The sequence below is a fragment of the Heptranchias perlo genome, unplaced genomic scaffold, assembly GCF_035084215.1.
Source record: "Heptranchias perlo isolate sHepPer1 unplaced genomic scaffold, sHepPer1.hap1 HAP1_SCAFFOLD_711, whole genome shotgun sequence".
Lineage (NCBI taxonomy): Eukaryota > Metazoa > Chordata > Chondrichthyes > Hexanchiformes > Hexanchidae > Heptranchias > Heptranchias perlo.
Genome location: NW_027139741.1, coordinates 1 through 71712, shown reverse-complemented (window position 1 = coordinate 71712; position 71712 = coordinate 1). Strand labels below are relative to the sequence as shown.

Here is a 71712-nt window from a genome sequence, read left to right as displayed (position 1 = left end):
GGCACCAGTTAGACCTGCGTTGCCCACGCTGAGGAGGAGGCACTGTGCTTTCCCTGGCGGTTATAAGGCGTCCAAAATCAGAATACCAGGTTAATAGCACAGGGGATGGAGATGTCACCGGTGGACACAATGCCTGGACTTTCCGGATGTTGCAACAGGGTGAGGGCGGGAATTCTGCCCATCGCCCCCTGACCGCACCATGGTCATTACCCAGTTTCCTGTGTCAGCGGCCATTAGTCACGGTGGGCCCCGGCCCCTGATGGAAATTCCACCGGCGAGCAGCAGCCCAGCGGCCCCCGGGGAAATTTGTAATAACTTTCAAAAGGGAACAGGATAAATATTTGAAGGGGAGAAATCTGCAGGACCGCGGGGAAAGAGCAGGGGGGAGTGGGACTAATTGGAGAGCTGTTTGAAGGAGCCAGCACAGGCACGATGGGCTGAACGGCATCCTCCTGTGCTGTAAGATCCTATGAGGTTCAAGGTGCAGCGGGGTCAGGGTGGAGCGGCTGTCACCAGCTCTGCCTGATGACCATCAGGTGAAGTCCAACACAGTGAAGGAAATGCAGCCCCCAGTGCACTCTCCCTCCCTGCAGCATTCCTCCAGGAATCCACTCGACACTGTGCAGCATCACACCGGCAAATGAGTTGGAGAGGAACTTCTACAAACGTCAGATTTTTCCCAAAGAAGTTCGGACGTTTGTCTCTCTCTCTCTCTCCTGGGGAGCAACGGGGCCGGGTGGAATTAATCCCAGTACCTTCCGAAAACGATCAATCAATCATCGAAAGCTCAGGGCAGCGAACACTATTGGTCCCACCTCCTGATCCAGGGCATGTCTGAGGATACTGATTGTTTCCAGGACTCCCTCAGACTGGTCTGAAACACCGACCGTGGGCCAATTACTGACTGCAATGCTACGAATTAAAACACAACCTGCAGTTTAAACATTCAAAGCACCCCATTTAATATAAAGAGACATTATTGTAAATTAACCCCACCCACTGAACACTCTCCAGGCACAGACACACACACACGGGCCAACGTTTTACACACACACACACATCGTCGTTACTCAATGAGCTTCTTGGCTTTGAAGAAGCGTCGCAGGTAGAAGACCTGCCAGGTGGCCAGGCCGACGAGGCAGCACATGGAGAAGATGCTGAAATACAGGACACGAGCACTGGTGGACTCTGCACGGAGGGAGGGAGGGAGAGAGAGAGAGAGAGGGGCTCATCAAACAGGTTGGAGGAGTGGATTCAATCTGCACTAAGATCACTTCACTGAAGGCAGCCCTCCCTCTTCCTTTCACCTTGCTGCCCCGAGCACCGTTTCCCTGCTCCTGGGTCACTGCTGCTCCGAGTCTGGCCTTTGGTTGATGCCTGGGGTCACTCCCTCCCCCGAATCCCCATCCTGGATCCTCTCTCGCTAAACAGCTCAGGTGAGAGCAGGGACATGGCAGGCCTTTCATGGGAGCGTCACTCTGTCCACAACTGACACCCTGTCCCTTTCTAACAGGTCAATCCCACCACCTAGAATCTTACAGCACAGGAGGCCTCTCGGCCCATCGTGCCTGTGCTGGCTCTTTGAAAGAGCTGTCCCATTCGTCCCACTCCCCTGCCCTTTCCCCATAGCCCTGCAAATGTTTCCTTTCAGTGTTTATCCAATTCCCTTTTGAAAGTTATTATTAAATCTGCTTCCACCGCCCTTTCAGGCAGCGCATTCCAGATCATAACTCGCTGCGTAAAATAAAACCCTCATCGCCATCTGGTTCTTTTGCCAATTACCTTAAATCTGTGTCCTCTGGTAACCGACCCTTCTGCCACTGGAAATACTTTCTCTTTATTTAATCTATTAAAACCCTTCATAATTTTGAACACCTCTATTAAATCTCCCCGTAACCTTCTCTGCTCTAAAGAGAACAATCCCAGTTTCTCTACATAACTGAAGTCCCTCATCCCTGGTACCATTCTAGTAAATCTCCTCTGCACCCTCTCCAAGGCCTTGACATCCTTCCTAAAGTCTGGTGCCCAGAATTGGACACAATACTCCAGCTGAGGCCGAACCAGTGTTTTATAAAGGTTTAGTATCACTTCCTTGCTTTCGTACTCGATGCCTCTATTAATAAAGCCCAGGATCCTGTATGCTTTTTTTAACAGCCTTCTCAATTTGTCACCTTCAAGGATTTGTGTCTGTGCACTCCCCAGGTCTCTCTGTTCCTGCATTCCCTTTAAAATTGTACCATTTAGTTTATATTGCCTCTCCTCATTCTTCCTGCCAAAATGTATCACTTCCCACTTCTCTGCGTTAAATTTCATCTGCCATGTGTCTGCCCATTCCACCAGTCTATGTCCTCCTGAAGTCTGTTACTATCCTCCACATTGTTTACTACATTTCCGAGTTTTGTATCATCTGCAAAGTTTGAAATACCCTGAATACCCAAGTGCAAGTCATTAATATATATCAAAAAGAGCAGTGGTCCTAATACTGACCCCTGGGGAACACCACTGTATATTTCCCTCCAGTCTGAAAAACAACCGTTCACCACTACTCTCTGTCCCTGAGCCAATTTTGTAACCATGCAGCCACTGTCCCTTTAATCCCAGGGGCTTCAAATGATCCCTTCTGTCTCTGGACCCCGTTTATACCGTCCTTCCCCAAAAACTTATTCCACAACTCTGCCCTCTGGTGTAGAAAGGTCCCAGCCCTCTGACTCCAACTCCCTGGTTTAGATGAGTGGAGGCCTCCAGCCCATGGAGCACCCCATCTAACGGCCCATGAAAGGACTCTGTGTTTTCCCTCCGCTACCCGACTGAGAGCCTCCCCTCCGGGTGTTCCATCCTGCCCACACTCGCCCCAGTTTGTGTACTCGTTCCCTTATCCTGCAGTCAAACTTGGAATGAAAATATGCAGAATCTTATCTGCCTCTACAAGGCCCCCTTGTCAGAAGGTCGTGGGTTCGAGCCCCACTCCAGAGACTCGAGCACCTAATCCAGGCCGACACTCCCAGTGCAGTACTGAGGGAGTGCCGCACTGTCGGAGGTGCCGTCTTTCCGATGAGACGTTAAACTGAGTCCCTGCCTGCCCCTCTCAGGTGGACGTAAAAGATCCCACGGACACTAATGGGAGAAGAGCAGAATTCTCCCCTGGGTGTTCTGGCCAATATTTATCCCTCAACCAACGCCACTAAAACACAGATTATCTGGTCATGATCACAACGCTGTTTGTGGGATCTTGCTGTGCGCAAGTTGACTGCCCGTTCCCTAAATTGCAACAGTGACTCCACTTCAAAATAGTACATTACTGGCTATTAAGTGCTCTGGGACGTCCCGAGGTCATGGAAGGGGCGAAATAAATGTACGTTTTTTTTAAAACGAAGTCCCTTTGACACTGGGGGTCAGTCCTGCAGTCCTTTTTACCCCTGGCCCCTGGTACCCAAGCCCTAGACCACCCCTCTTTACTCCGAGGGCTAGTGGAGGGCAGTTGGGGCAAGGGATGCTTTGCCACAAAGTGCCTGAAGCAGAGCCCACTGCATCTTTCACAGGACGACTGGATAACCGTATGAAGCTGAGGCTCGTGCTATGGGGGAAGAGAAGGGGAGAGGGGCTTATGTCCCGGGAGGTGGAGGGAGCTAAAACCCACAAACTTCTGACTCGGAGGGGTGAGTAACGCTGACCGAGGAACGAGACAGGGTCCCCGAGACCGAGAGCAGTAAGTGGAGAAGGGGCGGGTGTTGCAGACTGAAGCCTGTGCTGGGTGCTCCTACCATTGGTGTCCCTCATCTCTTCCTCTCGCTGCTTCATGTCGGCAAAGTCATTGACGATCGACTCTGACAGATCCTCCAATCGTCGCAGCTCCACCTCAAGTGGCTTCAGCTTCTCCGCCTTGGCGATCTGGGCAGGGAGAGAGAGAGAGAGAGAGACGGTCTGTAAGATCGGACAAAGATGTAGTAAATCCATTGTTGACATGAGAGACCCACACTACAGAAAGGATATTGAAGCACTGGAGGCGAGGGGAGGAGTTGTAGAGAGGGGCGAGGTTCTTAACACTCCCAATCTTGTTTCTTGATATCACGTGGAGTGAATCAAATTGGCTGAAGACTGGCTTCTGTGATGGTGGGGATATCGGGAGGAGGCCGAGATGGATCATCCACTCAGCACTTCTGGCTGAAGATGGTTGCAAACGCTTCAGCCTTGTCTTTTGCACTCACGTGCTGGACTCTGCCATCATTGAGGATGGGGATGTTTACAGAGCCTCCTCCTCCCGTTAGTTGTTTAATTGTCCACCACCATTCACGACTGGATGTGGCAGGATTGCAGAGCTTTGATCTGATCCGTTGGTTGTGGAATCACTTAGCTCTGTCTATAGCATGTTGCTTCCACTGTTTACCATGCATGTTGTCCTGAGTTGTAGCTTCGCCAGATTGGCACCTCATTTTTAGATACATCTGGTGGTGCTCCTGGCCTGCTCTTATACACTCCTCACTGAACCAGGGTTGACCCCCTGGCTTGTTGGTAATGGTGGAGTGAGGAAAATGTCGGGCCATGAGGTTACAGATTGTGCTGGAATACAATTCTGCTGCTGCTGATGGCCCACAGCACCTCATGGATGCCCAGTTTTGAGCTGCTAGATCTATTCTGAATCTATCCCATTCAGCACGGTGGTCGTGCCACACAACACGTTGGATGGTGTCCTCAGTGCGAAGACGGGACTTCGTCTCCACAAGGACTGTGCGGTGGTCACTCCTACCAATACTGTCATGGACAGATGCATCTGCGACAGGTGGATTGGTGAGGGCAAAGTCAAGTCGGTTTTTCCCCTTGTGTTGGTTTGCTCATCACCTGCCACAGGCCCAGTCTGGCAGCTATGTTGCTAACAGTCCTTTAAAACTTGTTTTAACTGTCTGATTCACTTGTTTTATTCCTTATGCAATCTGCACTTGTGTATAGAACTCTTATTTGGGCAACAGACCTACTGGACCACATCTAGAATATACTGTGTGCAGTTTTGGTCTCCTTATTTAAGGACATAATTGCTTTGGAGGCGGTTCAGAGAAGGTTCACTCGACTGATTCCTGGGATGAGGGGGTTATCTTATGAGGAATGGTTGGACAAGTTGGGCCTGTACACACTGGAGTTTAGAAGAATGAGAGGTGATCTTATTGAAACATATAAGATCCTGAGGAGACTAGAAGGGGCAGATGCTGAGAGGATGTTTCCCCTTGTGGGGAACTAGGGGACCACAGTTTAAAAATAAATGGTCTCCCATTTAAGACAGAGATGAGGAGAATTTTTTTCTCTCAGAGGATGGTGAGTCTGTGGAACTCCCTTCCCCAGAGAGCGGTGGAGGCCGGGTCAGTGAATATTTTTAAGGCTGAGTTAGATCGATTCCTGATTAACAGGGGAGTCAAAGGTTTCAGTAGATGGACAGGAAAGTAGGGTTGAGGTCACAATCAGATCAGCCATGATCTTATCAAATGGCAGAGGGGCCGAATGGCCTACTCCTGCTCTTAATTCGTAGGTTCTGATGCTGTTTTTCTCACTTCTTAAATATATCACACTTGTTTTTCATCACTGCTGTATTATTTTTTAATCAGTTATTTTATTATTTCCTGTATTTTTTGATGAACCTGAAGTATTTATATTGCCTGTGACACTATTTGTGACCTGGACTTTGTTCTCATCCCTTTTTCTTATCAGTAAGCTATTTTCCCTTTTATTATTATTTCTGCCCGAGCCCTCCCCGTACCCCAGGACCCCCCCCTCGGACTCACTCACCCGGGGGCAGGCGGCTCTCGAAGCAGATCTCGAACATGTCCTAGTCGTCAGTGGTGAAGGCGAATTTGCCCTTAGTCGCCTCCTCCTTAGAGTACAGGATGTGGCCGGAGGAGTCCGTCACCTGGGGGAGGGGAAACAGAGAGGTTACACCCTGGCTCCAGCCCGGAACTGTCCCCCACAGCTCCCTCCCCACACCACCCTCCCAATGGTGGAAAGGCACAAAAAGATCATTAAAAAGGATAATGGAACGTTGGCCTTTATCTCGAGGGCTGGAACACAAAGAGGTGGAAGTTATATTACAGCTGGACAGAGCTCTGGTCAGACCCCATCTGGAGACACTGCGTCCAGTTCTGGGCACCGTCCCCTCAGGAAGGATATATCGGCCTTGGAGGGGGTGCAGTGCAGATTCACCAGAATGATACCGGGGATAAAAGGGTTAAATTACGAGGACAGGTTGCAGAGACGAGGCTTGTATTCCCTCGAGTGTCGAAGATTAAGGGGTGATCGAATCGAGGGGTTTAAGATGATTAAAGGATTTGATGGGGTCGATAGAGAGAAACTATTTCCTCTGGTGGGGGGAGTCCAGAACAAGGGGGAATAATCTTAAAATTAGAGCCCGGCCGTTCAGGGGTGATGTCAGGAAGCATTTCCTCACACAAAGGGGAGTGGGAATCTGGAACTCTCTCCCCCGGAAAAGGGGGAGGCCGGGGGTCAATTGAAAATTTCAAAACTGAGATTGATGGATTTTTGTTGGGTGAGGGGATTAAAGGGAATGGAACCAAGGGGGGAAATGGAGTGAAATACAAATCAGACATGGTCGGGCTGAATGGGGGACAAGGTCGGGCTGAATGGGGGACAAGGTCGGACTGAATGGGGGACAAGGTCGGACTGAATGGGGGACAAGGTCCCCCCTCCCCCTCTCTCTCTCTCTCTCCCTCCCTCCCCCCCCCCCCTCCCCCTCCCCTCCCCCCCCCCCTCCCCCTCCCCTCCCCCCCCCTCCCCCCTCCCCTCCCCCCCCCCTCCCTCCCTCCCTCTCTCTCTCTCTCTCCTCCCTCCCCCCCCCCTCTCCCCCTCCCTCCCCTCCCCCCCTCCCCTCCCCCCCTCCCCTCCCCCCCCTCTCCCCTCCCCTCCCTCTCCCCCCCTCCCCTCTCCCTCTCCCCCCTTGAGGTGGGGGCGGGCGGCCGGCTGTTCGCTCAGCTCGGACTCTCCGCTCACCAGCCTGTCCTTGTGGATCTCCTCCCGCAGACACTTCCTGGCGTTGGACGGCAGCTGGAAGGAGATGGCGCCGGCGGCCAGCAGCTGGTTCAGGGCGGCGAGGGGCAGGAGCAGGGCGGGGGGAGGAGGTGAGGGCCTGAGGCCGGGGACTGGGAGTCGGGGAGGGGCCTGAGGCCGGGGACTGGGAGTCGGGGAGGGCCTGAGGCCGGGGACTGGGAGTCGGGGAGGGGCCTGAGGCCGGGGACTGGGAGTCGGGGAGGGGCCTGAGGCCGGGGACTGGGAGTCGGGGAGGGGCCTGAGGCCGGGGACTGGGAGTCGGGGAGGGGCCTGAGGCCGGGGACTGGGAGTCGGGCCTGAGGCCGCTCTCGGGTCGCTCGGTTCCTGCGCGGTTTCCAGGGGCAACGGATTCCGGGCCCAGGCCCAGCGACCGTTACTATGGGCGGCCTGGTATTATGGGATGGAGGGAGAGGCCTGTCCGCTCGCGGGAATCGGGTAAATCACCAGGGAGAGAATCGGAAACTCTCCCCGCCTCTCGACCCCTCTCCGAGGGTGTGAGAGAGAGAGTAAAAAGGGGAGGGGGAAGGGGGGAGAGAAAGAGAGTGACAGAGAGAGAAAAGGACTGAGACAGAGAGAGGGAAAGAGGCAGAGTGAGAGGAGTGAGTGAGAGGGACCAGAGGCATAGAGAGGGAGAGAGAGAGAGAGAGACGGAGGGAGGGAGAGAGAGGGGGGTCTCCTGCCAGAAAGCGGGACGTGTGTCGGTGAGGGTCCCTGCAGGGTGTTTGGGTCACGAGGGGAGGGGGGAGACAGGCTGAGGGGGGGGGGGACTCGGTTTGGGGTGAGGGAAGAGGGGGAGACAGGCTGAGGGTGGGGGGACTCGGTTTGGGGTGAGGGAAGAGGGGGGAGACAGGCTGAGGGTGGGGGGGACTCGGTTTGGGGTGAGGGAAGAGGGGGAGACAGGCTGAGGGTGGGGGGGACTCGGTTTGGGGTGAGGGAAGAGGGGGAGACAGGCTGTGAGGGTTTCAAATCAGTAAAATAGGTCCTTGAAATGTGGCTCATTCCAGCAGACAGGTCTCCTGGTCAAACCAGTCCTGCCCTGGGCTGTCCCTGGATTAACATGAGAACGGACAGGTCCCTGAGGGAGACCCATTGAGATTCAGTCTAATATCTCAAATGATGTGGAGATGCCGGTGATGGACTGGGGTGGACAAATGTGAGGAATCTTACAACACCAGGTTATAGTCCAACAGTTTTATTTGAAAATCACAAGCTCTCGGAGGCTTTCTCCTTTGTCAGGTGAGTGTGGGATTCCATGAAAGGCACCGCTTTATAGTCAGAGCACAATGCCTGGTGATTACAGATAATCTTTCCAACTGCCCGTTGTCAAGGCAATCAAAGGATTCGAATCGTGTTCAGACAGAGAGACACTACATACGGGACAATCAGTATATTCAGTAGTCCCGTATGTCGTGTCTCTCTGTCTGAACACTATTCGAATCCTTTGATTGCCTTGACAACGGGCAGTTGGAAAGATTATCTGTAATCACCAGGCATTGTGCTCTGACTATGGAATCCCACACTCACCTGACAAAGGAGAAAGCCTCCGAAAGCTTGTGATTTTCAGATAAAACTGTTGGACTATAACCTGGTGTTGTAAGATTCCTTACAGAATATCTCAACGGCTGAAGCAGGGAGCTCCCCGGGGGGAGGGGATGGCCGTGTGTCTCGTCCCAAACCCTCCCCAGGGGCGGGGACAATCTCTCAGTCTGCCGGGGTCCTCCAGCCTGTCCTGAGTGTATTTCTCTCTCTGTCTCTCTCCCAACTTTTCTCTCTCTTTGGATTCTCTGGTTTGTAACCGGGATTTGTGTTTCAGTGTTGGGGCTGAGGGATTGTCGGTGTAACTGGGAGAGGGAGTGGGAGGGAGGGGGGAGAGAGGGGGAGTGGGAGGAGAGGAAGCTCTGGGCTCTTGCTGTGCCTTTTTAATCCCTTGCTTTTGTGTTGTAATCAATTCCCTCTCTCTCTCTCTCTCTCTCCCCTCAGGAAACTTTTCGATGAAATGCTGCAAGGAGATGATCCAGAAAGAGACATTTTGTGAGAAGGAGGAGGATGAGGGGGAATCCTGGGCCAAGAATCGTTCTCTCCGCTGGGGACTGACTGACTGAGACCTTCACCGCAGCCTGGACCCGATGGGGGTCACGTGAGTAATGTCTGGGTTACTCTGGGATCACTGGGATATTCAGGGGACATTGGGGGATCACTGGGACATTCTGGGGACACTGGGATGACACTGGGGGATCACTGTGATATTCTGGGGACACTGGGGGGATCACTGGGACATTCTGGGGACACTGGGGGGGTCACTGGGACATTCTGGGGACACTGGGGGATCACTGGGACATTCTGGGGACACTGGACGATCACTGGGACATTGTACAGGAGCTGACTCTGAGACACACACTGACTGTCTGACAGTGCAGCGCTCCCTCAGTACCGACCGTCCAACAGAATATCACCATCTGTTCGAGCCCAAATTCCTCCCTTCGTTCATTGCAAGTGCAACTTTTCAGAAATAACACAAAGTGGATCAAACTATTATTCAGAGGCTGACAATGTGACATATCTCGGGTCTTAATTGAAATTAAAAGCTCTTTCAGGGAGCGTCCTGCAGCACCCAGAGGGCCCAAATGTGAAAACAGCCTCCAAATGTTTTCTTAGTTTGAAGTTTAATTTTTGAAAAGGTCACTGACAACTCAGAAAGAAATCGTGTTAATTCCGAAGCCATTTTGGGCCCCCATGTGAAATTGTATTGTAATGGAACCACACAGACACATGGAGAAGCTCGGGAGCAAACTGATTGGAATTTGAGATTTTAATCCCATATTCATTTGTGGCACAGCTCAGCTCAATTCAAACCCAATGTCTGTACAAGGACCACGTGTCTCCTGACTGTACAATCTGTGTGTGTGTCTCAGTCTCACTGGTCCCATAACATAACTTTAAAGCAGTAAAATTAACCAGAACCTGCTCCAAAGACAAAACCGATCCAGATCATAAAGGTGTGATGATTTCCTCCTTCTCTCTGCTCTGTTGGTGGGAGGCTCATTTCCAGTCCCAGGTATTTGTCTATTCCCCATGTCTGATGGGTTGGTTCGTGTGAACAGTTTGTCAGAGAGTGTTTCACTGCCTCAGGGTGTTTACAGAGAGAGAGAAGCAGCTCCCATCCTGGTCTGAAAGACCCAGTCAATGAGAGATTTATAAAACAATCCAGCCCAGTGCAGTTAAACCTGGTCCCCTATTAATCCAAACACACCATATTGTGAGCAAAATTCAATATTTCACAGGGCCAGTGAGTCCCAGACACGGATTGTACCCACCTCCCTAAACTAAACTCAACTCCTTACTGTAAAAAGTGTCTGTCAAAATACAGCCCGTTTAGGGACTGGACCCCTCAAATAACCGTTACACTCAACATTGCAATCTCTCAGTGAATCGTTCCCTTTTACCCACTGTGTACTGTACATGTACAGGAGCTGACACTGAGACACACACGGGCCGTACCGTACCTGAGTACTTTTCAATCAAGAGAAATTCAGAGAGACAACAGAGAGAGAGGGGCAGAGAGGCAGAGAGAGAGAGAGAGAAAAAGAAAAAGACAGAGAGAGCGACGGAGAGAGAGAGAGAGAGGAGGTGAGAGGCAGAGAGAGAGAAGGAGAGAGAGAGAGAGAAAAAGACAGAGAGAGCGAGGGAGAGAGAGAGAGGAGGTGAGAGGCAGAGGGAGAGAAGGGGACAGAGAGAGATGGGGAGAGAGGCAGAGAGTGGATTGGTACTGCCTGGTGATTTACCCGATTCCCGCGAGCAGCCAGGCCTCTCTGGGCTGTTTAATGGCTTCTCACCAGCAAGGGAGGGCCCCCATCTCCCACCTCGCAATAAACTCTTTCAATCAGATGCTTCCTCTCACCCTCACACATTACCACTGTTGCAAGCCGCACACCCACAACCCACAGGTCACACACACGGGCACCTATTCAACCATGACGGGCACATCACCCAAACAACCACCAGGTCCCTCACCGACACACGTCCCGTTTTCTTGCAGGGAGTCCCTCTCTCTCTCTCTCTCTCTCTCTCTCTCCCCTCTCTCTGTCACTCTCTCTCTCTCCCTCTCTCCCTCAGCCCTCTCACTGTCTTTTTCTCTCTCTCTGCCTCTCTCTCTCTGTCCCCATCTCTCTCTGTCCCCATCTCTCTCTGTCCCCATCTCTCCACCTGTCCCCTCCTCTCTCCACCTGTCCCCTCCTCTCTCCACCTGTCCCCTCCTCTCTCCACCTGTCCCCTCCTCTCTCCACCTGTCCCCTCCTCTCTCCACCTGTCCCCTCCTCTCTCCACCTGTCCCTTCCTCTCTCCACCTGTCCCCCTCCTCTCTCCACCTGTCCCCCTCCTCTCTCCACCTGTCCCCCTCCTCTCTCCACCTGTCCCCCTCCTCTCTCCACCTGTCCCCCTCCTCTCTCCACCTGTCCCCCTCCTCTCTCCACCTGTCCCCCTCCTCTCTCCACCTGTCCCCCTCCTCTCTCCACCTGTCCCTCTCTCTCTCTCTCCACCTGTCCCTCTCTCTCTCTCTCCACCTGTCCCTCTCTCTCTCTCTCCACCTGTCCCTCTCTCTCTCTCTCCACCTGTCCCTCTCTCTCTCTCTCTCCACCTGTCCCTCTCTCTCTCTCTCTCCACCTGTCCCTCTCTCTCTCTCTCTCCACCTGTCCCTCTCTCTCTCTCTCGCCACCTGTCCCCCTCTCTCTCTCTCTCCACCTGTCCCCCTCTCTCTCTCTCTCGCCACCTGTCCCTCTCTCTCTCTCGCCACCTGTCCCTCTCTCTCTCTCGCCACCTGTCCCTCTCTCTCTCTCGCCACCTGTCCCTCTCTCTCTCTCGCCACCTGTCTCTCTCTCTCTCTCGCCACCTGTCTCTCTCTCTCTCTCGCCACCTGTCCCTCTCTCTCTCTCGCCACCTGTCCCTCTCTCTCTCTCGCCACCTGTCCCTCTCTCTCTCTCGCCACCTGTCCCTCTCTCCCTCTCTCCACCTGTCCCTCTCTCTCTCTCCACCTGTCTCTCTCTCTCCACCTGTCCCTCTCTCTCTCTCTCTCTCTCTCTCCACCTGTCCCTCTCTCTCTCTCTCTCTCCACCTGTCCCTCTCTCTCTCTCTCTCTCTCCACCTGTCCCTCTCTCTCTCTCTCTCTCTCCACCTGTCCCTCTCTCTCTCTCTCTCTCCACCTGTCCCTCTCTCTCTCTCACCACCTGTCCCCCTCTCTCTCTCGCCACCTGTCCCTCTCTCTCTCTCTCGCCACCTGTCCCTCTCTCTCTCCACCTGTCCCTCTCTCTCTCTCTCCACCTGTCCCTCTCTCTCTCTCTACCTGTCCCTCTCTCTCTCTCTCTCTCTCTCCACCTGTCCCTCTCTCTCTCTCTCTCTCTCCACCTGTCCCTCTCTCTCCCTCTCTCTCTCTCTCCACCTGTCTCTCTCTCTCTCTCTCTCTCTCTCTCTCTCCACCTGTCTCTCTCTCTCTCTCTCTCTCCACCTGTCTCTCTCTCTCTCTCTCTCTCCACCTGTCTCTCTCTCTCTCTCTCTCTCTCCACCTGTCCCTCTCTCTCTCTCTCTCTCCACCTGTCCCTCTCTCTCTCTCTCTCTCCACCTGTCCCTCTCTCTCTCTCTCTCTCCACCTGTCCCTCTCTCTCTCTCTCTCTCCACCTGTCCCTCTCTCTCTCTCTCCACCTGTCCCTCTCTCTCTCTCTCTCTCTCCACCTGTCCCTCTCTCTCTCTCTCTCTCTCCACCTGTCCCTCTCTCTCTCTCTCTCCACCTGTCCCTCTCTCTCTCTCTCCACCTCTCTCTCTCTCTCCACCTGTCCCTCTCTCTCCACCTGTCCCTCTCTCTCCACCTGTCCCTCTCTCTCCACCTGTCCCTCTCTCTCCACCTGTCCCTCTCTCTCCACCTGTCCCTCTCTCTCCACCTGTCCCTCTCTCTCCACCTGTCCCTCTCTCTCCACCTGTCCCTCTCTCTCCACCTGTCCCTCTCTCTCCACCTGTCCCTCTCTCTCCACCTGTCCCTCTCTCTCCACCTGTCCCTCTCTCTCCACCTGTCCCTCTCTCTCCACCTGTCCCTCTCTCTCCACCTGTCCCTCTCTCTCCACCTGTCCCTCTCTCTCCACCTGTCCCTCTCTCTCCACCTGTCCCTCTCTCTCCACCTGTCCCTCTCTCTCCACCTGTCCCTCTCTCTCCACCTGTCCCTCTCTCTCCACCTGTCCCTCTCTCTCCACCTGTCCCTCTCTCTCCACCTGTCCCTCTCTCTCCACCTGTCCCTCTCTCTCCACCTGTCCCTCTCTCTCCACCTGTCCCTCTCTCTCCACCTGTCCCTCTCTCTCTCTCTCTCTCTCTCCACCTGTGTCTCTCTCTCTCTCTCTCTCTCTCCACACCTGTCCCTCTCTCTCCACCTGTCTCTCTCTCTCTCTCCACCTGTCCCTCTCTCTACCCCACCCTCTGTCATTTTCTTTCTCTCTCTCTCTCTCTCTCTCTCTGTCTCTGCCTCTTTCCCCCTCTCTCTCTGTTTCTCTCTTTCTGTGTGTGTGTCTCTCTCTCTCTCTCTGCCTCTCTCCCCCGTCTCTCTGTCCTTTTCTCTCTCTCTATCCCTCTCTCTCTCCCTCTGGCTCTCTCCCGCTCTCTCTGTCTTTTTCTCTCTCTATCTCTCTCTCCATCATTCTCTCTCTCTCTCTGCCTCTCCCCCTCTCTCTATGTCCTTTTCTCTCTCTCTGTTGTCTCTGAATTTTTCTTCATTGAAAAGTACTCTGAAATATTTCAGTCTCACTGTTTAAAGTAACAACAATTAAACAGCCCAGAGAGGCCTCTCTCCGTCCCTCTCTCTCTCTGTCCCGTACAGGAGCTCACACTGAGACACACACGGGCCGTACAGTACCAGACAGGAGTGAATCGTTCCCTTTTACCCACTCTGTGCTGTACACGTACAGGAGCTGACACTGAGACACACACGGGCCGTACAGTACCAGACAGGAGTGAATCGTTCCCTTTTACCCACTCTGTGCTGTACACGTACAGTACAGTTGTGGTGGTGGTTGTTGTGGTGGCCCAAACGCAAAGGCCGCCGCTCTGGCATCGCTCTGGGATCCCCGGCTGCACCCTGGCCTCACTCTGGGCTGACTGGGTGCACTCTGGGACCCCGGCATCACTCTGGGGTCACTGGGACATTCTGGGGTCACTGCGGGATCACTGGGGACACTCTGTCGGCCGCTTGCCGCCATGTGACAAGATGGCGGCGGCGTCCATTTTTTCCAAGATTGTGGCCGCGCTTGCCGCCATTTTGCCCAAGATGGTGGCCGCGCCTGCCGCCATGTTTTCCAAGATGGCGGCCGTGCTTGTTGCCATTTTTTCCAAGATGGTGGCAGCGCCGGCCGCCATTTTGTCCAAGACGGACTCCGCGCTTGCCTCCATTTTGTCCAAGCTGGCTTCATTTATTATATAAATAATTGACAAGTTTAAAATGTAATATAAATAACTCAATAGTTTAATTCATTAAATAAATAATGAATTGCTTATTTTATTATATCAATAATTAAATTGTTTTCAAGTGTTTAATTTATTATATGAATACTTCAAATGTTTCATTTATTCTAAAGAGAATTCAATAGTTTAAATTATTCGATTGATTAATTTATTGTATAAATAACCAAGAGTTTAATTTATTGTATAAAAAATTCAATAGCTAAATTTATTATATAAATCATTCAATTGTTTAATATATTATAAATAATTCAAGTGTTTAATTTTTTATGTAAATTATTGAATTGTTTAATTTATTATATAAATTGATTAATATATTTGATAAATAATTCAGTAGTTTAATTATATAATAATTCAAGTGTATAGTTTAATATTTCAATAGCTCCGTTGTTTAATTTATTGTATAAATAATTCAATTTGTGAATTTATTATACAAATAAACAAGTGTTTAATTTATTATATGAAGCATTCAAGTGTATAATTTATTACATAAATAGTTCATTTGTTTAATTTATTAAATAAATAATTCAACTGTTTCATTTATTATCTAAATAATTCAATAGTTTAATTTGTTATATAAATAATCAATTGTTTAATTTCTTACATAACGACTTCAGTTGTTAAATTAAACTATTGAATTATTTTCATCATAAATTAAGCATCTAAATAATTCAATTGATGAAATTATTATAAAAATAAACAAGTGTTTAGTTTATTATATAACTTTATTGCTTAATTTATTACTTAAAGAAATCAAGTGTTTAGTTTATTATATAATAATGCATGTCTAATTTATTATATAAAAAAACAATTGTTTAATTTATTATATGTGATTGAACTGATTATTTGATTCTCTAAATAATTCAAGTGTTAAATTTATTCTATGAAGAAACAATTGTTTAATTCATTATATAAATAATTCATGTTTAATTTATTATATAAGTAATTCAAGTGTTTCATTTATTATATAAAAAAATCAATTGTTCAATTTATTATATAAATAACCAATTGTTTAGTTTATTATATAAATAATCCAAGTGTTAAAATTATTATATAAAGAGGTCAAGTGTTTAAATTATATAATTAATTCACAGGTTTAACTTATCATACAAAGATTCAAGTGTTTATTTAATCATATTAATAATCCATTATTTAATTTATTGTATGAAGAATTTCAAAACGTTATTTATTATATAAATAATCAATTGTTTAATTGATTATATAAATAATTCAAAGGTTTAATTCATTACACATAATAAATTGTTTACGTTATTATATAAAGAAGTCTCGTGTTTAATTTATTATCTAAATCATTCAACTAAATATTGAATTCTTTATATAATAAATTAAACGAAGGAATATTTATATAATGAATTAAACTATTGAATTATTTCTATGATAAATTAAACACTTGAATTCTTTATATAATAAATAAACACTAATTGTTTATGTAATAAATTAAACAATTGATTATTTAATGAATTGAACTATTCAATTATTTATGAAATGAATTAAACGATTGAATTATTTATATTATAAATTAAACACTTGAATTATCTGCTTCCAATGCCTTTGTTTTTCGGCCTGATATGAAGAGCATCAATGGCGGCTGCAGCACCCAGCATGCAGCGCGGTTCAGATTGTGCCCTATCTGAATCAGTGGAGCCCAGTGCGCAGGCGCAGTAGTGACTCATTATCGGTCAGTGTGTCCTGAGCATGCGCGGCCAGTCGAAGCTGCGGGAGGAGCGCGTTCGGTGCAGGTCAGAGGATCGGAGCAAGAGGCTCAATAAACCCCGGGGCCCGGGTCCGGGCTCAGGCCCAGGCTCAGGCTTTACAAACCCCGAGTGCGGCCCCAGACCCGAATATAAAACAGTGAACATTATCCCCCCCTCACTACCCGCCGGGAAATGAAGGGGAAATGGGGATCGGTCAGGGAGCGTCTGTAAATGAAGGGGAAATGGTGATCGGTCAGGGAGCGTCTGTAAATGAAGGAGAAATGGGGATCGGTCAGGGAGCGTCTGTAAATGAAGGGGAAATGGGGATCGGTCAGGGAGCGTATGTAAATGAAGGAGAAATGGCGATCAGTTAGGGAGCATCTGTAAATGAAGGACAAATGGCGAGCGGTCAGGGAGCGTCTGTAAATGAAGGAGAAATGGTGATCTCTATACCTTTAGTCATCCAGGGAGCTCTCGCTTTGGATGCTGTTCCTTTCCTCCTCGTGGGAATTTGTCTACTCTGTACCCAAACCAACTCCTCCTTGAAGGCCTCCCACTGTTCAATTACTGTTCTGCCTGCCAATTTTTGATTCCAATCCACCTGGACAAGATCCCTTTTTAACTCACTGAAATTAGCCCTCCTCCAGTTAAGAAAGTTCACATTTGACTGTCCCCTGTCCTTTTCCATAACTGTTCCAAACCTAATGAGATTATGATCACTGCTGCCCCACTGAAACATGCTCCACCTGCCCCACTTCATTCTCCACACCGAGCCCACTGCTGTACTCACACTCTCTCACACTCACACTCTTTCACTTATGGTTTCGGCCCACTGAAAGATGATGCGATGGGTTTGGATTTCAGCACAGGGAGGAGGGAGAGTGTGTGGGACGGGGATTTACAGCTTTGAGGAATGAGAGAGGAAATAATGTTTCCATAGAAAGTAAAGTTATCTGATCTGAATTTCTATCCTGTAGTTACAGTGATAACTTTTGTAAACTCCTTTTACAGGGGAGGATTTGCAGAGGGAAACTCAAACCAAAGATCACGTCAAGATCTGACAGAGTCACTCGATTCATCAGGACCTGAATATCATCGGCCTTTGAATGTGGAAGGAGAAATGTTTGTCTGTTCTGTCTGTGGGAGAAGATTTCAAACATCAGTGTGAGTGGGAAAGCACCGAGACACACACACCCGAGTGAGAGTGTTCCAGTGCACTGACTGTGGAAAGAGCTTTAACCAGTTACACAGCCTGAAAAAAGATCGCACCGTTCACAGCGGGGAGAAACCATACACGTGTTCTGTGTGTGGACGAGGCTTCAACTGATCGTCCAACCTGGAGAGACACAAGGACACCCAGACCATGGAGAAACCGTGGAAATGTGGGGACTGTGGGAAGGGATTCAATTACCCGTCCCAGCTGGAAATTCATCGACACAGTCACACCGGGGAGAGGCCGTTCACCTGCTCCGTGTGTGGGAAGGGATTCACTATTTCATCCAGCCTCCAGACACACCAGCGAGTTCACACTGGGGAGAGACCTTTTAAATGTTCTGACTGTGAGAAAAAGTTTAAATGCAAAAGGAATCTGCTGGCACACCAATGTACCCACACTGGGGAGAGGCCGTTCACCTGCTCCGAGTGTGGGAAGGGATACACTCAGTCATCCCTCCTCCTGACACACCAGCGAGTTCACACTGGGGAGAGGCCGTTCACCTGCTCCGTGTGTGGGAAGGGATTCACTCAGTCATCCCTCCTCCTGACACACCAGCGAGTTCACACTGGGGAGAGGCCGTTCACCTGCTCCGTGTGTGGGAAGGGATTCACTCAGTCATCCCTCCTCCTGACACACCAGCGAGTTCACACTGGGGAGAGGCCGTTCACCTGCTCCGTGTGTGGGAAGGGATTCACTCAGTCATCCCTCCTCCTGACACACCAGCGAGTTCACACTGGGGAGAGGCCGTTCACCTGCTCCATGTGTGGGAAGGGATTCACTCAGTCATCCCTCCTCCTGACACACCAGCGAGTTCACACTGGGGAGAGGCCGTTCACCTGCTCCGTGTGTGGGAAGGGTTTCACTCGGTCATCCCTCTTCCTGACACACCAGCGAGTTCACTCTGATGAGAGACCTTTTAAATGTTCTGACTGTGAGAAGAGGTTTAAAAGCAAAAGTAATCTGCTGATACACCAACGCACTCACACTGCGGAGAGGCCGTTCATCTGCACCGTGTGTGGGAAGAGATTCACTCAGTCGTCCAACCTGCTGACACACCAGCGAGTTCACACTGGGGAGAGACCGTTCACCTGCTCCGTGTGTGGGAAGAGATTCACTCGGTCATCTCACCTCCTGACACACCAGCAAGTTCACACTGGGGAGAGGCCGTTCACGTGCTCCGTGTGTGGGAAGAGATTCACTCAGTCTTTTATCCTGCTGAGACACCAGCGAGTTCACACTGGGGAGAGGCCGTTCACCTGCTCCTTGTGTGGGAAGAGATTCCCTCGGTCATCCACACTGCTGAGACACCAGCGAGTTCACTCCGATGAGAGACCTTTTAAATGTTCTGACTGTGAGAAGAGGTTTAAAAGCAAATTTAATCTGCTGACACACCAACGCACCCACACTGGGGAGAGGCCGTTCTCCTGCTCAGTGTATGGGAAGGGAGTCATTCGGTCATCCCACCTGCTGAGACACCAGCGAGTTCACTCCGATGAGAGACCTTTTAAATGTTCTGACTGTGAGAAGAGGTATAAAAGCAAATTTAATCTGCTGACACACCAACGCACCCACACTGGGGAGAGGCCGTTCACCTGCTCAGTGTGTGGGAAGGGATTCACTTGGGCATCCACCCTGCTGAAACACCAGCGAGTTCACAATGGGGAGAGGCCGCTCACCTGCTCTGTGTGTGGGAAGAGATTCATTCGGTCATCCCACCTGCTGAGACACCAGCGAGTTCACTCCAATGAGAGACCTTTTAAATGTTCTGACTGTGAGAAGAGGTATAAAAGCAAATTTAATCTGCTGACACACCAACGCACCCACACTGGGGAGAGGCCGTTCACCTGCTCAGTGTGTGGGAAGGGATTCACTTGGGCATCCAACCTGCTGCAACACCAGCGAGTTCACACTGAGAGACCTTTAAATGTTCTGACTGTGGGAAGAGATTTAAAATCACAAACGAATTGCTGAGACATCGACGCACTCACACTGGGGAGAGACTGTTCACCTGCTCCGTGTGTGGGAAGAGATTCACTCGATCATCCCACCTTCTGAAACATTAACTTGTTGACACTATTGAGTGACCTTTTAATGCAGTGACTGTGAGAAGAGCTTTAGAAGCAGAAATGAACTGCTGACACATCAACGCATGCCCATTGGTTGAGAGACTGTTCACCTGCTCCGTGTGTGGGAAGGGATTCACTCAGTCATCACACGTGCTGAGACACCAGCGAGTTCACGAAATGAACAGGTCCAACGAGCCGGTCTGTAACACAGGCCAATGACTCAGTGCAGCTCGTTACCCAGTCACTGGGCTCCGTTATAGCCTCTCCTGTCAGTAACACACAAAGAGAAATTGTAAATCTGAAACAGAAAGAGATAATGTACAACACTTCATATCAACCACCAGTTTTTTCCTCTTTCCGGCTTTTAAAACAATCTGTTTCACAGTTTGTCAAACCCGAAACAGCCTCTGGGATTTGCTGATTGAGAATTTCAGTGGAAATTGGGACCGTCATTAAGTATCGGAACAAAAATACCCGCTGAGGTTTCGGGATTGTTACTGGTTTATTTATATCAGTGAGTGACCAATTTTAAACTCGGTGAGGGTCTAAACCTAAGGTAAGAGCCTGGGATAGACAAGAGATTCTTAAATGTATTAAGTTAAATTACACTGATTCCACCAACACTGGACATCACATCCCTCAAACATTGTTACCTGTTACTGTATAAAACTGGTGAGGGTGGAAATGGGAAATAACTGAAAAAAACTTCATTGTATCAAAGTTAATTCTGATCATCATTATTATACAAACATTCTACAGCCGGTCCCTTAAAAAGGACCCAATATCAAACCAGTCCCCAGTCCTTGGGCCTGTGCCTATGTTGTGATTTGCACCAGCTTCTGACTGACTTGGTATCAGACGCACTCCCGTCAACAGTAAACGGATGGAGCCGGATCCATAAGAGAAAAATGAGGACCGAGCTCCCAGAGTGCGGGAGGCGGAGTAACAGCAGCAGACAGAGAGATCTCTCTAAACCAGCCGCTGCCGCCGGAGAGAAGCGAGTCCCGTTCCGAGCCGTGTCTGTCAGGCGCCCGCTGACCCTCTCTTCACTGAAGGGGACCGATTCAGCACCAACTCACACACCCACCATTGGATCATTGAATCACCTTCAACACCTGAATTACATCACCACTTAATCCTCTATACACGAGGAAATACAAACCTTGTCCACACAACTTGCCCTCACAATGTAACCATTTTAGCCCCGGTATCATTCTGGTCTTTCTGCGCTGCACCTCCTGCAAGGCCAATATATCCTTCCTGAGGTCTGGTGCCCAGGACTGAATGCCGTACTCTGAATGTGGCCTTAGCAGAGTTTATAGAATTCTAACATAAATTCCACCCTTTTGAATTCCAGTTCCCTTGAGATAAAGGCCGACATTCCATTAGCCATTTTAATTATTTTTTGCACCTGTCTGCCAACTCGTCATGATTTCCCGAAGTATCTCTGCTCACCCACAGTTCCTGGCTTCTCACCATTTTGAAAATACTCTGATTTATCTTGCTTAGGGCCAAAGTGGATGGTCTCACACTTCCCCAGATTGAAACTTTGAACAGTCTGGGGCTCTTTTGTATGGAAAAGAGAAGGCTGAGGGTGACCTGATACAGGACTTTAAGATTATGCAAGGGTTTGATCGGTCAGATGTCGATAAGGTGTTTGTACTTTTGGGAGTGGGGACGTCAGAACTTAGGGCCATGAATATAATAGTCATCAATAAATCCAATCTGGCATTCAAGAGAAACATATTTATCCAGAGAGTCGTTAGAATGTGCAGCTCGCTCCCACACGGAGTAGTTAAGACGAATCACATGGATGCATTTACAGGGAAGCTGGATAAACACATGGAGGAGAAAGGAATATTCGGGTTTGCTCATAGGGTTAGATGAAGAGGGGTTGGAGGAGGCTCGTCTGCAGCATAAACACCGGTATAGTCCAGTTGGGCCGAATTGCCTGTTTCTGTGATGTACATTCGATGTAATTCTATGTAAGCTCCATCTGACACAGTTTTACCAACTCACTGAATCTATCAATTTCCTTTTACAACTTTATGCTCCCATCTACACTACTCACTGTGCCTCTTAACTTGGTGTCGTCGATAAACCTGGATATACTGCTCTCTATTCCTTTATCTACCTCATTTATACATATAATAAAAAGATGATTTGCCGGTACAGATCCCTGGGGGACACCACTAACCACATCCTATCAATTTGAGTACATACCCATTAACCCTACTCTCTGTCTCCTACCTCCAAACCAACTCCCTCCCCATGTCAATGGGTTGCTATAAATTCCACATGTTCTCATTTCTGTTAACAGTCTCTGATGCTAAACCTTAACGAATGCCTCTGGAAGTCAATATACACATAACCCCCAAAGACACTCCATCATTTACCACATTAGTCACATTTTCAAAAAGTTCAACTAGTTTCGTTAGACTTGACTTACACTTTACAAATCCATGCTGACTCTCTCTGATCAATTCATGTTTATCCAAGTGCTCAGTCATTCTTTCCCTAATAACAGATACTGGTAACTTCCCCACAACAGACGTCAGACTAATAGGTCTATAATTTCCTGTTTTATCTCTCCTACCCTTCCTATATAATGGAATGACATTTGAATTTTTTCAATCCATGGAACAATTCCTGAATCAAGAGAGTTTTGAACGATCATGACTAAAGCATGTACAATTTCCTCACCTATTCCCCTTCGTCCCCTGGGATGGTCACCATCAGGTCCTGGAGATTTGTCTATCTTTAGTCTAATTGTTTTCTCCAATACCATTATTTTACTTACACTGAATCCCCTTGATTTATTTTCAGTTTTCCTCGTGTCTCTGGTACATTATCCTCATGCTTTTCTGTGAGTGTCAAAAAAGGCTGCCATTTCCTGATTTTCAATTACAATATCACCTCCATCTGTCTTTAAGGGGCCCACATTACTCTTAGTCACCCTTCTTTCTCATAATATACGTGTAAAAACCTTGAAAGTTGTCCTTAATTTCATTCACAAGTTTTTCTCGTTTTCCCTCTTTGCACCTTTTACGATTTTTTTTTGTTTCAGCACCACAATAAACAACTCTTCACTGTGAAATTTGCTCAATTAGTTCTTTAGTGTCAGAGCGAGAATTGTCCATCCCTAATTTATTTAAAGTAACAAACAGAAGCACAAATATTCATTCGTGTATCAAAGCACTGATGGACACACAAAGATAAACACAGCCTGAAACGCAGTCAGTATCGGGATTCACAGGGAAACGGGCAAGTGAAATAGACAAAGATCAAACAGTCTGAACCCACAACAGAATGTGACGTGTCGCTGATAGATATTAATGAGAGGAGGTGGGAAACAGTACCATGAATTGGCTCCATGGCTCAGTTGGTTAAAGCACCTGTCTAGTAAACAGAAGATCCTGGGTTCAACTCCCAGCGGTGCCTTTGTGTAATTCATGGTGTTTAGTGAATTTGAGAAGCACACAGTGCTGTGTTTGTGTTTTGTTCAGCAGCCAACACGGAACTGATCAGATGGTCTTTTCATTATGCAGACAGCCCTCTCACAGAATGTGCCCGTGACATGTTCTTATTTCTGGGCTCGTTGAGTTCGGGGTTTAATTCTCGATTCGAGGTTCATACCCTGGAGAAACCCTAATTTAACCCTAGACTTTTTATCTTGAGCTGTGGTTCAGACTTTTGCTGAGAGGGAAAAGAAGTCCCCAAATCACTCCACCTGAATCTCACGCGGTCTCGGAAGAAGTTCAGTTCAAACAATCAGGACTTTAAAGGCACCTCAATGACCTGCACTTTCATTGAATGAGCTTTGCTTACAATTGCATTCGACCTTGAAACCGCTCTGGGCTTTCATCACACTGAAGCAGAGTGTGGCCGCTCTGTATCTGTGAGCATGTCGGTGACGAGGTTAGCTCTGATATTGGTCGCTCTCAATTTTTAAGATCTCGCCAAGCTCTGGGAAAAGAAACCGGGAATCGAATTGTCCCTGTAAGTGATGAATTGAAGGGATTGGTGCTCCAAGCAGATCTGGAAAATTCACAGTGCGGTCGCTCAGGAATTCCAAATCCACCCTCTCGCCACTCGACGATCACATTAACTGAGTAGAGAATAAATGTCACACCCTTTATTTTGGAAAAGCAAAACGGTGGGGATTTTTATCATAGCCCGATGCCTTTCGTGTTGTATCAGATGTTCCCCGTTGCGTTACTTTCATCTTCATCGGAGAACCGGTTCGGGCGTTCCTGTGATAAACGGCGACAATTGCCTGTTAATGTTAAATTTAAGATGCAGTCTGTAAAATGATGAAATTTCATCACATGCAAAGCACAAAAATCTTATTAAAGTTTTGACTGTCTCTCGGTAACCACGTCAGCATCTCCTTCAGTCTGAAATAGAAAGTTATTGGTTGATTAATGGTGATTAAAAGTCATTCAACTACGAACAGGGTTTAATTAGCTTCATGTAATTATTTATTAAGTTCATAACTCTTGTTAAATTTAATTCTGTGACTGGGAATGGAACCACCCGGTGATGGGAGCACTGAATTTTAACCACCAGTCCATCGGGGAGCTCCCAGGATTGAGCACCGATGACATTTATTTTTCATGGAACTGATGACATTTATTTTTCTTTCACTCTTCAGTGATTCATTCAGCTCTGTGTTTATTCTCAGGCCTCTTATCTCGCCCTTCTTTTCAGCTTCTGACTGCGGATATTCCTCTGGTCAAATATGAATAATATAGAATATCTCACAGCCCCGCTATATTTGCTCCTTCTCTGTACAGTTCTGTACAAAATCAAACTGGAGGCAGATACCGACAGTGTCTCTCCCTCACTCCCCACAGGAGCAGCAGGAGATGACACTTTAAACTGCCAGTTGCTTCAAACGATGCCCGATAGACCTGCGTTGCCTTGGAGTTTTCCCAGGAGCTGCATTGATTCGATGCGTGAATTTTGGAAATGGAAACATGTCCATCAGCAGCTTGTGGGAGTATTTTCCCTCACTTTCCATTCCATGTCCATGCCTACTTGCACTTGGTGCTGTCATTGCCTGAACATCACCTTCTGTCCCGATAGTCCTTCGAACAGAAAATGCCATTTTGTGCGAGCAGCTTGTCTGACACGAAAATGACCTGAATTACAAAGGGGCGAGTGGGAAAGGCCGCGTTGGTCTGCTTGTTCACAGCAAAGAATTTTCAGCGTTTCCTTGTGGTTCAGTGTTTAGGATTCGGAGCTTTCATCACCACGGCAACGGTTCGATTGGTGTCTGTCTCAACATCTGCATATTATCCACTCTACCATAAGTGGACTGGACTCAAATTGCTGATGTTTCACTGTGAGGGTGAAGAGACATAAATGTGTGGACATTAGTTACGAATTCATCAGCTGGGTTGCACCTTTGCTTCTCCCCCCGTCTCAGTCTTTCCATCTTTACCCTTCACTGCCGGTGTTCCAGGTTCGATCATCCGTGGCCGTTCAACGAAGCCTGAGAAGTCCATGAGGGAAAAACACAGAGAGTCAGAGACAGAGACAAGGTGGGATCAAAGTATAGGAAGAAATAGGATCAATGTCAAGTTCTGCGAACGGGCAGAATTTAAGATGGAGCTTGGGAGAGATTCCTTCACGTGTCTCGCAATTTTGCAAGAGACCATTGGGCTCCGAATTAAAAGCATGAGCCGCGCTGGAGAGTCTCTCTGAGAGAGGGAATGCGGTTCGTCAACTCCAGTTCATCGTTATTTGAGCAGTAAACATAACCTTAAGAAGTATCACTGCGAGGAGGATTCGAACGTACGCAGGAAATCCCCAGGGGATTTCGAGTCCAACGCCTTAACCACTCGGCCATCGCAGCTACAAACATCTGTTATGCACGGCTGTAAATCAGAATGTGTAGGTTTATCACAAGCGATCTGTGATACAATGTTCTCTCAGACAGGTGAAAGGCCCTGATCCCTGGTCTGTGCTGATTCTCTGATAGTTTACTGGGTAAAGGCCCTGATCCCTGGTCTGTGCTGATTCTCTGATGGTTTACTGGGTAAAGGCCCTGATCCCTGGTCTGTGCTGATTCCCTGATAGTTTACTGGGTAAAGGCCCTGATCCCTGGTCTGTGCTGACTCTCTGATAGTTTACTGGGTAAAGGCCCTGATCCCTGGTCTGTGCTGACTCTCTGATAGTTTACTGGGTAAAGGCCCTGATCCCTGGTCTGTGCTGATTCTCTGATAGTTCACTGGGTAAAGGCCCTGATCCCTGGTCTGTGCTGATTCTCTGATAGTTCACTGGGTAAAGGCCCTGATCCCTGGTCTGTGCTGATTCTCTGATAGTTCACTGGGTAAAGGCCCTGATCCCTGGTCTGTGCTGATTCACTGATAGTTTACTGGGTAAAGGCCCTGATCCCTGGTCTGTGCTGATTCCCTGATGGTTTACTGGGTAAAGGCCCTGATCCCTGGTCTGTGCTGATTCCCTGATGGTTTACTGGGTAAAGGCCCTGATCCCTGGTCTGTGCTGATTCCCTGATGGTTTACTGGGTAAAGGCCCTGATCCCTGGTCTGTGCTGACTCTCTGATAGTTTACTGGGTAAAGGCCCTGATCCCTGGTCTGTGCTGATTCTCTGATAGTTTACTGGGTAAAGGCCCTGATCCCTGGTGTGTGCTTATTCCCTGATAGTTTAGTGGGATTCATTCTGTATCTGTCAGTCTCTGGTACTGTGTGTGAGTGTGGGATTCATTCTTTATCTTTATGTAATTTGTATATCTGTTTACATTATGGCGTTCAAAACTGTATCTTTAATACCTTAATGTACAAATAATTTTCCCAGTGTTTAATTGGTAATGATACATTTTAAAATGTAATGCTATTGGTTATAATCAGAGAATGTGTGCACTTTTTGAATGACTATTAAATCTGTATTGATGGGAACACAATTTGAATTAATGTATCTTCCAAACTGATATGGTGATATTTTTGAATTGTATATGATGTGTGGGTCAGTCTGCATGAATGGAATATTGTATATTTCAGTCTGAATCTGTATCAGTTTTTTGGACTTGTATATAATGTGTCGCTCAGTCTGCACTACTAGAGGTGACTGTGACATTTATTTTGTATCTCTCTGGTACAGTGTGTGAGTGTGGGATTCATTCTGTATCTCTCAGTCTCTGGTACTGTGTGTGAGTGTGGGATTCATTCTGTATCTGTCAGTCTCTGGTACTGTGTGTGAGTGTGGGATTCATTCTGTATCTCTCATTCTCTGGTACTGTGTGTGAGTGTGGGATTCATTCTGTATCTGTCAGTTTCTGGTACTGTGTGTGAGTGTGGGATTCATTCTGTATCTGTCAGTCTCTGGTACTGTGTGTGAGTGTGGGATTCATTCTGTATCTCTCAGTCTCTGGTACTGTGTGTGAGTGTGGGATTCATTCTGTTCCTGTCAGTCTCTGGTGCTGTATGTGAGTGAGACATTTACTCCATATCTCTCAATCTCTGCTTCTGTTTGTGAGTGATATAAATTAATTATCTGTCAGTCTGTGCTACAGTGTGTGAGTGTGGGATTGATTCTGTATCTGTCAGTCTCTGGTACTGTGTGTGAGTGTGGGATTCATTCTGTATCTGTCAGTCTCTGGTACTGTGTGTGAGTGTGGGATTCATTCTGTATCTGTCAGTCTCTGGTACTGTGTGTGAGTGTGGGATTCATTCTGTATCTCACGGTCTCTGGTACTGTGTGTGAGTGTGGGATTCATTCTGTATCTCACGGTCTCTGGTACTGTGTGTGAGTGTGGGATTCATTTTGTTCCTGTCAGTCTCTGGTGCTGTATGTGAGTGAGACATTTACGCCATATCTCTCAATCTCTGCTGCTGTATGTGAGTGATATAAATTCATTATCTGTCAGTCTGTGCTACAGTGTGTAAGTGTGGGATTGATTCTGTATCTGTCAGTCTCTGGTACTGTATGCGAGTGTGAGATTCATTCTTTATCTTTATGTAATTTGTATATCCGTTTACAGTATGGCGTTCAAAACTGTATCTTTAATACCTTAATGTACAAATAATTTTCCCAGTGTTTAATTGGTAGATAATGATACATTTTAAAATGGAATGCCATTGGTTATAATCAGAGAATGTGTGCACTTTTTGAATGACTATTAAATCTGTATTGATGGGGACACAATTTGAATTAATGTATCTTCCAAACTGATATGGTGATATTTTTGAATTGTATATGATGTGTGGGTCAGTCTGCATGAATGGAATATTGTATATTTCAGTCTGAATCTGTATCAGTTTTTTGGACTTGTGTATAATGTGTAGCTCAGTCTGCACTACGAGAGGCATCAGTGACATTCATTTTGTATCTCTCTGGTACTGTGTGTGAGTGTGGGATTCATTCTGTATCTGTCAGTCCGTGCTGCAGTGTGAGAGTGTGGGATTCATTCTGTATCTGTCAGTCTCTAGTACTGTGTGTGAGTGTGGGATTCATTCTGTATCTGTCAGTCTCTCGTACTGTGTGTGAGTGTGGGATTCATTCTGATCCTGTCAGTCTCTGGTACTGTGTGTGAGTGTGGGATTCATTCTGTATCTGTCAGTCTCTAGTACTGTGTGTGAGTGTGGGATTCATTCTGATCCTGTCAGTCTCTGGTGCTGCATGTGAGTGAGACATTCACTCCATATCTGTTAATCTCTGCTACTGTATGTGAGTGATATAAATTCAGTATCTGTCAGTCCGTGCTGCAGTGTGTGAGTGTGGGATTCATTCTGTATCTGCCAGTAGTGTGTGTGAGTTTGCGATTCACTCTATGTATTAAGTCTCTGATACTGTGTGAGTTTGGGATTTAATCTGTGTCTGTCAACGTCCAGTGCTGTATGTGGGTGTTGAATTCATTCTATATATTCATTATCTCCTACTGTGTTTGAGTGTGGGATTCATTCTGTATCTGTCCACCTCTGAGTGTGGGATTCATTCTGTATCTGTCACTCTGGTCCTCGATGTGAGTGTTGGATAGATTCTGTATATAAAGTCTCCAGTACTGTCTGTACATGTTGAATTCATTCTAAATATGCAGTTCCTCATAATGTATGTTAGTGTGGGATTCTTTCTGTATCTCTCAGTCTCTGGTACCTTACGTGAGTGTGGGTTTCATTCTGTATCTGTCATTTGTGTTATTATACATGAGTGTGGGATTCACTCTGTATCTGACAGTCTCTAGTACTGTATGTAAGTTTGGGATTCACTCTGCATCTGCGAGTGTTGGATTCATTCTGTATCTGTGTCTCTGGTACTGTATCTGAGTGTGAGATTCAATCTGTATTTGTATGTAATTATTCTCTCAGATTACATGATGGCATTCAATATTGTAACTTTTATATTTTAATGTTTAATAGTTTTTCTCATTATTTAATTGGTAAATATGGATACACTTTAGGATTGGATGTTGTAGATTTTAATCAGATAATTTGTGTGCTTTTTGGACTGCTATTAAATCTGTATCCCTGAGTACTATTGTGGATGATAATGTATCTTTCAAACTGATATGGTGAAATTTTTTAATTGGTATGTAATGTGTAGCTCAGTCTGTAGAAATGGAATTAATACTGTAACTTTCAGCCGAATATTGTATGAGATTTTTGGACTGGTATATAATGTGTATCTCAGTCTGCACTAATAGAATTGATACTCTATCTTTAAATTTCATTCTGCGAGTGCATTCTGAACAGGTATCTAATTTGTTTCTCAGGTTTACTATCTTTCAGTATTTCTCAATCGATACTGTACGTGAGGTTTGGATTTGTATGCAATTTGTAGCAAATGGTACACTTTTCGAATGGATATTTCATGTATTAAAGTCATGTGTGAGAGAGTTCTGGGATAGTATTCAATTGGAATCTCAGGTACATTATTGGGATTCATTCTGTCCCTTTCAATCGGATACCATGTGTGATTTCTCTCTGGTATTTAATTCGTAGCTATGTTGCCCTATTGTGAGATTGACACAGTGCCTTTCAATCTGAGAGTGTGATTTTGGACTGGGATTTTTGTATCTACCTGTCAGCGGGACAGAGTTCGGGGCAAATGGAACAGAATCTGCCTCACCCGCATTGTTTGAATGTTGGATTGAAAGTGTGTCTCTGGAACTTGGGATCAGTGTGGGACTGACTACTTCTACTGTCTGAGACTGTGGAACTGATGACCTGTCTGTGTCTCTGTGCTCTGTGGGTGATAATGTACCTCCTGTGTGTGAGGAGCTGGCTGCACTCTTCCTTGTGCCTCGGGTGGAGGAAACATCACATTCATTCTGGATCATTCAAGGATTCGCCTGTGGAAAGAAAAATTATCTCTTGTAACTCAAGAAACGGTTTAATATCTCTGCTAATGATCATTTTGAATATCCACAAATGAAAACCAGTGATACAAACAGTGTCAGTGTCTGACTCCACTGCAGCACTCAGCTTCTGCACACCAGGTGTGTTGGGCTGTTTTACAACAATTTAGTGACATCCAGACACAACCCAACCCCTGCACTGATCCATGAATGGGACTACCCGAAAATAAACAGCCGCTGTTTAAATTGTGTCCTTCACACTTCTCACCTGATGCCTGCAATAGATGCTCTTTGTATAACTCCCCACATCCTTACTGTCCGGCTCTGTTTCCACTCTTCACTGTCCAATAACAATAAACAGGGTGAGACTGGAACTAAACCAGGACCATTCACTCCTGGTTTGGGGAGTGAAAGCAGCAATGGTTTTAATAGCAGGTTCTTCCCATTCTCTCTCCCTTCCCCTGGACACACCCTGTCCACACACAGCCCGAGAATGACCTCTCCCTTCCCCCCCTCTCACTCCATGTTCCGGGACCAGTTCCTGATCCACTCCGCCTCTTACAAACAGCCCCCGGACTCCCCCTGCCCTTCCCCCGGACTCAATGCCGATCTCTGAGCCCATCTGCGGACACGGTCCCGGAGCGATGAGCTGCTGTAACGAGGCTGCTCTTTGCTCCCTTCCCCCGGGGGCCGTGATCTCTCCATTCCCGCCTGTCTGAGCAAAGGAAGTGGGTCTGGGGGAAAGGTCAGAGGGAATGGGCTCCACAGGCAGTGCAGGAACAGGCACCAGAATGGGAAACAGATGGGATTCCATCAGTGCCTAATGCTGGAATCCAGACTGACTTTACAATCTCCAACTATTAAACTCGAGGTTTCCATCCCTGCTGTTTCTCTCGGGCTCTTTTGATGGGAAAGAGTCTTTCAGAGATAAAGTGAGCGGCTGTGGAATGAGCCAATGGGTTCTGCTCATTCTTGGCTCCCTTACTGATAAAGTGACGTTTGACTCCGAAACTGGAGGGAGGATTCCTCAAACCAATCCTGGAGAAACGGGGGAGGAAAGTGGGAGTCGGTGTATTTGCTGGGACCGTGTAGGATTAATATCAGGCAGCAACAGTCCCAGTTTATTTCAATCGGAGTGAAACTCTCGGTCACTGAGAGTAATACAGAACGGCCCTGAGCTGCAAGATTGCAGAGGGGACAACATGCAAGAGAGGGTTAAATGTGTGACACTGTCCCTGAGAGTGGGATTAATAATGTGTCTGTCTCTGAAATAATATCAGTGAGAGATGAGACTGCATCTTCTGTCACTCCATCTGGGAATAGAATATTTTCCAATTTGTTACTGGGTGGAAACGGGACATTACAGGTCAGTTTCTCTCTCTCCTTTGCACAGATTATGAAGGTGGGATACTGATATTGAGAGTGATAAAGAGACACTGATAGGAAGTGTAATTCTGATACTGTGCCTGTCTGTTTTTATCTCTAGCGCTGTACATGAATGTGGAATATTGTTACTGAGTGTGAAACGGACACACTGATGGGAAGTGTGAGACTGATACTGTGTCTGTTTGTCTCTCTCTGTCTGTCTGTCTGTCTCCCTCGTGCTGTACAAGGAGGAGGGATACTGTTACTGAGCGTAATATAGACACACTGATAGAAAGGGAAAGATTGATTCTGTGTCTGTGAACAGACCTCCGGTGCTATTGGTGAGACGGTCACTGTCCCTTTTACTGTATATCAACCGGTCTGACGGGGCATTCATCATTCGCCAGTCCTGTTAGGAAAGGTGGAGAGAAACCGTCTGTAACTGTCTGACACTGGACTGTCTGTGAGAGTTGAATTTATTCAGTAAGTAGTCGTGTCTGGGTGTTGAGAACGGGATGGAGAGGACACCAGTTACTATTATCTGACAGTCAGTCAGTTTAGCAGGAGAGAGAAACACAGAGAGACTGGAGGAGCCCAGAGCGGATAATTTGTATTTTCATCTTAACCAAACATATCACTCTGTGCGGACAATATAATAATGTAAAAGGAGGAGGACAAGGTGAGACACAGACAGCATTGAGTCTCATTTCACTATAGACGGGCGCAGGACTTGTCCCAGGTGTGGGTTTTGTGTTTAAAGATCACTTCACTAAAAACATCTTGACGATCTGGGGTGACAGACGGACATGACGGGCAGGAAAAGACCAGCTGGTTCATCAATCCTGCCCCACATGCCTGGAGCATCGTGACTGGACACTTCCTACACACACCACCAGCCCCACCCACCGGGAACATGGAATCTCCTGGGAGCAGTTACAAACCAGAAAAAAGGCGGAGAGAGAGTCAGCACCCACCGCACCAGAGAGAGTCAGCACCCACCGCACCAGAGAGAGTCAGCACCCACCGCACCAGAGAGAGTCAGCACCCACCGCACCAGAGAGGGACAGCGCCCACCGCACCAGAGAGAGTCAGTGCCCGCCGCACCAGAGAGGGTCAGCGCCCACCATAGCAGAGAGAGTCAGCGCCCACCGCACCAGAGAGGGTCAGCGCCCACCGCACCAGAGAGAGTCAGCACCCACCGCACCAGAGAGGGTCAGCGCCCACCGCACCAGAGAGAGTCAGCACTCACCGCACCAGAGAGAGTCAGCACCCACCGCACCAGAGAGGGTCGGCACCCACCGCACCAGAGAGAGTCAGCACCCACCCCACCAGAGAGAGTCAGCACCCACCACACCAGCCGGGAATAAATTCCAGATGCTCAGTCCTCTCTGGGAAAAGAAGAAGCTCCCAACATCCAGATTATTCTTCCCTCTTTGTGGTCGGAACGCCGGTCCGCTGCTTCCCCCCAATCTGTGAAACTGGAAATAATCGATCACTGGGCAAGCTGTTCAACCATGAGATGGGAGCCATTGAAACACCGTGGGCGCTCTCCCATTGAATTGTATTCTGTGCGGAGCGTTCGGTTTTTCGCGAGGTGAAGAAACTCTTGTCTCTCCTTGTGTGTAAATGTGAGGCGAGTCTCAGATGATATTCTCACAGTTGAATCCAAAATTTTAAATGTAACTTGTTTGGAGACACCGGGGATTGAACCCGGGACCTCATACATGCAAAGCATGCGCTCTTCCACTGAGCTACATCCCCACGGGGCGAAAAATACCTGAGAAATAAACAAGCAGACACTTTCGAAGTGAAGCCGTGAGCTTTCTGCTCCGTCTCTCCAGGACATCGAGATGCCCAGCGGTCCCGCGTGTTCACAATGTTCAACCTCTGCTTCAGTTCACGGGGTTTCTGCTCCTCTTTACTTTGAACTTTCCAAAAAAAAAGTCTGCGGAAATAAAAAAAAACCCAATCGCTAATGGTCAGTGACAAGGCTGAAATCGAACCTCTGAATCATAAAGTGAGATGGAAGAATGACAGAGCGTCAAACAGGAACAAGAGCTGGGACTGCTCGCTCGATATTGCACCGTCACACATTCCCCTCAGTCGGCGGCTGCTTTGAGTTGAGCTGTTGAGGGGACCGTGAGATGAAGTCCCGCTCCGGGACAATTTAATGCTTGTGGAGCCTCAGAAGTTGGAACTCGCTGAGCTCAAAAAGCGTCATTCAACTTTCCGTGGGGAATTCTGGTGGAAAATTATTTAGGGAGATGCTGGGAGTTGAACCCAGGACCTCAACACATGCGAAACATGCGCTCGACCACTGAACTAAATCCCCAGATTAAAGAAACCTCTCACCAAGGAAAGAAGAACTGATTGTCCTCATTTTATGAGGCCACCCGTGGTGGGTGTGCACTCCGCTCACTGCATTTTACTGGAGAAATAATCAATTTATATTATGTAACTATCCCCCACTCACTGCATTTTAATGGAGAAATAATCAATTTATATTATGTAACTATCCCCCACTCACTACATTTTACTGGAGAAATAATCAATTTATATTATGTAACTATCCTCCACTCACTACATTTTACTGGAGAAATAATCAATTTATATTATGTAACTATCCCCCACTCATTACATTTTACTGGAGAAATAATCAATTTATATTATGTAACTATCCCCCACTCATTACATTTTACTGGAGAAATAATCAATTTATATTATGTAACTATCCTCCACTCTGCATTTTACTGGAGAAATAATCAATTTATATTATGTAACTATCCTCCACTCACTGCATTTTAATGGAGAAATAATCAATTTATATTCTGTAACTATCCCCCACCAGGTTTTAGCTGTTGTCAGAAATAGTCCCTTCGTGGTCGCCAATTGTAGGATTTAAACCACTATTTTCAGGATTATAATCTAATCCAATCTAAGGACTGGTTCCTGACAACAACAAGATCACCACTGGTACTGGTATTACGGTTAAAGGCAAAACCGATTTATTAATCACATCACAATTAGTGCAAAAAGGTGATACTTAACAAAGAGAAATAGTGAGTGTTCCTTGAAACCTCGGGAGTGTCCCTCCAAGTGACTACGGTGCGGTCTCTCTCTCTCTCTCTCTATCCCTCCAAGTGACTACGGTGCGGTCTCTCTCTCTCTCTCTCTATCCCTCCAAGTGACTACGGTGCGGTCTCTCTCTCTCTCTCTCTGTCCCTCCAAGTGACTACGGTGCGGTCTCTCTCTCTCTCTCTCTCTCTGTCCCTCCAAGTGACTACGGTGCGGTCTCTCTCTCTCTCTCTCTGTCCCTCCAAGTGACTACGGTGCGGTCTCTCTCTCTCTCTCTCTCTATCCCTCCAAGTGACTACAGTGCGGTCTCTCTCTCTCTCGCTCTCTCTCTGTCCCTCCAAGTGACTACGGTGCGGTCTCTCTCTCTCTCTCTCTCTGTCCCTCCAAGTGACTACGGTGCGGTCTCTCTCTCTCTCTCTCTGTCCCTCCAAGTGACTACGGTGCGGTCTCTCTCTCTCTCTCTCTCTGTCCCTCCAAGTGACTACGGTGCGGTCTCTCTCTCTCTCTCTCTGTCCCTCCAAGTGACTACGGTGCAGTCTCTCTCTCTCTCTCTCTCTATCCCTCCAAGTGTCTACGGTGTGGTCTCTCTCTCTCTCTCTCTCTGTCCCTCCAAGTGACTACGGTGCGGTCTCTCTCTCTCTCTCTGTCCCTCCAAGTGACTACGGTGCGGTCTCTCTCTCTCTCTCTCTGTCCCTCCAAGTGACTACGGTGCAGTCTCTCTCTCTCTCTCTCTCTATCCCTCCAAGTGTCTACGGTGCGGTCTCTCTCTCTCTCTCTCTGTCTGTCCCTCCAAGTGACTACGGTGCGGTCTCTCTCTCTCTCTCTCTCCCTCCAAGTGACTACGGTGCGGTCTCTCTCTCTCTCTCTCTCTATCCCTCCAAGTGACTACGGTGCGGTCTCTCTCTCTCTCTCTCTCTCTATCCCTCCAAGTGACTACGGTGCGGTCTCTCTCTCTCTCTCTCTGTCCCTCCAAGTGACTACGGTGCGGTCTCTCTCTCTCTCTCTCTCTCTGTCCCTCCAAGTGACTACGGTGCGGTCTCTCTCTCTCTCTCTGTCCCTCCAAGTGACTACGGTGCGGTCTCTCTCTCTCTCTCTCTCTGTCCCTCCAAGTGACAACGGTGCGGTCTCTCTCTCTCTCTCTCCCTCCAAGTGACTACGGTGCGGTCTCTCTCTCTCTCTCTCTCTATCCCTCCAAGTGACTACAGTGCGGTCTCTCTCTCTCTCTCTCTCGCTGTGATCTGTTGACTGAAAAGTTCTCTTCTTCCTTGCCAGAATCTTGTGCGCCTTCCTCAGCTTTTGAGGTCTCTTCTTATTCCCTTTTTCAGTTTATGAGCAGTTCACTCTCACATCCACATCTCTCAGCCTGACCATTATTCATGTCTCTCAACCTTCAGAAGTTACATTCCAAGCATAACTCCTGGTCCCATCCGTGCCTTGTTGTTACAGACTTATCAGAACCTTATTTAGAGTTTACATTGCCAGTCTTCACAGAACCGTTTGTATAAACAGACTTCTGCTCACTGGCTTGTGGAGGCTCGAGATAGAGAGGCCTGAGCCTGAGTGACTCCTTGATTTAATGAACCTTCAGTCCCTTTATCTACATGTCTTTTAGACATTATGCTATTACAGCACATTCCTCCCTTAGGTCTGTTAATTCCCACTTTACTGTTGTCAGCATCCTTTTAGTTTTAACTGCAAACTTGACTATAATAACCATCATGCATCCTTCTCGGCCCACCAGCACTTTCTTATTGAACACACGTTACATGGTTCATTCTATATTAATACACAGTACAGTTTACATTTATAGATACATAGATTCACAGTACATTTGATTCTACTTCCACTATTGATTATAATTGTACTAAATTCTATCTGTTAATGGGTTAATCCTGACACATTGTTCTTCCTGTCTCTAAACACCGTTGTACAGGAGCCTTCTGTTCCGTTCCGAGAAGCTCTGAACCATGGAAGAGAGCGGCTGGGGCACATTTCTTACACGCCTCAAGATTAACCCACACGGAGATTTTGCTGTCAGTGAAGAGAGACGAGAAAGACCAAAGTGCCGTTTGCCCCTCTCAGTGTGGCCCTGAAGGACTGTGTCCAGGCTGAAGTTCTGTTCCCACCGGACGATCCTCCCCCCAGATTGTCCTTTCTGAGCTCCAGTCAGGTGATGCTAAACACTCAGGTGGGAAAGACCAAAATCTACAACAAGGTGTTTAAAACAAAGCTGATTTATTTCACAAATATCCTGAATATTAAACTCCAGCCCAGTTATAGGGGTTATTAACATCAGGAGAAACAAACCCCAACTGTCAGAATGAACATGGTTCAGTCCTGGATGGGATTAACAGCAGAATCCAACCCCTGTAATCAGATGTGAACTCGCTGGTGTCTCAGCACGTGTGATGACTGAGTGAATCCCTTCCCACACACGGAGCAGGTGAACAGTCTCTCAACCAATGGGCGTGAGTTGATGTGTCAGCAGTTCATTTCTGCTTTGAAAGCTCTTCTCACAGTCACTGCATTAAAAGGTCACTCAATAGTGTCAACAAGTTGATGTTTCAGAAGGTGGGATGAATTAGTGAATCTCTTCCCACACACGGAGCAGGTGAACAGTCTCTCCCCAGTGTCAGTGTGTTGGTGTTTCAGCAGATCATTTGTGAGAACATTTAAATAGTCTCTCCCCAGGGTGAGTACGTTGGTGTGTCAGTAGATTCCTGTTGTTTTTATATCTCTTCCCACAGTCAGAACATTTTAAAGGTCTCTCCCCAGTGTGAACTCGCTGGTGTGATAGAAGGTGTGATGACCGAGTAAATCTCTTCCTACACATGGAGCAGGTGAACGGTCTCTCCCCAGTGTGAATGCGTCGATGTCTCCATAGTTGGTATCTGCTTTTACAGGTCTTCTCACAGTCAGAACATTAAAAAGGTCTCTCCCCAGTGTGAACAAATTGGTGCATCAGCAGTTCGGATGAAATAGTGAATCCCTTCCCTCACACGGAGCAGGTGAACGGTCTCTCCCCAGTGTGAGTGCGTTGGTGTGTCAGCAGATTCCTTTTGCTTTTAAATCTCTTCCCACAGTCGGAACTTTAATCGGTCTCTTATCAGAGTGAACTCGCTGATGTCTCAGCAGGTGGGATGACCGAGTAAATCTCCTCTTACACAGGGAGCAGGGGAACGGCCTCTCCCCAGTGTGAATGCGTTGGTGTGTCAGCAGATTAATTTTGCTTTTAAACCTCATCTCACAGTCAGAACATTTAAAACTTCTCTCATCGGAGTGAACTCGCTGGTGTATCAGCAGGTTGAAAGTCTGAGTGAATCTCTTCCCACACACGGAGCAGGAGAACGGCCTCTCCCCAGTGTGAACTTGCTGGTGTCTCAGCAGGTGGGATGACTGAGTAAATCTCTTCTTACACACAAAGCAGGAGAACGGTCTCTCCCCAGTGTGAGTGCGTTGGTGTGTCAGCAGATTAATTTTGCTTTTAAACCTCTTCTCACAGTCAGAACATTTAAAAGGTCTCTCGCCGGAGTGAAGTTGCTGGTGTCTCAGCAGGATGGAGGACTGAGTGAATCTCTTCTTACACACAGAGCAGATGAACGGCCTCTCCCCAGTGTCACTGCGTTGATGTCTCAACAGTTCCTTTCTGCTTTTAAAGCTCTTCTCACAGTGAGAGCATTTAAAAGGTCTCTCATCGGAGTGAACAAGCTGGTGTGTCAGCAGGTTGGAAGACTGAGTGAATCTCTTCCCACACACAGAGCAGGAGAACGGCCTCTCCCCAGTGTGAACTCGCTGGTGTTTCAGCAGGTTGGATGACCGAGTAAATCCCTTCCCACACACGGAGCAGGTGAACGGCCTCTCCCCAGTGTGAGAGTGTCGATCAGTTTCCAGCTCTGAAGGGTAATTGAATCCCTTCCCGCAGTCCCCACATTTCCACGGTTTCTCCGTGGTCCGGGTGTCCTTGTGTCTCTCCAGGTTGGACGATCAGTTGAAGCCTCGTCCAAGCACAGAACACGTGTACGGTGTCTCCCCGCTGTGAATGGTGCGATGTTTTTTCAGGCTGTGTAACTGGTTAAAGCTCTTTCCACAGTCAGTGCACTGGAACACTCTCACTCGGGTGTGTGTGTCTCGGTGCTTTCCCACTCACACTGATGTTTGAAATCTTCTCCCACAGACAGAACAGACAAACATTTCTCCTTCCACATTCAAAGGCCGATGATATTCAGGTCCTGATGAATCGAGTGACTCTGTCAGATCGGACGTGATTTTTGATTTGAATTTCCCTCTCCAAATTCTCCCCTTCCAATACCCTGCAAAAGGAGTTCAGAAAAGTCATTACTGTAAGTACAGGATAGAAATTCAGAATAGACATTTCTAGTTTCTATGGAACATTCTTTCCTCTCTTGTTCCTCCAAAGATGTAAATCTCCATCCCACACAATCTCCCTCCTCCCTGTGCTGAAATCCAAACCATCGTGTCATCTTTCAGTGACCCGAAACCATGAGTGAAAGGGTGAGAGAGAGTGAGAGAATGAATGTGAGAGAGCGTGAGAGTTAATGTGACACAGTGAATGCCAGAGAGTGAATGTCAGACAGTGAATGTGAGAGATTGAATATAAGAGAGTGTGAGAGAGTGAATGTGAGTACAGCAATGGGCTCGTTGTGGAGAATGAAGTGGGGCAGGTGGAGCATGTTTCAGTGGGGCAGCAGTGATCATAATCTCATTAGGTTTTGAATATTTATGGAAAAGGACAGGGGACAGTCAAATACGAAAATTCTTAACTGGAGGAGGGCTAATTCCAGTGAGTTAAAAAGGGATCTTGTCCTGGAGGATTGGAATCAAAAATTGGCAGGCAGAACAGTAATTGAACAGTGGGAGGCCTTCAAGGAGGAGTGGGTTTGGGTACAGAGTAGACAGATTCCCATGAGGAGGAAAGGAACAGCATCCAAAGCTCGAGCTCCCTGGATGACTGAAGATATAGAGATCACCATTTCTCCTTCATTCACAGACGCTCCCTGACCAATTACCATTCCTCATTCATTTGTCGATGCTCGCTGACCGATCATCAATTCTCCTTCATTTACAAACCTTCCCCGACCGATCACCATTTCTCCTTCATTTACAGATGCTCCCTGACCGATCACCATTTCTCCTTCATTTACAGATGCTTCCTGACCGATTACCATTTCTCCTTCATTTCCAGATGCTCCCTGACCAATCACCATTTCTCCCTCATTTGCAGATGATCTCTGACCGATCACCATTTCTCCATCATTTACAGATGCTCCCTTGACTGATCATCATTTCTCCTTAATTTACAAATGCTCCCTGACCAATCACCATTTCTCCTTGATTTACAGACACTCCCTGACTGATCACCATTCCTTCTTCATTTACAGACGCTCCCTGACCGATCACCATTTCAGCTTCATTAATCGACACTGCCTGATCGATCACCATTTCTCCTTCATTTACAGACGCTCCCTGACCGATCCCCATTTCTCCTTCATTTACAGACGCTCCCTGACCGATCACCATTTCTCCTTCATTTACAGACGCTCCCTGACCGATCCCCATTTCCCCTTCATTTCCCGGCGGGTAGTGAGGGGGGGATAATGTTCACTGTTTTATATTCGGGTCTGGGGCCGCACTCGGGGTTTGTAAAGCCTGAGCCTGGGCCTGAGCCCGGACCCGGGCCCCGGGGTTTATTGAGCCTCTTGCTCCGATCCTCTGACCTGCACCGAACGCGCTCCTCCCGCAGCCTCGACTGGCCGCGCATGCTCAGGACACACTGCCCGATCATGAGTCACTGCCGCGCCTGCGCACTGAGCTCCACTGATTCAGATAGGGCACAATCTGTACCGCGCTGCATGCTGGGTGATGCAGCCGCCATTGATGATCTTAATATCAGGCCGATAAACAAAGACATTGGAAGCAGGAAGAGCGCGTTTGGAACAAAGATAATAAAATAAAATGAAACACCAGCTCTTCGTGTCATTTAAATCGGCACAAACACACAGCGCAGGCGCTCCCCCACTTTGGTGACCTCCAGAAAATATTTTTACGGTAACTTTTATTAATTTCGTTTTATTAAATGTTGCAACGGACGGGTTCAATTCATGTTTATTTTCGAACTGCACCTCAGGATGTCAGTCTCAACACTACTCCCGCCCTGGTGATTAAGGAGAGTTCCGGACCAAGAGGAGAAGCGGAAATTGACTTGAGGGGTGGGCGGCTGAGGGGTGAGTTGGTCCTCCAACCAATCGGAGTGTGTGAGGGGTGGGAGTTGCGGCACCGAATGGGCGGGTCGAAGCCCAGATGTCCCTCATTGTCTGAAACATAATTTTTAAAACATAATTTATCTTAAACTCCTGGAGACAACTCGACCTTTCTGTTGCGTCCTGAAACAGATCAAACCAGATGAGGTGGAGCAAACATTTCAACATTTGTAAGAAAAACACATTAACTAAGAACAGCCAACATGGATCATTTGAGATAACAAGTGAATGTAGTGGATGTTGTGGACATTGATTGTGAAAGGGTGTTTGGTAAGATGCCGGACAGGAGGCTTGTTGATAAAATTAGTACTTACCGTATTAAAAGGAGTGAGGCAGTGTGTTTAGGGAGTTGTGTGAAGGGCAGAAAACAGAAAGTAGTGGTTAATGGATGTTCTCCAGACTGGAGGGATGTGAACAGTGGTGTCCCACAGGGTCAGTGTTGGGACCATTGCTAACCACAATACAGAGAATGATCTGAGCTTGGGTATGTGGGACACAAGGTGAAAATTGCGAGATGACGCCAAAATTGGCACCGGGGCAACTGTGAAGAGGAGTGTCAGAGACTTCACTGTGACGTCCACGGGTTAGTAAATGGGCCAGGTGAAATTTAATGCAGAGAAATGTGACGTGATGCATTTTGAGAGGAAGAAAAATGAGATGAAATGTAAACTAAATGGTCAAAGTTTAAAAGTAGAGAAGCAGAGAGACTTAGGGATGGAAGGTTCTAAATAATGCATTGTCTTATTAATTAACAAGTCTGAGAGTCAGCAACTTTAATACCTCATGAAGAAATATATGAGCAAATTCTCTTTCCTCTCCCATACCAGACTAAACATGCAAATCCCCCGTGTAGACGAGATCAGCCCTCTGGATGGAACCACGGACTCCCTGAGCTTGATCTCCGGTGTCTCCAGTCCCAACTGCCCCTTACATCAGTATCCCCTCACTTTTATACCCAGTTGTGATCCATCTCTGTCACTGGAGCTGGAACTTCCCTAATCTGTGGTTTACAAGGACACATTGCTTGGTTCCCAGCAGTTACTTTTCTTCAGTAGTGTTCTCATGATCCCTGAACTACCCTGCTTCGTGTTAATTAGAATCATAGAATCAGAGAAAATTTACAACACAGAAGGAGGCCATTCAGTCCATTGTGTCCACGCCAGCCGAAATTGAGCCACCCAGCCTAATCCCACTTTCCAGCACTTGGTCCATAGCCTTGTCGGTCTCGGCACTTCAGGTGCATATCCGGGTACCTTTTAAATGAGTTGAGGGTTTCTGCCTCTACCACCCTTTCAGGCAGTGAGTTCCAGACACCTACCACCCTCTGGGTGAAAAATTTTTTCCTCAGCTCCTCAATAATCCTTCTACCAATCACTTTAAATCAATGCCGTGCCCCTTGTTTATTGACCTCTCTGCTCAGGGAAATCGGTCCTTCCTATCCAGCCTATCTCGGCCACACATAAATTTGTACACCTCAATTAAATCAATCCTCAGCCTTGTTAGACTCGAATTTTTGGATCAAAACCAGACGGAGACGGAACTGCTGACCAAGTTATAGTTTATTAGAAAACCTTGTGCACAAAGGGAGAGTGGCAGCTTCCTCAAGCTCGTGACTAACTCTCAAAGGAACGTCAGCACTACAAGCATGTTTATACCTTTCAATAAGCAACACCCACCTGCTGTAGAATGTGGTACAGGTCTATGTAACTACAGAGGGTTTCATTGGGTGGTATAGTCTGCCACTCATTTGTCAGGGGCTACCTTGGGTCGTCCCATGACATTAAACATCTCACATTCCTGAGGAGGACCCTTATCAGTAAACACAAGTCCCAGACATTGAAACTACACAAAGGGTCTTCACAAAGTCCTGAGCAGCTGCTTCCTATCTGACTCCCTCTTGAGCTGGGGTAACCTTGGAGATATCCACCGCTCCTCCCTTAATCATCCGAAGTGAGCTCGTTAGGATAAACAATGTCGGCTTCGGCCTTGGATAAACATTCCCTGGTGTGTTCTGGAGATAAGCGAGGTGGTGGACACAAATCCAACAAACCTGCCTTTGTCAGCTTTTACAGTGTGGGTCACAAGCTGCTCCCATAATGGTCAAGTATCCCATCATGCTTTGCTGCTACCTAAATGCTGCATGTGCGATTTAACTACTTGTGTGTGTGAGGATAGGAGTGGCTAATCATTCTTTAATATATATATATATATATATCAGGTTAGGTGAGGAGGGGCTGGAGGTTTTGGATTTCTGTTCACAAGCCTATTTTCCAGTCCAACAGTCCCCCCTCCAAACCTGGACATTGGATTATTCAGGGAAAAGCTAGAGCGCAAGTGACTGAGGTTTTGTCTAATAATCAACCTAATTTACTCGCCCTCTCCCCTCTCCAGCCCACTGGCTATTCCAGGGGGATCCTCTATTGGTCACATATGATCCGACATGAATCCTGTCGAGGCGGCCGCCTGTCGAGGCACCGGGTCTGCATCAAAAGAGGGTAATTAGTCATTTACATTAAAACCATTCCCGATTCAATCTCCTGCTGCTCTCCTCACCCACACACTTGATTTTTCCCATAAGCGGCTGAAATCGTCTGAATCACGGGTGGGGGAGGGGTGCATGCACCAGCTGTTTTAACCTCCTGTCCAGCCAGATGTTTTGCCACAGCCCGTTTACATTTCTTACATGCCATACATAGCAGAATAAAGACCAGTATAAACTGCACCATGACCAAAACATGGGAAATTAGTCGGATCCGTGGGTGAATCTGTCCATTTAGTCCCCAGTCCCATAAGACATCCCACCACATGGTCACCTTGATCGCGTCTATGTCTTTCCTCAACTCCTTGCTCCCCTGTTGCATGGTATAATACACCTGCTGGGAATGTTCAACCTTCTCTCGTAACTGTCTCAGGTGTTCGGGCAATGGAGGTATTGGATATCCAAACGTGTTGATGTAGTTCCATACGTCGTTCCTAATGTCTTCAGACACTTGAAGAAAGGTCGTGTTGTCCTGGTGTATGTCCACCAGATCCTCATGTCCAATTCGTACAGGAATTTCCGGGGTGAAGCTAAACTCCGGACTGGGGATGGCACACATTAAGTAGCGTAACTAACACATACCCACCTCGGCTATCATCCAGATAGCACGTGTGTGTACCAAACTCGTCCCGGCACCATTCTAACTCCGAGTCAGTAGCTGCCCGCCCATAAACCAGCAGTCCCAACAATCCTATCATCCCTGATACAGACCAATTCATAGTGTCAAAGTCGCCAGTGTCCCAGATTCAGGGACCAGTGCTGGGCCGGGGTAAGCGAAGAGGGGTCCGATAGACCTGGGAAAAGAGGAAAGAAACAGAGAGGAGGATGAAGAGGAGGGAAATATTCCAGCCTGGGTAACCAATAGTTGGAGAGGAAATTGGACATGAAGCTGAGTTCGGATCGGTCAATGCCCTGTGGGTGGCGGAGAGGGCCCAGGGGCTATGTGGCCGGGTCCTGCTCCGACTTCTTGTGTTCTTTAGATTTGTGGTTGGGATCAGATCAGCCATGATCTTATTGAATGGCGGAGCAGGCTCGAGGGGCCGATTGGCCTACTCCTGCTCCAATTTCTTATGTTCTTATGTTCTTATGTCCGGTAGCGGTGACAGTACTGGGGCCGGCCCGTGTACCTGTAAGGCAGAGAGAGAGATACAGAACATCCTAAACAATTGACTCGATCTTCTGACCTTGGTCCTGGAAAAAAAACAAGAGAGCTGATTCGCATTATTCTTAACGATTTATTACGCATCTGTTAACCCCTCCACACGTCCTGTTCCAATCCAGTCCGATCCGTTCATGCTGCAGCAATCAGCTTGAGGAGGGAGACGCTGACATCTAGAGAGATAGTGTGCCTCCTGTAAATGCTGGACCCGGAAATGGTTAGCCTGGTTGGTCTCACTGAGCAGACGCAGGTATGTCAGGAGGGTGTTTTGGAACTGGGAGGTGTCCCCTGTGCCCAGTGGGGGTGCGTCTTGGGGTAACACCATGGCCCGTCCAGTCATTAGTTCGAATGGTGTAAAGCCGGTGCTTTTGGCTGGCGTGGCCCGTAATCGCCAAAGATTAGCGGGGAGGACGGTGTTCCACCCTTTCCCGGTCTGCAGGATGATTTTACTGATGGATTGTTTTAGCGTGCGGTTCATTCCCTCTCCCATTCCAGACGATTGAGGATGGCAGGGGATGTGGAACCGCTGTCGGACCCCCAAAAGAGCCAAAGCCTGTTTCATTGTCTTGCCGGTGAAATGAGTTCCCTGATCCGAATCTATCTGGTAGGACACTCCCCAGCGAGGAATGACCTCCATGGCTAGGATTTTTGCTGCTGCTTCGGCCGTATTCCCCCTGGTCGGGAAATCCTCCACCCAGCGAGTGAAAAGGTCAATGATGACAAAAACATGGCTGTACCCGCCACTGGGAGGGAGGGGGCAATTCCCGTTTGGAGACAGGGCAAACAGAAGCGTCCGGACTCGTGGATTTCCCTGGCCAGGCCGGGCCATCACCAGGTGTCAGCTATGAGGTAGTATAATTTGCACCCTCCCAGGTGTGCGGGTTCATGGTCGGATTGTATCAGGGCTCGTCTAAAGGCTCTAGGGACCACATACCGGGTCTCATGAGGCCAAAACCCCTGGGCGTCTTGATGTGCTCCCTCTTGCACCCAGAGGTGGATATTCTCGGGGGACTCAGAAAGGTACGCGGTTAGGAGGGACTCCCTTGTTACCTCGCTAGCTTCGGAACCCTTCCCTTGTGCTTCCCCTCTGCAGAATTAAGAGCCGTCACGGGGAGGGTGGAGGCAGCCTGCTTAGCGGCCAAGTCCGCAGCCCGGTTCCCTCTGATTTCCGGGGTCTCCTCCGTCTGATGGGCCCGAATCTTAATGACAGCCCCCAAGGTGGGACCATCCGCTGCCCGAATAAGCTCGGCGATCGCAGGGCCGTGCTTAATTAAGTGGCCTAAGGTAGTCAAACAGCCTCGTCGCTGCCAGAGACGCGAGTAGTCATGGACGACAGAGTAAGCATCCTGGCTGTCAGTGTGTGTGATCGCCGTTGTCCCTTCCGCCAATTGGAGGGCTTTGGTGAGCGCGGTGATCTCTGCCAGTTGCCCCCCTCCTCCGTTCCCAAGGCCCCTTGAGCAAGAGTCTGTCCTGATGGACCCACCACGGCCCATCCGTTGACCCGTCGGCCCCCGTGGTAAAAGCTGGACCCGTCTACAGACATTTCTAAACAGTCCCGGACCATGGGTTCCGTAAGGAGAGGTCCCTGACTCTCGGAGCGTAAAATAGTCGTGAATCATGAGGAGTCCCTTCATCAATCAGGAAAGACGCCGGGTTCGTTCGAGGGTCAGTTATCACCTCGATCCGGATCCCCTTACCGAACAAACACGCCTCCCATCTCGCACGCCCCTGATTGGAAGTTGTTTTTACGCTGCCTGTGAGGAGTTTAACGAGGCTGTGACGGGTGTGTCGGATAACTTTACCGGGACCTACCATGGGCTCTCTTGCTTCTACGGCCCATGCCGCACAGTCGGTAGCAGCCAACATGGAGGCTGTTCTGTCATAGAGGGTGGTATTGGGCAGGAATAGTACCCCACCGGCCGGATGTGATCGTCCCGGAATTGTCCCACCACCGCACTATACGCCCGATTGCCCACCCAATTCCACAAATGGGAGGGTTTTGCAGGGTCCGGGAGACCCAGGGCAGGTGCATTAGCCAAAGTGATTTTGACCATTTCAAAAGCTTCGACTGCCTCAGGTGTCCAATCCAGTCTCGCCTCTCCCGGGGGCCCTCCCTTTAGGAGGTTGTTTAAGGGACTTGCCAATTCGGTGAAGTCAGTTCCGTACGTGAGGCAGTAATTGAACAAACCCATTACACTCCGCAGGACGGAGACGGTCGCGGCATTTGTAAAAGTGCTCGGACCCTCTTGTGGGTTAACGTCCTCCCTTCTGGGGAGATGATCTGACCCAGATAGATAACCCGTGGGAGCCCCACTTGGGCCTTAGTCGGATTCAGTTTAAAACCTCCAACGATTAGCGTCTCCAAGACACATGTTAGGGCGTCTAAATGATCTGAGGGTGAAGGGCTTCTGATGAGAAAGTCGTCTACATACTGGAGACAGGCGGGGGTTTGCATGCGGGCATCCACCATTGCCGGTTGGAGAGCCTTTTCCAGACTCGTGGAAAATAATGGGGGAATGGTGGAATCCGTGGGGCAGCCGGGTCCAGGTATATTGAGTGGACCGCACAGTGAAGGCAAAACATTCCCCGGACCCAGCGTCCAGAGGACAGGTCCAGAACCCGTTTTGGATGTCCAGTGCCGTAAATATGGACAGGCCTGGGTGGAAGCCGTTTAAAATGGCAGCGGGGTTTGCTACTAGAGCGTGGAGTTTATCTGTGACTTTGTTCAGGGCCGTATAGTCTATGGTCAGCCTCCAGGACCCATCTGGCTTTTGCACAGGCCATACGGGGGAGTTGGTCCGGGAACGGGTCTCAATCACTATCCCGGTTTCCAACAAATCTCCCACTATTGACTCAACGGCACGTTGGGCCTCCGGCCGAAGGGGATACTGCCGGTGAGCCTCGTGGTAGGGTCCGTGAACCCTGACAGGGTCCATCTGTGCCCTACCGCAATCTAGCTTGTGGGTAGCCCATGCGAGAGGGTAAACTGCGCAAACTTTCCCCCATAGCCCTTCCTCCGCCCAAGCACGCTCAATCGGTCGGAGGACCTGTACCCCACACTGTTGGGTATAATCTGCTGAAAAGGGAAACCTCCCTGCTCCCGGCCCCCCTATTTGCAGTGAGTGGTCACTCAAGGCAGGTTCGCCTCTATCTGGTGCAAGATGTCCATTCCCAAAATCAGACCCTGGTTATTGGGACCTTCCCAGAGCCTGGCCCGGGGGAAAGCTGGAGGGGGATTGGAATGCTCTGGCGAAGGATCACGCTCTCCCCACTAACCCCGCTGATATGTATTTTTTTGTTTACGATAGGAAAATCTGAGTCGGTTATCGACACTGAGGCTCCCGTGTATAAAAGAGCACAATACTGCCGGCCTCCTAACAGTACGTTCAGACACGGGCGGGTGGCCCCCGGTCCTCCGACGGAGGAGGCCGTGGTGTCCAATCCTTGATGAGGGGAAGATGGGAGGAGGAGAGCTCGCAGTCCCTCCAATTCACGGTCGGATAACCCCCCCTTTGTTGGTCTCTGCGACCCCTGAGTGGTCCCCCGGGGCCCCTGTCCTTCCCTCCCCCCCCCTTTCCGTAACACGTGGCTTGGCTATGCCCCGGGCGCCCACAATTGGTTCATGGTTTCCTTTACACGGGGCAATCTCGATATAAATGGCCTGTTTCCTGGCAATTATAGCAGGCACGATCCTCTCGGGATACTGCTACTGGTTCTGTTTTAATTTTTGGGCGAGTGTGGTGCAGGATCCACGGCAGGACGGATAGGGTGTGGCCCTGGCGGTGAGTGTGGGTGTCTGTCAGATAGAACCCGAAAAGCCGACTCGTCCATTCCCGAAGCCCTGCCTCAGTGGCCTGTGGACTGGCCCCCATCCTAAGCGCTGTTTGGTAAAGTTTATCCAGTCCCCGAATTAAGCTATCTATAAATCTTGGATCGTTGTGTTTGGCGGGGATGCCGTTGGTCTGTCTCCAATGTTCATACCGTTCAATTGCCCGGTCAATATACGCACTGGGGTCTTCCCCAGGGTTTTGTCGTGGGGCCGTGAGTTCTGTCCAGGTGGCAGTGCCGTTACCCAATCCATCTTGAACCCAGGTCTTTAGAGCTTCAAATTGGGTGTCACACTCGACCATAGTGGCTGGGACCTGCAAATCCCAAGGGGGCAACGCCCCAAAGACAGCAGAGAGGCACTTAACCTCAATGATATCTTTTATGTCCTTTATGGACAGATTAAAATGTCGGGCGGCGCTTTGTATCTTTGCCCATACGTCGACAATGGGATTATGTCACTTCAGGTCGGGAATGAGAAGGATCAGGCTGGATCTCTCCTGTGGTGTTAAAGGCTGAGATTCCCCCCAATGTGCCCCTGCCTCCCATTTCCCCATTTGCTGCCCCTCCGGCTGGGTTTGGATTTACTCGGACAGGGGCCATGGACTTCGGCTCCCCATTTCCAGGTTGTACCGGTGCCGAAGGGCAGATACGGTTGTATTCGGGAGGCACTCAGGCTGCGGCGTTTTGTGCTGCAGAGCCTCCATTGCCTTAACCATTCCCCCCACATTCCTGTAAATCGTCTAACTCCTCCGTTGCTGGCACTTCCAGATCCAAAAGGCTGCAAACTCGAACTTTAGCCTCTTGTACAGGTCTCCATTTGTCCACGATTAAATATCCTGTCTGATCTGCCCAACTAGCGAGCAGAACGGTACCATAATTAATTTGTTTAGCAGCCTTGTGTCCCGCCCACCACTCTATTTGATCGACGACTGGACTCGTTTCCTTCCATCCGTTCCTGATCATTTCACTTTGATATTTTAAATTAGCCTCTTGGACTCGTTTTACAACAGAGACACTGGTGGGCAGAGCCGGGACGTCCGGAGGAAGGGGTTTCCCCTCGTTACTCATGTCAATCATTACGTATATCCTTATGCTCTATCTTATACTTTAATTTATTTTACTCTAATCTTATACTTTAATCGGCACAAACGTATCACCTTATACTCTAATTTATACACACTCACTGGTCCCCGGATCACAATCCTGTGGTGGTTGTCGTTCCCTTCGCCTACTTAATCCTGGCCGTCACGTGGGACTTGGTCCTCTTAATTCAGGCTCAGGCTCGGTGTTTGAGATAAACCATCACCCTTGTCCGTGTCGATCACCACGTGACTCTCAAAATCCAACCTTATACTGTATCGGAATAGCGGCATAAACTTATACTCTAAGCAAACAAACACTTGCACTATATCTTATATACCTACAGGTCTAGTCAATTCCGTCAATCCCTGGTCTCCGTGAGGAATTTTACTACGTGGATAATTTTAATTCTGCGGCAAGTGCCACTGCCAATCCTGTCTCCAATGATGAGCCGAGCCCCGACCATAGGCTACCGGCCTCACCCTCGAGGGCTTTATGCAGGGGCACCCCCCATCTGGAGTACAGGGCTATCCTGTTTCACTATACCACGTACCCTCCAATACAGGATCCGTTAGCCGACCTGCAGCGCAGTATCCCACTTCTGACACCAACTGTTAGACTCGAATTTTTGGAGCAAAACCAGACGGAGACTGAACTGCTGACAAAGTTAAAGTTTATTAGAAAACTTTGTGCACAAAGGGAGAGGGGTCAGCTTCCTCAAGCTCGTGACTAACTCTCAAAGGAACATCAGCACTACAAGCATGTTTATACCTTTCAATAAGCAACACCCACCTGCTGTGAAAGGTGAGGGTACATGTTTACATAACTACAGTGGGTTTCATTGGGTGGTATAGTCTGCCACTCACTTGTCAGGTGCTACCTTGGATCGTCCCATGACATTAAACATCTCACATTCCTGAGGAGGACCCTTATCAGTAAACACATAAGTCCCAAACATTGAGACTGGGCGGGGGTCTTCACAAGTCCTGACCAGCTCATCCCTCACTCCCTTTTGTGCTGGGGTGACCTTGGAGATATCCACCGCTTCTCCCTTAATCATCCCAAGTGAGTTAGTTAGGATAAACAATGTCCTTGAGTAAACATTCCTTAGTGTGCTCTGGAGATAATCGAGGGGGTGGCCATAAATCCAACAAACCTGCCTTTGTCAGCTCTTACAGTGTGGGTTACGAACTGCTCCCATAATGGTCAAGTATCCCATCATGCTTTGCTGCTGCCTAAATGCGACATGTGCGATTTTACTATCGAATTTTTGTGAGGATAGGAGTGGCTAATCATTCTTTATTATATATATATCAGGTTAGGTGAGGGGAGGCTGGAGGTTTTGGATCTGGGTTCACAAGCGTATTTTTCCAGTCCAACAACAGTGAGGAGGAGAGTGACAGGACAAAGACAGGTTGGTGGAATGGGCAGAAACATGGCAGATGAAATTTAACGCAAAGAAGTGCGAAGCGATACATTTTGGTGGAAGAACGAGGAGAGGAGAAATAAACTGAAGGGCACAATTCGAAAGGAGCTGCAGGAACCGAGAAATCTGGGGGTTCATGTGAACAAATCTTTAAAGATGGCCGGGCAGATTGAGAAAGCGGTTAAAGAAGCATACAGGATCGCGGGCTTTACAAATAGAGGCATAGAGTACATAAGGAAGGAAGTTATGATGAACCTTTATAAAACACTGGTTCGGCCACAACTGCAGTATTGTGTCCAGTTCTTGGCACCGCACTTTAGGAAGGATGTGAAGGCCTTTGAGAGGGTGCAGAACAGATTTATTAGAAAGGTTCCAGGAATGAAGGACTTCAGTTACGTGGATAGACTGGAGAAGCTGGGGTTGTTCTCCTTAGAGCAGAGAATGTTGAGAGGATATTTCATCGATGTTTTTAAAAACATGAAGATTCTAGACAGAGTGGATCGAGAGAAACTGCTCCCATGGGCGGAAGGGTCAAGAACCAGAGGACAAAGATTTATGGAGATTGCAAAAGAATCAAAGTCAACATGAGGAAAAACGCTTTTGCACAGCGAGTGGTTAAGATCTGGAATTCACTGCCTAAGTGAGTGCTGTAGGCAGATTCAATCGTGGCTTTCAAAAGAGAATTGGATAAGTACTTGAAAGGAAAAAAATGCAGGGCTACGGGGAAACTGGGGGAGTGGGGCGGTGTGACAAGCTGGATTGCTCTTGCAGAGTGCCAGCACGGACTCGACGTGCCGAACGGTCTCCCTCCGTGCTGTCACCATTCAATGATTCTGGGATTCAAAGAGGCAGAAACAAAATAACTCAAACTTGTGAAACCCGAGATCTTTAGATCTTTATTCTAACGCCCTCCCAACTGAGCGATTACCGTCCCACTGCAAATTGAACTTTGTGTCATTATGTTGGAAGAAAATATAACCCCAGGAGGAATTGCCCCTCCCGGTCAATCCGCACTTCATATATAAACATCACACTCATATATACACACCACAGTTCATATATAAACATCGCACTCATATATACACACCCACAGTTCATATATAAACATCAGACTCATATATACACACCCACAGTTCAGAGAAATATCGCACTCATATATACACACCCACAGTTCATATTTAAACATCACACTCATATATACACACCCACAGTTCATATATAAACATCGCACTCATATATACACACCCACAGTTCATATATAAACATCAGACTCATATATACACACCCACAGTTCAGAGAAATATCGCACTCATATATACTCACCCACAGTTCATATTTAAACATCACACTCATATATACACACCCACAGTTCATATTTAAACATCACACTCATATATACACACCCACAGTTCAGAGAAATATCACACTCATATATACACACCCACAGTTTATAACAGAACAGCGAACTCCTAATCCACACCCAATCTATATTTACCCAAAGTCCTGTTCACAGCTCTCACCAAAGTCTGAACACTGAAAGTTGAACTGTTTTCCAGTTACTGTCCGTCCTACTTTGTAATTTTAGCATCGGATTTTATGCAGACCGGAAAAGGGAGCGGGATAGCGGTCCTGGCGGTGAATGCTGCTTCGAACGGAAGTCTCGGTGTCCAGGAGCTGGCGGGGATTGGAAAGCTCTTGTGTCACACGAAGTGTCTGAAAGGCCCGGATACACCTGAAGGTTATCAGTGCGGTGCCCACACCTCGTGCTGTAATGTTAGCGAGCCGGACATCAACTTAAAAGGCGGCGTGTTGCAAACACGTTGTGGTCACAGTTTCATTCTGTACATAACTGAACCGAAATAATTGAAAATGGAATGTTTTCTTTGCTGATTCACCATAAACAATATTTTATTATGAAATTTGATTCTTCGTTCCCCAGTGTCAGAGGGAAAATTGCATAAATCCGAGCCAGGTAGGAGTCGAACCTACAATCTTCTGATCCGTAGTCAGACGCGTTATCCATTGCGCCACTGGCCCAGCTGATGACTAACGTGTTTTATTTCATTTTTCATTCAGAATCAACCCACAGATTGACACAGAGATAAACACAGCGAGAGATGCAGACAGTGTCGGCAAACACAGCGAAATAGACAAGAGATATAGAAATGTACCAAACGGCCTCAAACTCCACCAGACAGTGGCGGGTATCTGACAGGTATCAGTGAGAGGAGGTGGTGAAGTTGCAGTTTGATTTGGCCCCGTGGCTGAGCTGCTCAAAGTGCCCGTTTGGTCGGGGCTTTTTTTGTCTTCAGCCTCCTCTGTGATATTTACCCAATTTGTGAATTAAGCAACAAAATAACACAGAGCGGTATTTGTATTAGTTCCGGAGCCAACAAGGAAAGGATTCCAGATCTGCAGTATGTAAGTGTTCCTGCACTGTACAGGCGGACCTCTCATACAATGTGTCCGAAACACCTTTTGAGGATATTGCTCCAGAGGGCTGATTGTACAAACTTCTTTACTTACAACCAGCAACCGAATCTCCATGAAGAGTTGCGAAGCGAAGCTCGTTTCAGAGCAGTTTTCGCTGTTCAGCTTTTGTAAAATTGGTTGAAACTCATTTTGAACACATCTTAGTATCAATGAGAAGGTCAGGCACAGGATTGTTGGGATGGAACCGTCTCTAACAATAAGTACAAAGTATAATGGATTATAAAGTGAAAAAGCCAATTCAGTCTCTCAGTCTCTCTCTCTCTCTCTCACTTTCTCGGTGAGTGAACGTAAACCAGCAGAAGAAGCTAAAACAAAGAACTGAGCAGTTTTGTTTGTTTCCTTTTCCTTCGGGCGAGTACAGTTGAAGAGAATGATTTCTGTTTCCTGCTGGACCAATAACTGGAATGAGCGGTGTATCTGGTTCCCATGGTACCCAGTGAAACATCCACGTTTGTATCTCCCATTTACACTGATACCTTCCTTCCTCACTAATTATAGGAAACTTTTGGTCAGGTTCAATCACACTTCAGAAGTCCAGAAGCGCAAAGAAAGGTCGAAACCTCATGGTGACGTAACCTACAGGCGAGGGAGGTTTGCAGGTTTACCTGGAGCTGTAAATATATAAACTCCTTCCAATGTACAAACTCCCCTCACCAACAGCAATTCAATTCTAACTGATCTGAGACTTTGGTCATTTATGGTGATTAGACTTTGTGGAGTTAAAGCAGCATTAAAATCCGTTGTGTGTTGTACACATAGCCGTTCAGTCAATATAAAACATTGTCATCCGACCGACCATGAGCAATGCCACACGGGGTATGTCAGGTTACGTACAGTTCTGCCTCCAGCAGTTGTTCTCTCGGTCACACATCCGGCATCACCTCTCGGTCTCACACTTCAGATGTGGAGATGCCGGTGATGGACTGGGGTTGACAATTGTAAACAATTTTACAACACCAAGTTATAGTCCAGCAATTTTATTTTAAATTCACAAGCTTTCGGAGGCTTCCCCCTTCACATCGTTCACCTGACGAAGGGGGAAGCCTCCGAAAGCTTGTGAATTTAAAATAAAATTGCTGGACTATAACTTGGTGTTGTAAAATTGTTCACACTTCAGAGTCACGCCTGAATATAAACACATTTCTGTTTCAGACTTTAACCTGGAGGTCAACAAATCACAAGTCAAGAGGAAAGGAACAAACAAATCAAATATTTAAGAACGTTAACGGATAGAAAATTCACCATCAATGACTGAGGAAAAAATGAAGCAAACGGATCAAGATGAACAATTAACAAAAGGTAACAATTAAAGAAAGGAGAAGGGGAACTGATCATATCGCCCCAAATAGTTTTTGAAAAATCCTTTTGGTTTACATCTTAGTTTCTCCGTTAAGTTGGGGATGTACAACTAGAAATATTTTTCTTAACATCATAAAGACAATTAGAATACAACTTTCACAAAGTAGGGATTAATCTTACTTATACGATAGCGTGTTATGTGTTTGTAAAATCTGCAATTGTTTTACCATTCTTTAAGTTTAGAGGGATGCTCTGAATATATGATCTACATTGAAACGTAAGTGGATTAATACAATAAAACGTGGAAATTTTTTTATGAACATGAAGAGCTGCTTTTCCATCTTACAGATCGCGATATATTTATTTACACAACTGTCATTTGTGAAATGATGGAATGTATTTATTTCTATATCTGTACGGGTAAGGAAATCCCCACTGGATCATTTCCAGGAACCAGTCAAGAACTTAAATTAGTTTGTCAAACCCAAAACACCCGTTGGGAATTGCTGATTGAAAATTTAAATGGAAATCGAGACCATCACAAGGTATTGGAACAAATATACCCGCTGAGGTTTCGGGGTTGTTACTGATTTATTTCTATCACTGAGTAACCTATTTTAAACAATTTGACAACACCAAGTTATAGTCCAGCAATTTTATTTTAAATAATGTGAATTTAAAATAAAATTGCTGGACTATAACTTGGTGTTGTAAAATTGTTTACAATTGTCAACCCCAGTCCATCACCGGCATCTCCACATCATAACCTATTTTAAACAGGGTGAAGGTACAAATCTAATGATAAGAGTCTGGGTTGGAGAAGGAACAGATGAAAGTATCAAATTTAATTACACTGATTCCACAAACACTGCACACCACATCCCTTAAACATTGTTAACTGTTTCTAGATAAAACTGGAGAGGGTGGAAATAGAAAGTAACAGAACAAAAAGCTCATTAATGTGTCAAATTTAATTTTGATATTGTTGCACAAACACTGAACATCCCATCGCTAAAACACTGTCCCGATCTAAAATCAGTCGGCAGGACCCTGAGACACAGTGAAAATGCTGTGATTTCAACCTGGTTCAAAACACGCAGCCTTCTGATGTGGAGTCAGACGCGACTGTTCTTGCACCAGGCCCACAACAAGCGGCTGGAGCCGGATCCATTGGAGGGCGATCGGTGCAGACTGCCGCCCCGGCTCTCGGAATGTGAGAGGCGGAAACAGGAGCAGCCTGACCGCCTCAACCACAGCACAGAATCCTGCTCTCCCTCACATTGTATAACTGACTCTGTGGCGCAATGGACAGCGTGTTGGACTTCTACTTAATAATCGGAGGGGACATTCAAAAGTTGTGGGTTCGAGTCCCACCAGAGTTGGATTTTAGTTCACGGATCGGGAGCTGGGAAGTGAAATTTTGCAGCAAAACCGCAACAGGGTCATTAATGTCCGTCAAGGACGGGAAACTGCCCCCGACACTTCATCTTACACAAGTGGCTCCAGTCACACCCGGATTTATGATTCTTAATCCACTCTGAGCTGGATTGGCGAAACACTCCCAAGGAGGAGACTCATCATCTGCTCAGACCGAAAGTCAATCTGCTGGACTTCCGGCTCTGTCAGACTGAATGTTCCTTCAGACAGGTTTCTAACTGGACACATGCATCCTGCTGCCGTGTGAGCATTGGTGCTGGAGGGGGAGAATTCTTGCTTGTAGTAATTCTATTCCTGTAAAACTGGCTCCTGAAGTGTAGGTTGGAAAGTATCCTGGCTGAGCGGTCTAAGGCGCTGGTTTAAAGCTCCAGTTAAATCCCACGATTTGTAGATGGATCAAAATCATAGTTTGTGTCTCCAAAACCGCAGCCTCCCTCCTGTAAACAAGTAATACTGAACATCTCATCTGCTATTGCAACAGCGTAATCCGGAGGAACCACATGGCAATTCAAATAAGATGCATTTTGGAACAAACTAATTGTACCTTCAACTCCGGTCGAAATGTTCACAAGCAAAAGGATTGTTTGATCTCGGTGAGACTCGAATTAACAACCTCGGTATTTCCCGACCCTGTTCTGTCAGATAAGGACCGCGCACTGACCGATTGCGCCGCTGGAGCCCGGTCACTCTGATCACCTGTCCCACTCTGCTGGAAAGAATCTTAAGGTGAGAGGCCCGAACCTGTGGAAACGTGTCCAGTCACTGTGATGAAACTAATATCTGCACTTCCACTTTCAGCTCCTTTCACATCCTCTGCTCCATCGCACGACAATCGGGTTTTCTGCGAACAGGTCAAAATGAACATTGTCAGAAATTATATCAGTCGTGAGATTTTAACCCAGCGCCCACGCAGTGATTGGATTTATTGTCTGAAAGCAGTGAGCTCCGTTCGCACAACGCCTCGCCAGTCTTTCACATTTTATTTAATGCCCAGTTAAATAAATTGGAGCCAATTGACCGCATTTACGCCGTGCTGGGGTTGTTCTCCTCAGAGCAGAGAAGGTTCAGAGGAGATTTGATAGAAGTGTTCAAAGTCATGAAGGGTTCAGATAAAGTTAATAAAGAGAAGCTGTTCCCATTGGCGGAAGTGTCGAGAACCAGAGGACACAGATTTGAGGTGCTTGCAAAAGAACCAAAGGCGACATGAGGAAAATCTTTTTTACGCAGCGAATAGTTATGATCTGGAATGTGCTGCCTGAAAGGGTGGTGGAAGCAGATTCAATCGTGGCTTTCAAAAAGGAATTTGATAAATACTTGAAGGGGAAAATGCAGGGCCACGGGGAAAGGGACGGGGAATGGGACTAATGGGATTGGTCTTACAAAAGGCAGGTAAGGGATTGATGGGTTGAATGGCCTCCTTCTGTGGTGTGTTCATTCTGTGATAAATATTATTTTACACACAGTGAACAGACCATCCCTGAAAGACTGCCCCGCGATAAAACAGAGCGACACTGAAACGTTGCGAAAATGCAATGACCCCGACGTGATTCGAACACGCATCCTTCTGATCTGGAGTCAGACGCGCTACCGTTGCGCCACGAGGTCCACAGCGCCCACCTGGAGCCGGATCCATAGGAGGGAGATCGGTACCGACCGCCACAGGGACTCGAAGAGGCGGAAGCAGCAGCAGCAACAGCGCAGGAGCCCCGCTCTCCAATCCAGCCGTTCCCAGCGGAGAGCTGCCAGTCCCGGCCTGGGCCCTGTCTGGGAGCCGCCTGCCATTCAGTCTTTACAGAACGGGACCTATCCAGTTTCAGCTCACACACAGGATCAGGAATCCCACTCCTGACAGGTTCACTTATTTAAACCTTGTTTAGATTCAGTGAATTGGGATTTAATTCAATCCTCATCTGCCCTCCGCTCTGTCAGTTCAGGACTTTATTTAAACCGATACTTGGAGCTCTGTTTTACAGGGAGCCGGCTGTTTAAGCATTTCTCAGTCCCACCACGAACACTTTTTGCTGCTAACTTCTGCTTAATACAAAGTTCCCAGGAAGGAGGGAATTGCTCCTGGGTACTGAGTTAGAGCTGAGGAACAATAAAGGTCCGATTACACTACTTGGTGTATTCTAAAGGCCACCAGCTACTGGGACGGATATGGAGGAGCAAATTTGCAGGGAAATTACAGAGAGGTGCAAAAGCCATAGAGTGGTGATAACAGGTGATTTCAACTATCCTCATATAGACTGGGATAACAATAATATAAGGCGCAAAGAAGGGGAAGAATTTTTGAAATGTGTTCAGGATAACTTTCTCGACCAGTACGTTTCTGGCCCACTGAGGAAAGAGGCATTGCTGGACTTGGTGCAAGGGAATGAGGCGGGCCAAGTGGAGCAAGTGTCAGTGGGGGAGCATTTAGGGAGCAGCGATCAGTATCATAAGGATTAGAATAGCTATGGAAATGGACTCTGTCCACTCTAAAGTAAAAGTATTCAATTGGATGAGGGTCAATTTCAGTGCGATGAGAACAGATCTGGCCCCGGTAAATTGGAATTAAAGATTGTCAGGCAAAACTATAATTGGACAGTGGGTGGCTTTTGAAAAGATGATTCGGGTATAGAGAAGGTACATTCCAACGAGGTAGAAAGGTGGGGCAACTAAAGCCAGAGCTCCCTGGATAATAAGAGAGATAGAGAGTAAGATGAAGTGGGAAAAAGTAGTGTATGACAGGTGTCAGGTTAATAACACAAGTGCCAACCAGAGAGGATATAGAAAGTTCAGAGGGGAAGTGAAAAAGGAAATAAGAGGGGCAAAGAGAGAGCATAAGAATAGCGGAAAACATAAAAGGGAATCAAAAAGTCTTCTACAGACATGTTAACAGTAAACGTGTAGTAAGAGGAGGGGCGGGGACGATTAGGGACCATAAAGGAGATCTACTCATGGAGGCAGTGGGCATGGCCTGAGGTACTAAATGAGTACTTCGCATTGTTCTTTACCAAGGAAGAAGATGCTGCCAGATTCTCGATATAGGAAGATATCGTCAAGATACTGGATGGGCTAAAAAATGAGAAAGAAGAGGTACTAGAAAGGCTTGCTGTACTTAATATAGATAAGTCAACTAGTCTGGATGGGATGCACCCGAGGATGCTGAGGGAAGTAAAGGGGGAAATTGGAGAGGTACTGGCAATAATCTTCCAGACATCCTTAGATATGGGGATGGTGCCAGAGGACTGGAGAATTGCAAAGGTTACAACCTTGTTCAAAAAAAGGGTGTAAAGATAAACCCAGCAACTATAGGCCAGTCAGTTTAACCTCGGTGATGGGGAAAGTTTTGGAAATGATAATCCGGGACAGAATTAACAGTCACTTGGACGAGTGTGGATTGATTAGGGAAAGCCAGCACGGATTTGTTAAAGGCAAATCGTGTTTAACCAACTTGATAGAGTTGGTTAATGAGGTAACAGAGAGGGTGGATGAGGTCAATGCAGTTGACGTGGTGTATATGGATTTTCAAAAAGCGTTTGATAATGTGCCACGTGGTAGGCTTGCTGTCAAGATTGCAGCCCATGGAATAATGGGGGCAATAGCAATATGGATGCAACACTAGCTAAATGACAGGAAACAGAGAGTTGTGGTGAATGGTTGTTTTTCGAACAGGAGGGAGGTGGGCAATGGTGTTCCATAGGGGTCGGTGCTGGGACCACTACTTTTCTTGATATATATTAATGACTTGGACTTGGGAGTAAAGGGTACAATATCAAAATTTGCAGATGACACAAAACTTGGAAGGGTAGAGAACAGTGAGGTGGATAGACTTGAAGAGGATATGGACACGATGGTGGCATGGACGGACACGTGGCAGATGAAGTTCAACACGGAAAAATGCGAGGTGATGCATTTCGGTGGGAAAAACGAGGAGAGGCAATATAAACTAGAGGGCAGAATTCTAAAAGGGTGAGAGGAACAGAGGGATCTTGGGGTATATGTGCACAAATCGTTGAAAGTGGCAGGGCAGGTTGAGAAAGCGGTTTATAAAGCAGACGGGGTCCTGGGCTTTATAAAGAGGGGCATAGAGTAGAAAAGCATGGAAGTCATGATGAACCTTCATAAAACACTATTTTGGCCACAAATGAAGTATTGTGTCCAGTTCTGGGCAGTGCACTTTTGGAAGGATGTGAAGGCCTTGAGAGGGTGCAGAGGAGATTTACTAGAATGATTCCAGGGATGAGGGACTTAAATTACATGGATAGACTGAAGACGCTGGGATTGTTCTCCTTGGAACTGAGAAGGTTGAGAGGAGATTTGATAGAGATATTCAAAATCATGAAGGGCCTAGACAGAGTAGATAGAGTGAAACTGTTCCCATTGGCGGAAGGGACATGAACCAAAGGGCATAGATTTAAGGTGATTGGTAAAAGAACCAAAGGTGACATGAGTAAAAACTTCTTTACACAGCGAGTGGTTGGAATCTTTGATTTTTGTGCTTTGCAAGTGATGAAATTTCATTATTTTACAGACTGTACCTTAAGAGTGGGGTTAAAAGTTCAGTGTTAATGACGCCAGGAATCTGGTGCAGCCGTTGTTAAATTTATCAAAGCAGGCAATTGTCGCCATTTATCACAAGAACGCCCTAACTGGTTATGCAATCAAGATGAAAGTAACGCAACGAGGGACAATTGATACAACACGAAAGGCATCGGGCTATGACAAAAATCCCCACCGTTTTGCTTTTCCAACATAAAGCGTGCGCCATTTATTCTCTGAACATAGAAACAGTCTGGTCTCGCTCACTACAGAAATCTCCATGTCACAGCGAATTCGCCTTTCGGGACCTTGTCTCAAGATGAATTGTGATTTCCGTGAAGCCAATGTTCCATTCCTTTATAAGTTTCATGTGCCTGCTCTCCGATCACAAGGTTTTTTTTAGTCCACAGGGTAAATGGTGGAATATCAGCCCTGCTCAGCCGGCAATGATCACGGTACATTTTCTTGCAGACAAAACACACATTGAAACCCTGGAACTTTGAGGCGATGAATCCTGAGGAAAAATAAAATAAGGGCTCGAATCAATCTCACCAATAGCACCATCGAGACAAGTGAAGAGGTCACCTGCGAAACCAGTAATTCACTGAGCTAAACCTTGAGGCTGCAGTGACCAATATAACAGCTGTCCACTGTCAGTTTACTTTTCCAAAATGAATGGTTGAAACTTGCAGGAGTGAAAATCCAACGAGCCGGTCTTCACTCTTAAACCAGCAACTGTGAAGTTAAGAGAAACGTGCCGGAGAAATACTCGATTTCAGCGCGGTGTCACTGGGCCAGAGTAAAGCTCAGTTAATATGATCGCCGAGTGGCGAGAGGGTGGATTTGGAATTCCTGAGCGACCGCACTGCGCATTTTCCAGATCTGCTTGGAGCACCAATCCCTTCAATTCATCACTTACAGGGACAATTCGATTCTTGGTTTCTTTTCCCTGAACTTGACGAGATCTTAAAAATTGAAAGCGACCAATATCAGAACTAACCTCGTCACCGACATGATCACAGACACAAAGCGGCCAAACTCTGCTACAGTGAGATGAAAACCCAGAGCGGTTTCAAGGTCGAATGCAATTGGAAGCAAAGCTCGTTCAATGAAAGTGCAGGTCATTGAGGTGCCTTTAAAGTCCTGATTGTTTGAACTGAACTTCTTCCGAAAGCGCTTGAGATTCAGGTGGAGTGATTTGGGGATTTATTTTTCCTCTTTGCAAAAGTTTGAACCGCACGTCGAGATCAAAAGTCTGGGGCTAAATTAGGGCTTCTCCAGGGTATGACCCTCGAATCGAGAATTATCCCCCGACCTCAACGAGCCCAGAAACAAGAACGTGTCACGGACACATTCTATGAGAGGGCTGTCTGTTTCATGAAAAGGCATTTTTGAAGAGACTTCCTGATCAGTTCTATGTTGGCTCCTGAACAAAACACAAACACCGCACTGTGCGTTTTTCCGTCTAAAATTCACTAAACACCACGAATTAAACAAAGGGAGTTGAACCCAGGATCTCTTGTTTACTGAACAAGCGCTTTAACCAACTAAGCCACGGAGCCAAGTCATGGTACTGTTTCCCACCTCCTCTCATTAATATCTATCAGCTACACATCACATTCTGTTGTGGGTTCAGACTTTTTGATCTTTGTCTATTTCGCTTGCCCGTTTCCCTGTGAATCCCGATAGTGACTGCGTTTCAAGCTGTGTTTATCTTTCTGTGTCCATCAGTGCTTTGATACACGAATGAATATTTGTGCTTGTGTTTGTTACTTGAAATAAATTTGGGATGGACAATTCTCGCTCTGACACTGAAGAACTAATTGAGCAAATTTCACAGTGAAGAGTTGTTTATTGTGGTGCTGAAACTAAAAAAAAATCGTAAAAGGTGCAAAGAGGGAAAACGAGAAAAACTAGTGAGTGAAATTAAGGACAACTTTCAAGGTTTTTACACGTACATTAAGAGAAAGAAGGGTGACTAAGAGTAATGTGGGCCCCTTAAAGACAAATGGAGGTGATATTGTAATTGAAAAATCAGGAAATAGCAGCCTTTTTTGACACTCACAGAAAAGCATGAGGATAATGTACCAGAGACACGAGGAAAACTGAAAATAAATCAAGGGGATTCAGTGTAAGTAAAATAATGGTATTGGAGAAAACAATTAGACTAAAGATAAACAAATCTCCAGGACCTGATGGTGACCATCCCAGGGGACTAAGGGGAATAGGTGAGGAAATTGGACATGCTTTAGTCATGATCGTTCAAAACTCTCTTGATTCAGGAATTGTTCCATGGATTGAAAAATTTCAAATGTCATTCCATTAATTAGGAAGGGTAGGAGAGATAAAACAGGAAATTATAGACCGATTAGTCTGACGTCTGTTGTGGGGAAGTTACCAGTATCCGTTATTCGGGAAAGAATGACTGAGCACTTGGATAATCCTGAATTGATCAGAGAGAGCCAGCATGGATTTGTAAAGTGTTAGTCAAGTCTAACGAAACTAGTTGACCTTTTTGAAGATGTAACTAATGTGGTAAATAATGGAGTGTCTATGGGGGTTATGTGTATATTGACTTCCAGAGGCATTCGATAAGGTTTAACATCAGAGACTGTTAACAGAAATGAGAACATGTGGAATTCAAAGCAACCGATTGACATGGGGAGGGAGTTGGTTTGGAGGTAGGAGACAGAGAGTAGGGTTAATGGGTATGTACTCAAATTGACAGGATTTGATTAGTGGTGTCCCCCAGGGATCTGCATAAATGAGGCAGATAAAGGAATAGAGAGCGGTATATCCAGGTTTGTCGACGACACCAAGTTTGGGTGCAGTGAGTCGTGTAGATGGGAGCATAAAGTTATAAAAGGAAATGGATAGATTCAGTGAGTTGGTAAAACTGTGTCAGATGGAGCTTACATAGAATTACATAGAATGTACATCACAGAAACAGGCAATTCGGCCCAATGAGACTATACCGGTGTTTATGCTGCAGACGAGCCTCCTCCAACCCCTCTTCATCTAACCCGATGAGCAAACCTGAATATTCCTTTCTCCTCCATGTGTTTATCTCGCTTCACCGTAAATGCATCCATGCGATTTGCCTTAACTACTCCGTGTGGGAGAGAGCTGCACATTCTAACAACTCTCTGGATAAATATGTTTCTCTTGAATGCGATATTGGATTTATTGATGACTATTATATTCATGGCCCTAAGTTCTCACATCCCCACTCCCAACAGTACAAACACCATATCTACATCTGACCGATCAAACCCTTGCATAATCTTAAAGTCCTGGATCAGGTCACCCTCAGCCTTCTCTTTTCGAAACAAAAGAGCCCCAGACTGTTCAAAGTTTCAATCTGGGGAAATGTGAGGCCATCCACTTTGGCCCGAAGCAAGATAAATCAGAGTATTTTCAAAATGGTGAGAAGCCAGGAACTGTGGGTGAGCAGAGATACTTCGGGAAATCAGGAAGAGTTGGCAGACAGGTGCAAAAAATAATTAAAATGGCTAATGGAATGTCGGCCTTTATCTCAAGGGAACTGGAATTCAAAAGGGTGGAAGTTATGTTAGAATTCTATAAACTCTGTTGAGGCCACATTTAGAGTACGGCATTCAGTCCTGGGCACCAGACCTCAGGAAGGATATATTGGCCTTGCAGGAGGTGCAGCGCAGAAAGACCAGAATGATACCGGGGCTAAAATGGTTACATTATGAGGACAGGTTGCATGGACAAGGTTTGTATTTCCTCGTGAAGAGAGGATTAAGTGGTGATGTAATTCAGGTGTTGAAGGTGATTCAATGATCCAATGGTGGGTGTGTGAGTTGGTGCTGAATCGGTCCCCTTCAGTGAAGAGAGGGTCAGCGGGCGCCTGACAGACACGGCTCGGAACGGGACTCGCTTCTCTCCGGCGGCAGCGGCTGGTTTAGAGAGATCTCTCTGTCTGCTGCTGTTACTCCGCCTCCCGCACTCTGGGAGAACCGCGGAGGTCGGTCCTCACTTTTCTCTTATGGATCCGGCTCCATCCGTTTACTGTTGACGGGAGTGCGTCTGATACCAAGTCAGTCAGAAGCGGGTGCAAATCACAACATAGGCACAGGCCCAAGGACTGGGGACTGGTTTGATATTGGGTCCTTTTTAAGGGATAGGCTGTAGAATGTTTGTATAATAATAATGATCAGAATTAACTTTGATACAATGAAGTTTTTTTCAGTTATTTCCCATTTCCACCCTCACCAGTTTTATACAGTAACAGGTAACAATGTTTGAGGGATGTGATGTCCAGTGTTGGTGGAATCAGTGTAATTTAACTTAATACATTGAAGAATCTCTTGTCTATCCCAGGCTCTTACCTTAAGTTTAGACCCTCACCTGGTTTAAAATTGGTCACTCACTGATATAAATAAACCAATAACAACCCTGAAACCTCAGCGGGGATATTTGTTCCGATACTTAATGACGGTCCCAATTTCCACTGAAATTCTCAATCAGCAAATCCCAGAGGCTGTTTCGGGTTTGACAAACTGTGAAACAGATTGTTTTAAAAGCCGGAAAGAGGGAAAAACTGGTGGTTGATATGAAGTGTTATACATTATCTCTTTCTGTTTCAGATTTACAATTTCTCTTTGTGTGTTACTCAAAGGAGAGGCTATAACGGAGCCCAGTGACTGGGTCACGAGCTGCACTGAGTCATTGGCCTGTGTTACAGACCGGCTCGTTGGACCTGCTCATTTCGTGAACTCGCTGGTGTCTCAGCACGTGTGATGACTGAGTGAATCCCTTCCCACACACGGAGCAGGTGAACAGTCTCTCAACCAATGGGCATGCGTTGATGTGACAGCAGTTCATTTCTGCTTTTAAAGCTCTTCTCACAGTCACTGCATTAAAAGGTCACTCAATAGTGTCAACAAGTTAATGTTTCAGAAGGTGGGATGATCGAGTGAATCTCTTCCCACACACGGAGCAGGTGAACAGTCTCTCCCCAGTGTGAGTGCGTCGATGTCTCAGCAGTTCGTTTCTGATTTTAAATCTCTTCCCAGAGTCAGAACATTTAAAGGTCTCTCAGTGTGAACTCGGTGGTGTTTCAGCAGGGAGGATGACCAAGTGAATCCCTTCCCACACACTGAGCAGGTGAACGGCCCCTCCCCAGTGTGAGTGCGTTGGTGTGTCAGCAGATTAAATTTGCTTTTATACCTCTTCTCACAGTCAGAACATTTAAAAGGTCTCTCCCCAGTGTGAACTCGCTGGTGTCTCAGCAGGATGGATGACCGAGTGAATCTCTTCTTACACACGGAGCAGGAGAACGGTCTCTCCCCAGTGTGGGTGCATTGGTGTGTCAGCAGATTACATTTGCTTTTATACCTCTTCTCACAGTCAGAACATTTAAAAGGTCTCTCCCCAGTGTGAACTTGCTGGTGTGTCAGGAGGGTGGATGACAGTGTGAATCTCTTCCCACACACGGAGCAGGTGAACGGCCTCTCCCCAGTGTGAACTCGCTGGTGTGTCAGAAGGTGTGATGACCGAGTGAATCCCTTCCCACACACGGAGCAGATGAACGGTCTCTCCCCAGTGTGAGTGCGTTGGTGTTTCAGCAGTTCAATTTTGCTTTTAAACCTCTTCTCACAGTCAGAACATTTAAAAGGCCTCTCCCCAGTGTGCACTCGCTGGTGTGTCAGAAGCTCAGATGACCGAGTGAATCCCTTCCCACACACGGTGCAGATGAACGGCCTCTCCCCAGTGTGAACTCGCTGGTGTGTCAGGAGGAGGGATGACTGAGTGAATCCCTTCCCACACACGGAGCAGGTGAACGGGTTCTCCCCAGTGTGAACTCGCTGGTGTGTCAGGAGGAGGGATGACTGAGTGAATCCCTTCCCACACACGAAGCAGGTGAACGGCCTCTCCCCAGTGTGGGTACACTGGTGTGTCAGCAGATTCCTTTTGCATTTAAACCTTTTCTCACAGTCAGAACATTTAAAAGGTCTCTCCCCAGTGTGAACTCGCTGGTGTGTCTGGAGGCTGGATGAAATAGTGAATCCCTTCCCACACATGGAGCAGGTGAACGGCCTCTCCCCCGTGTGAGTGCGTTGGTGTATCAGCAGATTAATTTTGCTTTTAAACCTCATCTCACAGTCAGAACATTTAAAAGGTCTCTCATCAGAGTGAACCAGCTGGTGTGTCTAGAGGCTGGATGACAGAATGAATCCCTTCCCACACACGGAGCAGGTGAACGGCCTCTCCCCAGTGTGACTGCGTCGATGAGTTTCCAGCTCTGAAGGGTAATTGAATCCCTTCCCACAGTCCCCACATTTCCACGGTTTCTCCATGGTCCGGGTGTCCTTGTGTCTCTCCAGGTTGGACGATCAGTTGAAGCCTCGTCCACACACAGAACACGTGTACGGTTTCTCCCCGCTGTGAATGGTGTGATGTTTTTTCTGGCTGTGTAACTGGTTAAAGCTCTTTCCACAGACAGTGCACTGGAACACTCTCACTCGTGTGTGTGTCTCGGTGCTTTTCCACTCACACTGATGTTTAAAATCTTCTCCCACAGACAGAACAGACAAACATTTCTCCTTCCACATTCAAAGGCCGATGATATTCAGGTCCTGATGAATCGAGTGACTCTGTCAGATCTTGACGTGATCTTTGGTTTGAGTTTCCCTCTGCAAATCCTCCCCTGTAAAAGGAGTTTATAAAAGTTATCACTGTAATTACAGGATAGAAATTCAGATCAGATAACTTTACATTCTATGGAACATTACTTCCTCTCTCATTACTCAAAGCTGTAAATCCCCGTCCCACACACTCTCCCTCCTCCCTGTGCTGAAATCCAAACCCATCGCATCATCTTTCAGTGGCCCTAAACCATAAGTGAAACGGTGAGAGAGAAATGTGAGTGAGTGTGAGTGAGAGAGTGAGTGTGAGAGAGTGAGTGAGTGTGAGAGAGTGAGTGTGAGTCCAGCAGTGGGCTGGGTGTGGAGAATGAAGTGGGGCAGGTGGAGCATGTTTCAGTGGGGCAGCAGTGATCATAATCTCATTAGGTTTTGAATAGTTATGGAAAAGGACAGGGGACAGTCAAATGTGAAAATACTTAACTGGAGGAGGGCAAATTCCAGTGAGTTAAAAAGGGATCTTGTCCAGGTGGATTGGAATCAAAAATTGGCAGGCAGAACAGTAATTGAACAGTGGGAGGCCTTCAAGGAGGAGTTGGTTTGGGTACAGAGTGGACAGATTCCCACGAGGAGGAAAGGAACAACATCCAAAGCTCGAGCTCCCTGGATGACTGAAGATATGGAAATCACCATTTCTCCTTCATTGACAGACGCTCCCTGACCGATCCCCATTTCCCCTTCATTTACAGACACTCCCTGACCGATCCCCATTTCTCCTTCATTTCCAGACGCTCCCTGACCGATCACCATTTCTCCTTCATTTACAGACGCTCCCTGACCGATCCCCATTTCTCCTTCATTTACAGACGCTCCCTGACCGATCCCCATTTCCCCTTCATTTCCCGGCGGGTAGTGAGGGGGGGATAATGTTCACTGTTTTATATTCGGGTCTGGGGCCGCACTCGGGGTTTGTAAAGCCTGAGCCTGGGCCTGAGCCCGGACCCGGGCCCCGGGGTTTTTTGAGCCTCTTGCTCCGATCCTCTGACCTGCACCGAACGCGCTCCTCCCGCAGCCTCGACTGGCCGCGCATGCTCAGGACACACTGACCGATAATGAGTCACTACTGCGCCTGCGTGCTGGGCTCCACTGATTCAGATAGGGCACAATCTGAACCGCGCTGCATGCTGGGTGAGGCAGCCTCCATTGATGATCTTAATATCAGGCCGAAAAACAAAGACATTGGAAGCAGATAATTCAAGTGTTTAGTTTATAATATAAATAATTCAATCGTTCAATTCATTTCATAAATAATTGAATAGTTCAATTCATTAAATAATCAATTGTTTAATTTGTTACATAAACAATGAGTGTTTATTTATTGTATCATAAAAATAATGCAATAGTTTAATTCATCATATAAATATTCCTTTGTTTAATTTATTATATAAAGAATTCAATATTTAGTTGAATTATTTTTATAATGAATGAAACACTTGAATTATTTACATAATAAATTGGATACAAAATTGTTGTAGAGGGTTGTTTTTCAAACTGGAGGCCTGCGACCAGCGGTGTGCCTCAGGGATCGGTGCTGGGTCCGCTGTTATTTGTTATTTATATTAATGATTTGGATGAGAATTTAGGAGGCATGGTTAGTAAGTTTGCAGATGACACCAAGATTGGTGGCATTGTGGACAGTGAAGAAGGTTCTCTCGGATTGCAACGGGATCTTGATAAATTGGGCCAGTGGGCCGATGAATGGCAGATGGAGTTTAATTTAGATAAATGTGAGGTGATGCATTTTGGTGGATCGAATCGGGCCAGGACCTACTCCGTTAATGGTAGGGCGTTGGGGAGAGTTATAGAACAAAGAGATCTAGGAGTACAGGTTCATTGCTCCTTGAAAGTGGAGTCACAGGTGGATAGGGTGGTGAAGAAGGCATTCAGCATGCTTGGTTTCATTGGTCAGAACATTGAATACAGGAGTTGGGATGTCTTGTTGAAGTTGTACAAGACATTAGTAAGGCCACACTTGGAATACTGTGTACAGTGCTGGTCACCCTATTATAGAAAGGATATTATTAAACTAGAAAGAGTGCAGAAAAGATTTACTAGGATGCTACCGGGACTTGATGGTTTGACTTATAGGGAGAGGTTGGATAGACTGAGACTTTTTTCCCTGGATAGTGGGAGGTTTCGGAGTGATCTTATAGAAGTCTATAAAATAATGAGGGGCATAGATAAGGTAGATAGTCAAAATCTTTTCCCAAAGGTAGGGGAGTCTATAACGAGGGGGGATAGATTTAAGGTGAGAGGGGAGAGATACAAAAGGGTCCAGAGGGGCAATTTTTTCACTCAAAGGGTGGTGAGTGTCTGGAACGAGCTGCCAGAGGCAGTAGTAGAGGCGGGTACAATTTTGTCTTTTAAAAAGCATTTGGACAGTTACATGGGTAAGATGGGTATAGAGGGATATGGGCCAAGTGCAGGCAATTGGGACTAGCTTAGTGGTATAAACTGGGCGACATGGACATGTTGGGCCGAAGGGCCTGTTTCCATGTTGTAAACTTCTATGATTCTAATTGTTTCTTTATATAATAAATTTAACACTTGTATTATTTTTCTAATGATTTGAGCTTTTGAATTATTTATATCATAAATTAAACATTTGAATTATTTAGATAATCAAATAATCAATTCAATTATTTATATAATAAATTAAAGAATTGTTTCTTTATATAATAAATTTAACACTTGTATTATTCATGGAATGAATTATGCTATTGTATTATTTTTATAATAAATTAAACACTTGAATTATTTATATAATGAATTGAGCAATTGAATTATTTATACAATAAATAAAACAATTCATTATAAATTAAACTATTGGATTTCTGATATAAATTAGACACATGAATTATTATATAATAAATTAAGCTGTTAAATTATTTATATCATGAATTAATGCATTGAATTATTTATATAATATAAACTGTTGAATTATTTATATAATTAAATAGTTGAACCAATTGTACATTAAATTAAATAATTATTGATATAATACATTAAACAATTGGCTTCTTTATATAATAAATTAAGCAATTGATTATTTTTATATTGAATTAAACTATTGAATTATTAACATTACATTTTAAACAATTGAATTATTTATATAATAAATTAAACAAAATAGCGGCCGGCGAGACGCAATCTTGGACAAAATGGCGGGCAACGCAGCCACCATCTTGGACAAAATGGCTGCAGGTGGCCGACAGAGTGCCCCCGGTGATCCCGCAGTGACCCCAGAATGTCCCAGTGACCCCAGAGTGATGGCAGAGTGTAGCCAGTCAGCCCAGAGTGCAGCCAGTCAGCCCAGAGTGCAGCCGGGGATGCCAGAGTGGCGGCCTTTGTGTTTGGGCCACCACCACAACAACAACTTGTATTTATAATATATTATCTATATATTTATAATGCATTTATATATTTGTGTGTTATGGCACGGGGACAGCATGGAGAAAACGGCGGCCGGCGCGGCCCCCATCTTGGGCAAAATGGCAGCCATCCCTTCCCCCTCTCCCTGTTCAATCCCTTCCCCCTCTCTGTGTGATCTCCACCATCCTGTTTAAAACCCAGTGACCCCCCAGTGTCCCCAGAATGTCCCAGTGACCCCCCCAGTGTCCCCAGAATGTCCCAGTGACCCCCCCGTGTCCCCAGAATGTCCCAGTGACCCCCCCAGTGTCCCCAGAATGTCCCAGTGACCCCCCCAGTGACCCCAGAATGTCCCAGTGATCCCTCAGTGTCCCCTCAATGTCCCAGTGACCCCCCCAGTGTCCCCAGAATGTCCCAGTGACCCCCCAGTGTCCCCAGAATGTCCCAGTGACCCAGACAGTGTCCCCTGGATGTCCCAGTGACCCCCCCAGTGTCACCTGAATGTCCCAGTGACCCCCCCCCAGTGTCACCTGAATGTCCCAGTGACCCCCCCCAGTGTCCCCAGAATGTCTGAGTGACCCCCCCAGTGTCCCCAATGTCCCAGTGACCCCCCCCCCAATGTCCCCTGAATGTCCCAGTGATCCCCCAGTGTCCTCTGAATATCCCAGTGACCCCCCCCACAGTGTCCACAGAATGTCCCAGTGACGCCCCAGTGTCCCCGATTGTCCCAGTGACCCCCCCCCAGTGTCCCCTGAATATCCCAGTGATCCCAGAGTAACCCAGACATTACTCACGTGACCCCCATCGGGTCCAGGCTGCGGTGAAGGTCTCAGTCAGTCAGACCCCAGCGGAGAGAACGATTCTTGGCCCAGGATTCCTCCTCCTCCTTCTCACAAAATGTCTTTCTGGATCATCTCCTTGCAGCATTTCATCAAAGAGATTCCTGAGGAGAGAGAGAGAGGGAATTGATTAAAATACAAAAGCAAGGGATTAAAACGGCACAGCAAGAGCCCAGAGCTCCCTCCCTCCCACTCCCTCTGTCTCTCTCCCTCCCTCCATGTTGCTTTTCTCCCTAATCCAAGTTTGCAGGATTTTTCTCTCGTGCTTTGTCTCTGATTCCCCTAACAGGTGTCTGTCTGTCTGTCTGTGCTGCTCAGTGTTTGCTGCAGGGTCCAAACCTCCCCTGGGTTTGTTTTCTCTTCTGTCCCTGGGCCCCGGAGACACAATTTCTGGACTTTGTTTCTACTTCTGTTCTGTTTGTTGCCATGTGGCAAATTACAACAGCTTTTCCCTTTACTGTTTTCTCTTGTTTGAATCAGCA

At 47.0% G+C, this 71712-nt stretch overlaps 1 protein-coding gene, 5 non-coding genes and 1 pseudogene across 10 annotated transcripts in view; 3 read left to right on the top strand and 4 right to left on the bottom strand.

The window, feature by feature from the left end:
• LOC137318689 (zinc finger protein 268-like) overlaps positions 1-29455 on the top strand; it is a 58872-nt gene extending 29417 nt beyond the window's left edge. The window contains exons 1-4 of one of the 5 annotated variants that reach the window (XR_010961948.1): positions 7256-7479; positions 9025-9181; positions 17259-20085; positions 24386-29455. Coding sequence is in view for 3 of the 5 variants with exons in the window: in XM_067981379.1 (XP_067837480.1) it covers positions 17611-19434 (1824 nt within the window). In the remaining 2 variants the exon portion in view is untranslated. Of the gene's footprint in view, positions 1-6928; positions 7116-7255; positions 7480-9024; positions 9182-17258 lie in introns of those variants that run through there. The other 4 variants (XR_010961947.1, XM_067981378.1, XM_067981377.1 and 1 more) reach the window with 4 other exon arrangements.
• Positions 22897-22970, top strand: trnat-agu (transfer RNA threonine (anticodon AGU)). The gene has a single exon. It is a non-coding gene; the product is annotated as a tRNA-Thr (tRNA).
• Positions 29456-32902: 3447 nt separating the features above from the next.
• On the bottom strand, positions 32903-32974 carry trnaa-ugc (transfer RNA alanine (anticodon UGC)). Its single transcript has one exon. It is a non-coding gene; the product is annotated as a tRNA-Ala (tRNA).
• A 19588-nt stretch (positions 32975-52562) lies between these two features.
• trnar-acg (transfer RNA arginine (anticodon ACG)) lies at positions 52563-52635 on the bottom strand. The gene has a single exon. It is a non-coding gene; the product is annotated as a tRNA-Arg (tRNA).
• Positions 52636-55680: 3045 nt separating this feature from the next.
• Positions 55681-55772, top strand: trnar-ucu (transfer RNA arginine (anticodon UCU)). The gene is given in 2 exon segments: positions 55681-55717; positions 55737-55772. It is a non-coding gene; the product is annotated as a tRNA-Arg (tRNA).
• Positions 55773-57360: 1588 nt separating this feature from the next.
• Positions 57361-57432, bottom strand: trnaw-cca (transfer RNA tryptophan (anticodon CCA)). Its single transcript has one exon. It is a non-coding gene; the product is annotated as a tRNA-Trp (tRNA).
• Positions 57433-60549: 3117 nt separating this feature from the next.
• On the bottom strand, positions 60550-71338 carry LOC137318688 (zinc finger protein 84-like; annotated as a pseudogene).
• Between the last annotated feature and the right edge of the window lie 374 nt (positions 71339-71712).